The following is a 62,780-nucleotide window of genomic DNA, read 5'->3' on the forward strand; positions in this document are numbered from 1 at the left end:
TGACCCATCTTTCTTTTTCTGAAAGAGCACAGGTGCACCGTATGGGGCCTTCGAAGGTTGAATGTAGCCAGCTTCGAGGAGCTCTTTCAATTGCCTTTTTAACTCCTCGAGTTCTGGAGGGGCCATTCTATAGGGAGCCATAGCGGGTGGTTTGGCTCCTGGTTCCAGCTCAATTTCGTGATCTACTTCCCTTCTCGGAGGAAGTTTCTTCGGTAACTTGGCGGGCATGACGTCCTTGTATTCTTCAAGGACTTTATGTACTTCTTTGGGGACGGTAGTTTGGGTAGGACCAGTCTCTTCTGGTTGTGCCTCCTTTAGAGTAACTGCATAGCACTCGTGTTTGGTAACCCCTCTCTTGAATTGCATGGCTGAGAGCATGGTCACTGGCCTTCCCTTCTTCAATGGGATGGTTGTTATTTGACCATCCACTATAGTGAGGGTACTTCCGGAAGAATTGATGATGGCAATTACCTTATTGAAGAACCCTAAGCCAAGCACAATGTCAAAGTCATCCATAGGTAGCACGGTGAAGTCGAGCTTACCTTGCCACTCACCGATCTTGACTGTTACACCTCTTGCTACACCTTTGATGGCTTGTGCTTCTGAGTTTACCGCCTTGACAGTCCCCTCTTCGTTTGTGAACTTGAGGCCTATTCTCTTAGCCTCATTCACGTTCATGAAGTTATGACTCGCACCGGTGTCAAACATGGCAATAGCCTCTCTCCCGTTTATCTTTACATTTCCATGGAGTAGGCCTCCTTTAGTTGTTTGATTGGCCTGTTTCAGCGACTCCTTCCTTCAAATGTCACGTGGTTAGAATCTGAAGCTAACCATACGTGCGGCACTTGGCTAACTACGATGCCCACATAGCCAAGTAAGCCTTTCCCGGAAGGGGTAGTGCGCCAAGCACTACGCCAATGGGTTGCAGCGGAAGTACTTAGGTTGGTTGCAAGACACGAGAGAGGTTGGAAGGATGAGGGAGTTTGGATGGACACGTCTTGGAAATGATACATTGCATTCCAAGAATAGATGAATACATATTTGGGTACAAATATGCTGTCTTCTTGTCATGGGGATACCATGGGCAAGGAGACTTTGGGTGGCAAGGTGACCTTGCTTGGCTAAGACATGCCAAGATACAAGGTTGCAAGGCTTACTTGGCTATGTGGGCATCGTAGTTAGCCAAGTGCCGCACGTATGGTTAGCTTCAGATTCTAACCACGTGACATTTGGTATCAGAGCTCCAATGTGTTGCAAGGAACCAATCTGTGGTGTATCATCTCCTTGCTTGGACTCGAGCAATTTGGCAACAAGTGCATTCATTGCTTTTCTATTCGGACAGTCTCTTGTCCGATGAGGGCCATTACAAACAAAACAGGGAGAAGGTTTGGACGACTCACCTTGTTGAGTTTTGTGATACTTGCCATGTCTTTGGAATGCCTTCTTTCCCTTTTCCTTTTGCTCGGAGTCTCTATGCTTGTAGTGATTGCCTTCACGTTTACTTGGACTAGGTTTTCTCTCCTTTGATTGGGTTGTATAATCGATAAGCATCTCAGCTGCGGCTATAGCATCGTCCAATGTTTGGACATTGCGACGGTCTAGCTCAACCTTGGCCCAATCTTTCAATCCATCTCTAAATTGGAATAGGGCTTCCTTCTCGGGCAGATCACTAATTTCAAGCATAATAGTGGTAAATTCCTTCACATAGTCGAGAATGTTACCTGTGTGTCGTAGCCTTCGAAGTTTGTCTCTTGACTCCATTTCAGCATTGTGGGGAACAAAGTGCTTTCTTAGCTCGGCCTTGAATTGTTCCCACGTCTGGATGGCATTTCCATTTTGGTCAGCGTATCTTCGACGCCACCAAAGTTGTGCGGCATCCCTTAGGAATGTCGGGGCATTGTTTATCTTGGCCTCATCATCTCGAACACCGACAGCTACATAGTATCGGTCAAGGCCAAAGAGGAAGTTTTCCACAACCGTGGCATTCCTCACCCCATTGTATGTGTCAGGTTTCGGCACTTTTATGTGAGTAGTGCCTTACACAGCAGTGTGTGTACTGGTGGATGGACCGTCTCCACCAAAGTGCTTGGAACGACATTCCATGCAAAGAGTATCTACCTTTGCATCTAGGGAAATATACTTAGAATAGAGTTCGCGTAACTCACCTTCAACAAATGTCTTCAAAGTGGTTACGGTTGATGACAACTCCTTCAAATCCTTTTGGAATGTTTTTCCAAGGTCGGCCACGAGCTCCTTGGTTGCTGCGGAGATTTCCACATTCTCCTGAATAAGCTCTTCGTAGTTATCACCCAACTCTTCTACCGTGTGCTGGACATCCTCGAGACTTTGCTCAAGGTTGGCAAGGCGAGTTTCGACATGCTCCCTTGCATCCGGACCCTTAGATTTCGATCGTCGGGTCGGGGATCGTCGGTCCTTCCTACCTCGTGTGATAGGTCCTTCAAGAACCTGCTCAGCTTGGGCTGAAATGTGGCCTTCTTCGCTGGACATCTTGTTCACAAGTCAACTGGGATTAAGTGGGTGTAGAAACTGTGTTCCGTTACTTTGACAACGTTTCAAGAACTAGAGTCTTGAATCTTGGTCTCTCGATATCGTGCACTTGATAGCAACGATCAAGAGTATGTCCCTTTGAACGAACACGCTCTGATACCACCTGTCACGTGGTTATTTTAATCACAAAACCAACGTGCGGCACAAAGGTGTTGGGGTTGCACCAATGTAAGCCTAAGAGTAATTGGACTTGTTGGAACAAACTAAGGAAGAAGGAAATTCGTAGGTAAGAAGTAGGCAAAGAGTTGTAGACAAGGTGTTTGATAAAATGCTTAAGAGAGCTTTGTTGATGAATTCCCAAGGATTTTGTGTTGTTTGTACAAATGGACCCCTTTGGGGTATTTATAGAAGTATACAACCTATTTACAAGCCCTAAACCGCCTTACAAGGTCGGCAAAAGCAATCTGGAACATTCCCGAGCGCTCATGACACTGTCCAGAAGCTTCTGGAAGCGTCTGGGGCCGTCTGGCGCGCGCGCGGGCCTTCTAGAGGCTTCCGTGCGCGCGCGCGCCTTCGCGCGTGTTCGCGAGCCTTCTTGGCCGCTCGCGATTCTTCTGGAACCTTCGAGAGGTTCCCGGATGCTTCTCCGCGCGCTCCGTGTGCTCCGTGTCCGCTTCCCGCGCGCGCGTCCGACTGGCCTTGCGCGCGCGTCCATGCCGCGCGCGCCCATCTGCCGTGCGCGTCCGCTTGTCTGCCTGCCGCCCTTGCGCGCGCGCGCGCCCATGTCATTACAGGGCCGCGTGCGCCAATCTCCTGCACATTGGCGTGTCATAGGCTTGGCGTGAACTTGCTCCTCTTCCTTGGGTCTTTGGACTGCTTGGGACTTGGTTGGCTCCTCTTGGGCAATGCTAAGGAGCCTTAATTTGCGAAAAATCTGTTGGGTCATTTTTGGGGCGTGACATAAGTCCACTTTCCAGATAAATTTATAAATAGGCTCACTTCATAATTAAATTTCTCTCATTTCTCTCGTGCAAATTGTGTGATTCAAGTTGAAGAATCTTTCTTTGTGAGTCTATTTTCAAGTGTGAGACTGCCGAGCAAATTTGATTAAGGGAAGGTTGAGTTGGAAGATAAAAAACACTTGAAGGTTAGATATCAAAGGATTCTGAGCAGTGTTGGTTTTCTAAAGGCTATAGAACTCAATTCTTTGAATTTGAAGCTGAGATTTTGAGGTAAGATAGTTAACTCCGTTCTAAACAAGTTTGAAGAAGGAAGTTTAATATTTTAAATTCTGGATAAAATATATGAATTTTTTAAATTTATCGTAGTTTTTTGAAAAATTTCAATGTTTTGGGTAGTTGTGGAAGATGGTCGAGCATCAGAGTAAAAGGGGTTGTTCATCGCGCAAGGTAAGCAAAAGAGGTTATTTTGGGTGATTGGAGTGTCACGCAAGATGGCCAAATACCTAGGTGGCAAGGGACGTGCACGCCAGGCTATGAATTAGACTATATGTGTGAGGTGTACATGTGCCTGCTCATTGTGCGGTCAGGCAGTGAGCGTTGCTCGACGCCCTAGCACGCGGCAAGGCCAGACGGGTATGACAAGCATGTGGCCAGACCTTCTGATGGTTTGCATGCGCACATGCATGCTTGTTGCCTAGGCCATGCGGCCAACAGTGCCATGACACTAAATTTTGACAAGTTTTGGTGTTTTTGAAATTTTTGGAGTTTTTTTGGATAATTTCTTATTCTGGAAGAGTAATTTAGGTTTACATTCTCAATTTTTCAGAAGAAAAAGTATTTGACAAATCTATATGTCGAGACGGTAATCGAGTATTATGAGTGACATTAAAATGTTTTAGAAATATATGTTCTATCTTATTTAAGTTAATTGTTTTATAACATGCTTTTCAAAAGTAAAAGTGTTTGCTTGAGCTTGAGGAAAAAGGTATGTTTCAATATATAGGTTTGAGAAAATATTTCTTAGTATGCAAGTGATGTTAAAGCTTAAGTTGTTATCAAAAGTATGTTTTATATACAAACATATTGAAGTTAAATATGTTTTACAAGCAAAGTTGTTTGAGTATGGAAGTTTTAGCATGAATTGGAGGCTTATGGCGAGATTTCTATAAGTATGTGGTTTATGTATTTAAGTCTATATCAAGATGATTATGAGACACATATAGCAACCCTACGGGGGATAATAGTTCATATGCACAGAGGTCCTATGGTGAGGGTATTCAATAGATACCTAGCTCTTCCACCATTTATGACTAGGTTTGAGATGAGGGCCTTTTTGGACACCTAGCTTTTCCATCTCCTAGCTATCTACAGGATAGGGCACTATTGATGTTTAGGTTATTTATCCTGCAAGTATCGTATCATGAGATAGGACTTCCTTGCCTAGTTTTTCTGTCTCGATTGATATTTAAAGATTTATGGTATAGCGAGACAGAGAAAGAGATTAAAGTTCTATGTTTTCGAAAGATGTTTTATATGAGCTTTGCATTTCTTTAAAGTTTGTTTAATTGTTTTACTCAAGCATATGTTTAAAGTATGTTTCATTAAAATTAGTCACTCATTAGACTATCCAGTTCATGCTTTCCATTTATTTTCAAACTTTTCAAGTCGAGATCTTGGAACTGGTACCTGACTCCATTTACTAATTTGCTAGTGGCATTGTTTTGAGTCCCCTTCAATATGTGTTATTTTGAATTAGTCTTTTGGGTTGTACATAAGCTTGGAGTTTTGATTATGGGTCTTTCGAGTCTGTTAGGTTTTGTTAGTTATATGTATATATGTTTATATCAAACTCATGATGTTCGGTATTATGTAACGTTGAGTTTCACCTCAGTAATGTTATGTTATTTGGTGGTTGTTGTCGTTTATGTTCTCTCTATGTTATCCATTTTAAGTATAACCAAGTTTAGGGTCGATAGTTGTCGAGGTAAGATGCGATATCTATTGGACAGTTGCACCATCTCTTGAGCTAATAATAGGTGGCTTGGGAGGGGGTGTGACATTTATCACATATCTCTCCACAAGATAATACGTTGAATGCTTAGTAAGTGGAATAAACATAACAATAATTCTAAACGTGAAATAAAAAAAATTATTTGAGATAATAAACACTTCATTGAACTTAACAAGATTACATTTTTGGATAAGTACGTATAAGGAGATTTCCACAAAATAAAAATATACAAGTTTTCCAAAACAACATTTCTTCTCCTTGCCTAACTTTATATGACAGATGATTAGACTAAGGATTACTAACAAGATGATGCGACACAATTATGGCACAATAGGCAATCAGGACGGCAAGTCAAACGTTAGATGTCCTTTGCCACCTGGGGCGGGAGAGGAGAGGCAATAAAACAAAATATTTGAAAATTAGACCAAAAGGGTTTAGTGACGGGGTTTTTCACCAATACATTTAATAAATATATTCTCTCCATAACGCGTTGCAAAGTTCTTTTCACAATACCATGCGATATAAATAAGTATGCATTTTGATATAAATGAGTTCAAATCAAAAGATCATTTCGCTACGTTAGGCGATTTACACATTCAAATGTCATTGATAATTATTTATAAATCTCATAGAAATCATTTCCTCGTAAAATCATTTCATCATAATTCATATTGCATAATAAGAATATTTTTGCATTACGCGTTTTAAATAACATAACGCAAAATCACCTTGCATATTAAATTTCATCTTTTGAACCCTCCTCAGCTTAAGTGTCAACACACTCTCATCGTCGAATCACGATTGTGCAGAGTAATTCAACGCATATAGTAGATTTTCGTCAATTCCATTATGCATAACACACCTTCTAGTGTCAAATCACAAAGACAACAAAGACATCTCCTACCAAATCATAAAGAAATATGAAACATTATATTCTAAATCACACAACAAGAACAGGGCATCTCATACTAGATCACAAAGCAAGTGTAAGGTATGTCATTACATATGTTACAAAAAAATCATTTCATAACAAAACCATTCAAATTCATTTTCAAATCTAATTCATTTGTAAGCAAAATCTATTTTAAGAATTCGAGAAACATAATAGAAATCATTAAAGTCAAGAATTCAAAAGAGAAATATAAGGATTCAATATGAAAATTCATTTATTTCACAAACATTTTAAGGAAAACCACTCACAAAAACTAGGTTTCTTTTCTCTGAATGCTTAAATATCCTTATCTTCTCGTCTAGTGATTCCTCGGTATGTCAACTTAAGTAATTCTCTAAGCAATTTTAAAATATTTCTTTCTTTAGACCCTTAAGTCCTTTATATACTAATCCTAAATCGGATTAGTCACTCTTAAGCTTCTCTTAACTTGCCAACTTCTACTTTGTACTGTATATGTGTAAGTTTAATATTTTCTCGAACCATACTTTAGCTATAAATCCAACATGTAATCTGCCAACTAGATTAGGAAAATTCGAGTCTCACAGTCTCATACTGATTGTGAGCAATGAGACATTTGTTGATACAGCTGAATAGAATTAACAGAATTAGGTTCCATTGTGCAAGTTCTCTAAAAATAATAATAAAGAACAGTCAGAGCATAGATTTTAAGCTTTCATTCCAAAATATGCACATTTTAAGTTCAAAATTTACGTATCAATACATACTCAATGAAACAATATAACGTCCAATTTATGAAACAAAAATGCAAAATCATAAATCAAATAATTACACAATTTACATAGTAATATCAATAATACTATGAATTTAAGCCTTAAAATTTACATATCAATACACTAAATTTTAAGTCATAAAATATACATCAAGCCATAAAATCAAACAATTACATTTCCGTAATATATACAAAATCATACACTTAATCTAGTCGTGGATCAGATACATGATTTCACTATATTATTTTTTACAATGTTTTACAAAATAACATTATTAAAACAAATATTTATAAATAAAAGAATATATGCTAAAAGGTAGAAAATAATTATTCCTTGGCACTTCTAAACGAGACAGTGACAACCACGAAGAGGAGACAAGAGAGGTCGTGGCGAAAGAAGAGAAGGCAATTGTAGAAGAGAGGAGCATAAAAAGAAAAGAGACAATACTTCTGCGAGAGCTTTTTAAGTGATGAAGTTATGGACTAGGTACACAACAAGGCATTAAAGTCATGAACTCGATCCACGACTCCGTACATGTCAGACACATGGCAATGTTGGTTGCCAGTAACTACGAACAACTCACCGGTGTCGTGAACCGGGTCCAGACAAATCACTAAAGTCGTAGACTAAGTTCACAACTTCAATGCTTTGTTACGTAGCCATTCTATGACTATTATTCTATTTTTTAGGGTAGTTTTCCTCCCACCCTATTTTTTACATCATGTTTTAAAAAAAGAAAAGCTTGTATCGGTAACCCGAGTTTGTGCCTCTTCTACCTGCAATGAAAAAACATGGTGAGATAAAGATTTGATGAATCATGAAATACACTTTTGAGGTTTGAAGAGATTTCCTACAAATGGAAGAAATAGAAGAATGGTGAAATTGAAGTATGACAACGGGAGATGGGGTTTTGCGTTTAATTCCAACAAAAGTGAAAAAAAAACAAAGTCAATATTAATCATTCTCCACAAGAATCGACACACCACTCATCATTTTAAAGCAAATGCATGAGATTCATATCTTTTCTCTATTTCTTTCTAGCATATTCCAATTATTATTAACACTTGACTTTGTATACAGGAGAAATAACCTCACCAAAATCAAAACTTTTACTCAACTTCAACTTCAACTTCAACATAGTTTTAAGTTTATTTCTTGGGATCCAAAAGTAGTTTCTCTTTCACTCTATACTATACTATTCATTGCAAAGTAAAACATTATAAATGTTTAAGAATACTTTTAAAACTAGCATTTTTCTCAATGTAAATACCTTCTCTGTAGACTCCACTACTACTTCCAAGATATATATATATATATATATAATCATTGAAAAGAAAACATGGGAAAAGGTAGGAATTTTGTTGGTGAGAACACTGATGGAACCCAATAAAATATGCAAAATAGAAATCCCAGAATGGCTACTTATTTACATAAAGTATCTTTTTCTTATGCAATAAGATTATAAGATAAGAAGATAGCAACCAACATTAAGCACAATGGGATTTGTTTATGCTTTTGATGTAGATAGAGAGATAGAGATAGAGAGAGCTGTATTCCAGCATCCCCATGCACCCCGTAGTCCCTCAACTTAACATAATACATAACTTTCAAAAACAGGCTAAAACAAAAGACAGTACAAACAAAGTCCATCAATCACTTGCAGTAAAAAGAGCACACATTTCTACATTATTATTTTTTAAAAATATCCATCTCTGTATTCACCAATTAATGCACACCTCAACTAATGTTATAAAACAACCCGTTTGATCCTACAATATTTAAGTATCACCACCGTAGATTGAACTCAGCATTTCTACTCGTGGCTTCTACTTACTGCCTACATGGATAAATAGAGGTCTACCCATGATTGGTGTACACATCTATACATCCATATATATCTTTTACCAACTTCACCTTCAGTTTCTTATCTATTTCTTTCTACAGAAAACACTCACAAACCAGTAACTCAATCATAATCCAACCCCACAAATTTTCTTTTTCCCTCTCATATTTCTTCTCACACTTAAATCCCCCATTTCTCATTTCCATTCTCAAGCTCCCCTACAACACTCACTTCACAGTTCAACTACTAAACCATGCTACCTTTCCTTCTTCTTTCTCTTTTAGCCACCGCAGTCGCTTCGGTTGCCACTGGTCCTGCCGCTACTTACCCGGCCACCCAACTCCTAAATGTCAAAGACACAATCAAAGAAGCAGAAACCGCACCCTCTAGACTACCACAAGATCTTGAACTCCATGAAAACTACCCTATTTTTGAGTTAGACAACAACAGCAGCCAAAGTCAATGGAAGCTCAAGCTTTTCCATAGAGATAAGCTACCCCTCAACTTCGACCCCGACCATCCCCGTCGTTTCAAGGAGCGTATCAGCAGAGATTCCAAAAGGGTCTCCTCTCTGCTCCGCCTACTCTCCAGTGGCAGCGATGAGCAGGTGATCAGGAGTGAAGCTAAGAAGGAAGAAGGGAGCCAATTCCCCTCCTTTGAGTTCATATAAATATACTCAATATTGTTTCAAAGATTATAGATAAAAAAAATGTTGGAATATAGAATTTTTGTTTCTTTCTGATTTTGCTTCTATTTTCATTTTTTGGCTGTGGCCGTGCAGGTGACGGACTTCGGATCGGATGTGGTCTCCGGCACGGAGCAGGGTAGCGGAGAGTACTTCGTAAGGATAGGCGTTGGCAGCCCGCCGAGGAGCCAATACGTAGTGATTGATTCCGGCAGCGACATTGTATGGGTGCAATGCCAGCCCTGCAGCGAATGCTACCAACAATCCGACCCGGTGTTTGACCCGGCCGGTTCCGCCACCTACGCCGGAATCTCCTGTGACTCATCAGTGTGTGACCGCCTCGACAACGCAGGCTGCAACGATGGCCGGTGCCGGTACGAGGTGTCATACGGCGACGGATCCTACACCCGCGGCACCCTCGCGCTCGAAACCTTAACTTTCGGCCGGGTCCTAATCCGAAACATCGCGATTGGGTGCGGCCATATGAACCGAGGAATGTTCATCGGAGCCGCAGGGTTGCTCGGTCTCGGCGGCGGCGCCATGTCATTCGTCGGCCAACTCGGCGGCCAGACTGGCGGCGCGTTCAGCTACTGTTTAGTCAGTCGAGGCACAGAGTCCACAGGAACACTGGAATTCGGCCGCGGCGCTATGCCAGTCGGCGCCGCGTGGGTTCCCCTAATCCGAAATCCACGCGCTCCAAGTTTCTACTACGTCGGGCTTTCAGGTCTCGGAGTCGGAGGGATCCGAGTACCAATACCCGAACAAATCTTCGAACTCACCGATTTAGGGTACGGTGGTGTAGTAATGGACACCGGAACCGCCGTGACGAGGCTACCGGCGCCGGCGTACGAAGCATTCCGAGACACGTTCATCGGACAAACGGCAAACCTACCTCGATCGGACAGAGTATCGATCTTCGACACATGCTATAACCTAAACGGGTTCGTATCGGTAAGGGTACCGACGGTGTCTTTCTACTTCTCCGGTGGGCCAATACTGACGTTGCCGGCGAGGAATTTTCTAATCCCGGTGGACGGAGAAGGGACATTTTGCTTTGCATTTGCAGCATCGGCGTCAGGATTGTCGATCATAGGGAACATTCAACAAGAAGGGATTCAAATCTCCATTGATGGATCAAATGGGTTTGTGGGATTTGGGCCAACTATTTGTTAATTATTCCCTTCATCAAATATCAAACGAAGACCCAATCTCAAATTATGTCTTAAATACGTTTTTTCCCCTCAAACTTAAAATCTTTTTTTTTTCTTATTTTGTAAGTTATAGATTTCTTTTTAACTTTTATTTTTATTTTATTTTTTTTTTGTAGAATTTGAGTTTAGAAAGAATATGTTAGTGATTGAGAAGTTCATTGTTTGGTAGATTTTTCGTTTCTTTTGTGTTAATACATTCATCAAATATCTAACATTTTTTTTAAGATTAGTTAATCATAATTTGAGAATTTATTTCCAATAATAAAATTTTAAAAATATTTACGAATATAATAAAATATCATAACTAAGATATAGACGATAGCTATATATAATAGTTTATACTAATGTGAATAATTGATATACTATATTTTATAAATATAAAATATTAACCAAATTTTTTTAAAATATATTCGACACAAAATTGAAATAAATTAATCATAAATAAATAAAAGTTAAGAATTTATTAAACATCTTGTACTAGAAAAGTAGGTGAAATTAGTAAAAATCAATACCTACTCTTAAACTTTAATAACATACTCCCAATGTATATGTTACGAAACTAAACTTATAATTTAACTCAAATTGTTTACCTCACGTAAAAAGGTAATTGTGTTTAGTAAATTCATGAAATATGTAGTTTATATCGAATTATTAATATTTTTCATTATGATCTTAAATTTTTAATATACAAATATTATATTTAAGAACCGATTAGATCTTTTTAAGTAATTAATTTTACTGACATAATCTTCAGAAGTTTAAAAGTCAAATTGGCTTAATTGGCACAGTGTTTATATTATCAACTTTGATATTAAAGGTTTGATCCTCCCACATGTGCATTAATACTTCTTGAAAAAGAAAAAGCCTATAATTTAGCCTAAATACAACTTTAGTAACCATATATTTGATCTCTTAATCAGTTTGAACCATCACTTTTGGATTTTTATGTATTATATTATGGAATGCTAAAGAGTGGCCCAATTGAGATTAGTTCTTAAGATTGGCTTTCTGCTTTTTTTAATTAAAGTCTTGCTTTTTCAATAAGAGAACTTGTTTGGATCTTTTTGCTAATGATAGTAACTAGAAATTTGAACGGTTTTCATAAGTTTTCATTATTTTCACCTCTTTTTCCTTACAATATAAGGCAAATGATCAAATCTTGAGATTGATATATCGATATTACAAGTTTATGTTAGTTGAGTTATGCTCATAGGAACTTTTAAATGTTTGTTGTAAGTTTTTTTTTTTTAAGAAAAGCCAAAGATAAAACAAGGTACACTACTCGTCAACAACGAAGAATTATTTTACTAAGAACACATATGGACAACAACTCTTAAAAGTAATTTGAAGTTAAAATGAATAGTTTGAAATAAGTTAAAAACATTTTTTTTCTCGAGTTCAACAACTGTAGAAGGTAGAATTAAAAATACGGCGTTTGAAACGGTTACTAATGTTTTATCTACTAACTCGTGGTTAGATGGAAGAGAAAAGGGTCAAATATTGGCAAATGGAAAAGGAAAGAAAAATGGAAGAAAATGTAAAGGTGGGTCAAAAAGAATGGGCAAAAGGGAGATGTGAATAAAAGAAAAAATGGGGAGTAGTAGAATAGTAGTTTAGGGTAAGGTGATAGGATCCAAGGGATCCCTTTAAGCCTTTAGTTTATTGTGTAATGTAATGTAGAAAAAAAGAAGAAAAAAACTCAATTCACATTCTCTTATAGATAGATAGATATATATTGTTTCTCACCCTCTTGTGTTTGAAATGATGAAAATGGGAACCACCACTAAGGCAAACATGTGAAGGCATCACTAGGAGTTTTGGTCTGCCTTTGAAGTTCATTCAAGTAATCACTTTTACAAAGCCATTCACTTTTTCCTCTTTTTATGACATTGTGAGATCAAGATTGATTACTTTTGTCCCCTCTTTCTTTTCTAAATCTTACTTTTTTTTCTTTTTTTTTCAAATTAGGTTAAAAAATTTAAATTAATAATAAAAATGTTAACATCTCACGCGTCTCGTGAAAACTAACATAAGTTATGAACTTATATTCAAATAAAGAAGTTTAGATTCTAGACTTGGTTTGTGTTATTGATTTTTAAGTTCATTTGAGTAATATTGTGCTTAACATATTCTTAATATTTTGTGAATACTTTTCTCGTGAACTTTAGATGTATTTGAAAATATTGAGGTAACTAAATATTATTTTGGTCCTTACACTTTTATACTAATTTCAACTTGGGTTTATTTTGGCTTTTGCACGATCAAACTGTTCGTTTTAGTCCTTCATTTTCATTTTTACTTCATTTTTAGGGTTAAAATTGGTAGTTTTTCGAAAGTTTATTGATCAAATGAACTAAAGTCGGAAGTAGAAGTAAACTGAATAACAACATTTTAAAAGAAGGAAGCAAAAAATATTATTTAAACGAAAAGTATATTGATTAGAAAATAAACAAATTGAGATGCACTTAATTGTATAAAGTTAAATAAAAAGAGCATGTTTGTATGTTTAAAGAAGAAGTTAATGAGCAATAGTGGCCACTTAAATCCTCATATTCACTTTAGATGTCCCAAAAAGTTAAAATTTGCCAATGAAATTTGTGAAAGGAGAAGGAATCAAATAAAGGAAGTGTTGTAAGCTTTAGTCAGAATCAAAGGATCATTTTGGATATACAAATACTTTCATCTTCTACCAATCTTTTTCCTTCAAAATAATAGTTAATGAAATGTGATGTCACTTTTACATCTAAATTCCATGGAATTAACTTTTCTTTTCTTTTTTAAGAAAACTAACTTTTCTAGCAGTGAAACTTTATTTACTTACTGTTTTAATTCACTAATCATCCTTTGGTAGTGTGATTCAAATTGACAACCAAACAAACCACAAATCCAATTTTTTCTAAACTCTCAATTTAATTTGATTTTAAATTATAAAGAAAGTTTTAGATTTAAAAATGAACATAAAATTTCAGGGTTAGTTGATTTTGTTACTCCTCCTTAAATTCTTTTACATTATTTATTTGTAATGTTTGGAAAAGGGTGAATGATCGATCAATCTATTATTAAATGAAGTAGAAGAAGAATTAATTTTGTTGGCAAACTCCAAAATGGGGGAAAATCTATTTACATAAAATTGAAAGATAAGGGAAATATGAAAGAAGCTCTACCAATATGGGCTGTTGACATGTTTGAAAAGAACAAAATGATTGATGATTTGATGTGCATTTGATAATATGATTAGCTACTAAAATCCAAACCACACATTGACTAAATGCCTAAAACACTACCACTCTATATTTGCTTTCCAGCTACTCTATTCCAAAATGACACAATCCCATTCTTTTACCATCCTTACCTATCCATTCTAAACAAAACTTACTCCTCCCACCTATCAACCAAAAGATTTATAATTCAAATCGACTACATACTAAAACAAAAACTAAGTTTATGCCATGTAAGTTGAAAGAAAACATCGGTGAATGTTTAGATGCAACTTGTAGACATTTTGACTATTTTCACAAGATTATCTTGTGTGTTTTTTTATATTATTGAGTGTCTAAATCAAATATTAGTAGTATGTATTCACCAAAATAATAAAACAATGGAGCAATAAAGATGTTGCCTAATAAACCACATTTGTATACTAAACTCAAGAGATGAATTTTTTTCGAATAAAAGTTGGAAGTATCTTGGACAGTAACAAATATTGAGAAGATAGTAGACAAACAAGAGACTTTTTTTAGTACAACAATTTGGATTAAATTAGAACCCAAGATTTAATAGTTACTAATAGACTCAAAAAAACACTTTAGTTAAAGCTCTCTCATTCGAGACAAACAAAATTTGAAGGATTGTGATATTGGGTTGTAAAAGATAAATTGGAGTAAGGGGGGTCCTCGTCCTCCATGATTTGGGTTATTACCAAAAAGTTTGTGAAAGGGTATGGCATGATTGGCAGGTCCCTCATGGAAAAATTAAATGATCAATTTGACTAGTCCATTCAAGTTGGAGGTACCTTTTAAACAACTCGAAAACCCCATAGAAGATCATTTGTTATTAAGGATGATGTGCTAAAGGATGAATGATAGAGATCAATACTGCTCAAAAAGATAGACACCCTAATGCATAGTAGATCATTTGTTATTAAGGATGATGCGCTAAAGGATGAATGATAGAGATCAATACTTCTCAAAAAGATCGACACCCTAATGCATAGTAGATCATTTGTTATTAAGGATGATGCGCTAAAGGATGAATGATAGAGATCAATACTGCTCAAAAAGATCGACACCCTAATGCATAGTAGATCATTTGTTATTAAGGATGATGCGCTAAAGGATGAATGATAGAGATCAATACTGCTCAAAAGATCGACACCCTAATGCATAGTAGATCATTTGATATTAAGGATGATGCGCTAAAGGATGAATGATAGAGATCAATACTGCTCAAAAAGATCGACACCCTAATGCATAGTTTCCAGGAAGACTCCACAAGGGTACCATTGATTCTGGTTAATGTCAATGGTGATAACTGTTTCTGATGAAAAAAGAAACTTGGATGTAATTTGTTGTTACAACCAATCATATGCTCAAAGCTCCGAGACATTGCTCATTGTTGAGAAAGGCAGTCGAATGATAAAGTTCACATTTATTGAAATATAAAAGATATCCGAACTACAAGATAAACCCGAAGTGTTGAAGGTATTGAATCTTCCTAATCCAGGCTCCAAAATTTTGTCAACATTGCTCACCATCAATATCCTTCACCAAGCACTGATATATTTTGAGTAACATTCCTTGTCCCCAACCACATGCTTGAAGCTTTCCTAGACACTGCTAATTGTCAAGTAAGGCACTTAGATAATGAATTTTCTTAATTACAAGTTCAATATACAATATAAATCATGGATGGACAAAGGGCAGTCCACAATAATAAAAACTTGTCCCGAATTCTGGATCAATTCTAACTTATGAACAATGTTAAGATTGTCAAAAGAAGTTACTGGCATGGCATGTTAATACCTCTTGAAGCTTACCACCATAGGCACTGCCTATTGTCGATAAAGATGTATATGACATAAATCAATGATTGACATAAGGACCGCCAATATCATATCTTGAGTGCTTGTCTCTTCCTTGTGTGCAACTCAATTGTTAACTCCCTAGATTATGGTCAATCTGGACATAGTTCAATAAATAAAAGGTGAATCTCACACCACACCATGATCAAACTATTTTCTTTTTGAAAAAAAGCGAATGGGGACAGACGTGAATTTAGTGCTTTTGGATATCACTAGAGCCTCATTGCACATCTGGTTACATGTTCTGTTCGATAATGAAATCAAAATGGTATGTCAACTAACAACACAAACCCAGTTTAGACAAAGTTCCAAAACGCCTATTACATAATGACCCTCTTTCAAACCATATTCTAATCAAATCAAGAACACCTATAGAACAAGAGTAAGCAAGTGGTACAAATCAAGCATACATGTAGGTCAAACCATGATGACCGCAGAGTTTTACAGCCAGGAATAAATTGCCCTACTATGTGGGATAAAGGTAGCAGTAGTACAGTGATATGTAAGCTTCACATGTCTCGCCTCTAGTAGTCAAATTGTGCAGATGAATCTTGAGATGTTCATGCTAGTTGCTATCTCAAAATGATACCCAACTTCAAGCCCTAAAATTTGGTAGAAAGAAAGCCCGAAGCTTCTAGGAAAAAAAACTCAAGGCATTCTCGCACCATGTAGAAAGGGGAAAAAAACTCAGTAACATTTCATTCATACATAGAAAGCCTTGAACTAGTAGAAAGAAAAATTACAGTAAGTCTCTAGTGAGTTCGAAACAGCTAAATATACAACATATGTAAATAAAAATAATATACATACAAATCCTCAGTTCGAGCCTGAGGTTCCCAATACATCACAGATAAGTTGCCATAGATTTTTCCAGAATCAGAGTTCGATCAAAGCAACTAGATTGGGTCACAAGTCTGAAACAACTTATCCATAAACAAGCATAACACGTTTTCTTGAGCCCACTGAACTGCAGTTAATGTGAATCCATGACATCTTTAAAGAAGAACAAGATAAGCTGCGGTAACATGTACCTTGATTGACAGACACGATTTGAAATCCTTAATGTGCTATCTTTACTCCATCCTCTTCTTCAATCCTCAGCATTCAATAGTCATATTTTCTAAGCAACACAATGAAACCTGCAATATTCTATACAGCACACGTCTTGAATATATACCTGGTCTTTTGAGAGATGATCATTACCGAATTTAGACGTGATGTCAAAATAAATTAAAGAGGAAAAAGAAACCCAACTAAAACTAAACATTTTCTATACAATAGAAATCAACTTGGATATTTACAGGCAGGCCTATCAAGATATCTTGGCACTTCACTGAAATCCCAAAGGAAGAAAGAAAAAGAAAATGCTGTTACTAGGGCCACAAAAACTCATTTATATTACCGTAAGTATATGCTGACCCAGTCCATCCCATGGGCCACTCCTGGTGTGCAAAATATGTGCAACCAGTGTCACTCACCCTTAAATTACCAGAACCAGAAGTTATTCTGATCCCTACAAAATTTTCCAGAAGTGTAAGCTAACTAAAACTTCCAGACGAAGAAGCTGAGCTGCTTGACAATTCAAACCATAAAGAGATATCTGAGATCTTCAACTGTCAAGCGGGAAGCAGAACCTCCACTTTGATCTTCACCAAATGCTGATGCAACCATTTTTCTCTTCTCTTCCTGCATAACATGGTCAGAAAGAAAAATAAAATCTTCACATCAATAATACGTATACTTGCATATCAACTTCATCTTGAAAAGCACCAAGCCAACCCTCTTAACAGATGTTCAATATGACTAACCAATTCAAAAGTACTTGGGGATCAATCAATTTTCTAACACGTAGCACTATTTAATGGTTGAATAAAGAATCAAAGTTATTCAGAACATTCAACTCCATTTACAATTAGAATTAACAACCTTCATCAAGGGACTACTGCTCCCTTCTTAGTGTTCCCTTGAAAGTCATAAAGAACTTGGAGAAGTTGATGGAATGGAAGGGCTTACAACCTGCAGAAAGATCCACTCTAATTTACTCCTTCGGTATATTAGAGTGGGTCTTCCCTTCCCATATTCCCTTGGTGTGGGTGGATTCTCTAGAGCACAGAAGCAATGCCCTCCCAGTTCCCTCCTACTCAAGTGGCTTTGAAGGCACCAAAAAGGAGTCAGCTCTTGGAGGCAGAGTCATGGCTCGTATGTATGGGCTGGACGACCAAAATTATTAAGAAAAAAAGATGCAGGCATTAGCCAAAATAGGCACAGCAAATCAGAATCGAGTGTCATCAGGATTACTCAATTGCTTGCTACAAAAAGTTAATTCAGCTGTATCTTTCTCTAGATCCATATCCTCCATAATTGTCAGAAATGCATCCTTTCTAAGTCTTATAAGCCTCCTCATTCCAATTAGCAAAAGGAATTTAGCACCTTTTTAGTTTTATCGATACCAATAACCAGGCCTACCTGAACCAAAAACAGGCCAACCCAAGAGGAAGACCCTGCCACCAGCTATGAATACAATACAAAATCCGGAATTTCTACAAAACAGAATCCAATCTCTTTCAAACTTCAACATTTTACAATACATAAAGACAACCAATCCTAACTACAGAATTATTATATCTACTTGAGACTTCTAAAATTTCTAAGACATTCATTCCTCCCTCCCAGTTCCACGATTAATGTGCATATCCCCTAAACCCTATAACAAGAACTTGTACTATGGGGTGGGGGGGATTGGTAAACACTAGAAGATCATATGGTTGAAATTTGGTGTTTATATTTTAACCATGAAGATTAATGTTCTCAACATATATTTCTAAAAACTGAGTTTTCAACAGATATTGAACAGATAATGGAAAAACAAACATAAAGCAACAGAGACAGGGATAATACCTGCAGTGCTAGTATCCTATCTTCTACGGTGTCTTTTACAGTAATCCTTGACACCGTAACAGGACGAGTCTGTCCAATTCTATGTGCTCGGTCTACAGCCTGATCCTCAGTAGTTGGATTCCACCAAAGATCCAATAAGATAACATGGCATGCTGCAACCATGTTCAAACCTAAATTTCCTGCCTTCAATGACATCAACATAACAGAGATCTGCAGAATAAAACCACCAATTCAAGTATTGAATTAAACCACCACGCTAAATATGATATTGTTAATCATTTCAATACCTATATCATTGCAAATCATTTAAAGTAACTGTAACATATAAACTTCCACAGTATATAATGTCTCCAACATCTAGAGGCATCTTAAATCCACCAGAAATCGTCGTAGTAGTATTCAGAGTAAGGGCCAAACCTCAGGGTCGGAGTTGAAATCTTTCACAGCACGGTCTCTTGAAACCAGAGACATTGTGCCATCAAGTCTCCTATATTGAATGCAAGCTTCGTTTAGTGACAATTCTACTAAATCTAACATGCTGGTCCACTGGGAGAAAACAATTGTCTTTACAGGTTCTTCAGTTGGAGGACATGGAGATGCGTGCTTTGTATTATTAACATCAGAATCACAGATCTCAATGCATTCATCTTCAGACTGTAGAGAACTTCCATTGCATCCAACGGAGACCCCTTGTTCAGAAGTTGAAATGGATGCTTTGCAATTATTCTGCAGAATCTCAAGAACAGCCCTAATTTTGGACGAACTGTACTCACTATGAACAACTTGGGATTTCTCAGGAATTCCCAAACTTGTGGAACCACCATCAAGATCCTCAGAGAAACATTTACGAAGGGTAGTTTTTGAGAAAACAACGTCAGCAGCAACTTGTTCCTTGCATCCAAGTGCCGGGCACATATTGTCATCACCAGTCATGGATTCAGACACGCATTGGAAGCAGAAAACATGACCACACATGGTAACAACAGGATTCTCGGGCGGATCCTATTAGGAGGGAGGAAAAACCATTAAACAATAAATACAACAAGTCATTGTTTTTGCAGATTATAAAAGTCTTACATATCATATTCAGATTATTTAAATGTATGCCACTTAGTATTGCAATTTGATATGCGTGAACACATTATAGACGTAGTTGCACAAAAAATGACAAGATGGCTAATTTTTTACCATTGTAAAAAAATAATATCATTTTAATCTTTTAAGACAAAAAATAATCTAAGGATAGTGGTGTAAGGAATTAAAAGAGATAACTCTCTGAGAATCAAACCAAAGTTCTTAGTATCAACCAAAAATTATGGAATACATGAAGGTAATTCCCTTTGTGAAATTATCATTTTACCATCTTCTAAAGTTAGTAACTTTAATCTATTAAGGCAAAAATAATTAAAGGACGGTGGTGTAGCTTAAGGGATTAAAAGAGAGAATTCCCCAAGAATCAAATCAAAGTTATTATTATCAATCAATTAGTGACAACATGAGGACAATTCTTCATTGATATAAAATTGGAAACAAACTAAAAAATACAATAGAAATTAATAAAAAAAAAGAAAACTGAACTTTGAATAGGAAACTAAAAGGATTATTCGAGGATTGAACCCAGATTAATATGAATTTGCCCCAACTTAACCTAACCATACTATAACATATTCAATCCCTCCCCCCAAAGAAAAAAAAAATCACAAGTTCTAGAAAGAAAATAAAACGTTCTCAAGTTTGGTTGGATTTTGTGGAAGCTTTGGGAAAACTGGGTGGTATTCTTATCATGTGGGTTATCTTGGTGGTAGTAGCAAATAAAACAAACTCTTATCGTGTGGGTTAAATTTTTGGTGATCCACTTGGATTTCTTAAAGGTTGCCACACTTTTTCAGTCAAATTAATTCTAGCAAGTATTGTGGAAGTTTTTGGATTTGCTTGTTGTTAGGAACTTACTAAATTGCATTTTGGGGTTAGGAGGAGGAGAAAGAAGAAGAGGAGGAAATCTCCAGACTCAAGAAATTTTGCACTTAGACTTCGTAAATTTGATTCTATTTTTGTTAATAAAGGAAAACCCTAATTATTACTATTTTCTAAGAAAATGAAAAAACCTCAAGGTGCAGGGCTTTGAGCTATGGGGCTTCACAAAAGGTGTGGCCTGAGGCGTGCCTTATTTTGTAAGGCAAGGCACAAAATCAGGGCCTCGAGCCTAGGCACACACACTCAAGAGGGCTTTTTGAAACATTGGGAAAAATTATGGCTTTGAAATGCCCAGTAAGATTTGCACCAAAAAACTGCATTGAAGATAGAGGAATCAAGAACTTCTCAAATAGATTTGGTTTTGTCATGAAAATTCAAGCGTTTCTTTCAGCCATGTCTTCCATAAAACAGCAACTGCAATGCTTGTCCACAAAATTTCTTTGGAATTTTTGAAAGGTGATCAATAACGAGTATATTGATCCAACTCCTATAGTCATTTGAAAGGACAAGGTCCCAATTGAAAGCTTCTAAAACTTTAGCCCATCGATCAACCACAAAGGAACCTGTAAACAAGTGACTGAGTTTCGCTCTCTATGGCATACAGCAGTAAGATGGAGATAAACAAATCCATGGATAGCACTTTTGGAGTCTATCCGAGGTGTTAAGACATGAATGAGCTATCTCCTCGAATGAGGAATTCAATTCCCTTGGGGCACAACAGATCTTTTTGTTTGAACATTTAATGGATGTGAAGAGATAATTTGTGTGTAGAGAGACTTGAAAGAAAGAAAGAAAAGCCACTGTTTTCAAGCTTCCAGACCGATGATACTTCATGCCGTAAATGAGTAACGTTAAGAATAAGATGGTTGAGGGAGGCCCATTCTGAGATCTCCTCGTCTTTGAGATTCCTTCTAAAATTCAGTGACCATGCAGAATTTTCAACAAATGCATATTTGGAATCCCCAGTAACAAAGAGCTTTGGGTAGATCCTGTTAGGAGGGCTGTCTCCGAACCAAATATCAGACTGAGTTGAATCACCCTGAAGCTTGTAATGTACATTATTGAGAACAAGGTCTTGATGATTTAAAATGTGTTTCCATGGGCTCCTCAAGGAAACCCTGTTGTCTTCAGCAGGCCTTAAGTCATAACATCGGGAGCCAAACATGGCTTTGATGAATTTATTTATGTTGTCATATTGCCACATCCATTTAGCAGGAAGAGCTCTACTCTGTTGTTTGATGTTGACAATATCCAGTCCTCCCTCAACAGTGGGTTTTTTCAAACTATTTTGTGAAGATGACTAGTGTTACTGCCTTTTTTCCCGACCAAATAAAATTTCCATTTGAGAAAATGCTAGTCTCTTTTCATTAAACGAAAAGTTTTCTTTCTTGTTCAAAAAAATCATATGTCAATACGAAGAGCAAAACTCACCTCGCAGACACGGCATATGGCCAAAGAAGCCTCCAAGCATTTTATCAGATTCATCAGCATATCCTTAGGAAGCTTACTTGCCATTTCTATAGAATCCTTCCCCACAGAATCGGTATTGTACCCTTTTACAAGAAGTGGGTGGTCACAAGCCTGGCGGAGGCGTAGAAGCATTAACAGAATATTTGCATAGTTTTGCTTTACTGTACCAGCTGCAGCATAAGCCTGCAAAGTACATGTCGTCCTGTAAGAATCCACATTTAAGAAGGGAAACTCCTTCAAGGGGTGTATATAAAGTATAAACCAATAGGGTGGACAAACATACAAAGCCTATCTCCCATTCAGACAAAAAAAAAACATATAATTAAAAATTTTTAAACATTATATTAAAAACTTGAGCATATATATTAAGAAAAACATCCATATCTCCTCAAGGTCCGGTGCACTTGAATTGATCAGTTTTAACCTTGTAGTATAATCTCTTTTTTCCCTAAGGCCAAACCTATATATATATATATATATATATAAAGGCATAAAGGCAGTTGCACACCAACTTTATTGAATATTATTGAATTAACTTGCTCTCTGACCTCACCAGTCCCTAAAATGATTATACTATAGTATGGTGTTCATATTGGAAAACCAATGGGAGGAGAAATTTATTTTTAAACAATAAAGAGGGAAAAAAAATGGACGATTCCACTCAATCAGGCTTCAAAAGAACCAATCTCCACAGGAGGAGGGGGGAAGAGAGAGAACTAAAAGCACCTTGAATTGCTTGCGAGAATCAGCTTCTAATTGGGTATAAAAGTCACGCTCCTCTGTAGAAAAATCCACTTTCGTTAACCGTATGGTTTTGGGGGGCAATTTGACAATCGGCTGCCCATCAATCAATGTGCCTAAACAGCAAATAAGTTTATTATTCGAGCTGAAGGGAGAAGTGATCAAAAGGATATAAAGTCTTGTCAATTAAAGAAGTTGTGACGTTTTACTTTCAAATACAAGTTTAATACTAATTGGTGTGCTTGAGATGAGCAAGCATAAAGCATATAGAGAATCAGATGATGAGATCATCTGGATGGATAGACCATGAGAAGCAGACTGACATTACAGCATGTTGACCCTTCAGTTTTAACATCAATTGAGATATATCCAGTTATATTTATACATATGAAAAGTATCCCTAGATTTCTGAACTCATCTACAAGTATGTGCCAAGCAAAAAATGCCTGACAGTATGCTTCTGATATTATTTTTTAATAAATAATTAAAGGTATCATATTAAAAAGAGAAAAAGTCCTCAATGAAGAGTCCAACAAAATTAATTGTTTATTAGTTACTACGAATTAATAGTTGAAGAAAAAATATTATAGAAAATAACACCATCCACTTTAGAACGAAGAAAGTGAAATTTCCAGTGTAACATTCTTCAACTAACGAGATAAGAAAATCAACTTTTTTCAGAACAGAATTTTATCCTGCAAGCTTATTTTCAAAAATTATTCTTTGAATTCAAGGCATACTGGAACTTTCATATTTGTGATAACAGCAGAAACAATAAAACCTAAATGGCAAAGCCAAAGGTAACCCTCCATCTAGATTGATTGTAAAGGTAGAATAGCTAGAAAAGGTTCATCTTGAGCACCCCAATTAAATGTTGTAAATTGTACAAACTAAGTCACCGAAATAATTTAAAAGAATTAGAGTTTTTACAATATCCCAGCACTCTAATCCTTCCAAACAAGTTACAACCGAGCCTTGGAGGTGTTAGACTACAGCACTGTGGTTTTATCCTTTAATATACCAACCCCAAAAGAACCTCAAAGAGCCAACCTCCTGTATACTTTGAGCAACACCACTCGGAAAAAAACTGATTGCAAATGAAATTCCACACATGTTTTTTTTATAGGAAACAAAAATTTCATTGATGTGATGCAATTACAAAAGGAGTCCTATCCGATGGATTTCAAAAAAAATTCTCCAGTCATAAGATTGGTAAGCTAAATTACAAAAATGGGAGACCGATTTACACCAACTTATAGAATGGAGTGCACAAAATATGTACATATATATAAAAAGGAAAGTAGTTGAAGTGTGTGATGCATTTTAGTATTGTTCCTTATCAGTAACATGGCCTAAAATCTTTGACAAAAACATCAGCCTCTTTCTTCTAAATTAAACTGTTGGAATTCTTTCCTTTTTTTCTAGGTTTTTCCTTGTTAGAATCCTAGAATAATTATGGAAAGATTATGGGAATGTATTCCTTATTTTCCTAAATCTTTTCCTTTTTTATTCCATTGTGTACTCTATTTATTCTCCCTTGTACCTATTGCTTTATTCATTAGAAAATAATAACAACACAAACAATCGTGGTTTTTCTCCCGGTATTCGGGTTTCCACGTAAATTGGTGTGAACTCTTTGTCTCTCTTTTCAATATAAACAAATAAAATTTTCTTCCGTCCAAGCATTTAAACGACCATTAAAGTGATATACATCAAAAAGCCTCTGAAAATCTTCTCAGAAAAGGTCCTAATATTCAAGAAGTTCAAAGTATACCAATCAGGAGCCGGTGCCTTATTCTAACCATGAGATCTCATTGTCTCCCCGATTTCCTCAAAAGTAAAGGGAATTGAAAGTGCAAACTTTTGAGCTATAGAAACTCGAGACCATCTAAGATTTACTAGAATTATACCAGAAGTCAGAATATTCTGATATAAAGAAGAGGAGCCCAAGTTTTCATGTTTAATTTCTTTAAAAGAAAGAATCCCCATTGCTGGAAAGTCTTTCAGTAATCAAGTTTTTCAAGTTTTTTCCTGATGAACATTAAGAGAGAATTTTATTAATGATCAGAAGTTATCAAAACAAGAAGACAATCTCCCTATCTATAGAGTACAAGAAAGCAAACTAATCCTAATCCTAATCCTAATTAATAAAAGAAACACATCCCTTCCAATAACAATCCTAATTATTTATATAGAATTGATCCCTTGTCCATTTTCATCTTTCTCTTTAAGACTTTGATTTCAAAGGCCTTTTTTAGTTATTCTATAGCAATGAAGCATAGTTGGAGCCCCTTCTTGTAATGGGCATCCCTCCTTTTTGTGGGTTTAGTTTTCTGCATACCCATATATTCTTTCATTTTTTTCTCAAGTGAAAGTGATTACTTTTGTCAACATATCTATCTTGTGTGTGTGCGCGTGCGCGTGCACATATATCAAACTTCTAAAGGATCTAGTAAAAGAACTGACCCCTAAACTACCTCTACCTTGTACTATTTGGGAAGATTTATGTGGTCTTTGTTTTCCTAAAACTCAATGAGATAATACTCATTCTTAGTTGTGGTTGATCAATTCATTAAAATGGCACATAGCTTGTAAAAAATCCTGCAAGATTTAAGTGTTGTTAACCTTTTCTTTTGCAAAATGGTTCCTCTCTATGATATTCCATCTACAGTTTCTGACGGCCATGTTAAGTTGAGTTTCTTTTGGAAGTCTTTGTAGAAAAGGTCAGGAATAGGTAAAAAAATTTAGCACTAATAGCCACCCTCAAACTGATAGCCAAACTAAGGTCATTAGTTGTATGCTTGAAGGTCTCATTCATTGTCTTCCTGGGGATAAACTTAAGCAATGAAATCAACCATCAACTCCAGCAAAATTCACTTTCAACCATATGCAAAATTATTTCATAGAGAAGTCACCACTTAAAGTTCTTCATACTCCATTTTCCATGATGCCTTTCTTGGCAAAGCTGATTTCACATCAAATAGCCTTAGATCCGCAGCATATTGGCATCATCGGCAAGCTTCTTGTCTAGAAAGGGTGAAGGTGTCCTTGTGGATCTTCTCTTTTGAGAGATCACATACTTGTTGTCGAACCAAAGGATCTTTGAAAGATAACTCTTTCCCTGTATTGGTAAATTGGTGTGTTCTTTGTAAATGAAGCGAAGAAAACGTGGTGCATATGTTCTTCAAACTTTGGTGGCATTGCCCTATCAAAGCATCTAAGGCCCTATTTGAACTCACTGGTGGTGCGCCTTTTAAAGGGCAAGAAAAGATTATTTGGCCTAATGGGTGTTTGCCCTCCCTTTTATGGCCTTGGTTTGAAAGAAATTTAAACTATTTACAATTGTGAGTTTGCCCGGGAGGTGTATAGGGAAGTAGTCACTCATTTTGATTCTACTTTTGGCTTATTTTGTAATTATCATTTTTTTTTATAGAAACAACAGCTTTCTTGAGAAAAAAATGAAAGAATACAAGGATAAACAAAAAAACAAGCCCACCAAAAAAACCCTAGCTAAAGGAAGGGGTTCCAATTAAGGAAAAGAAAAACCCTAGCTAAAGGGGAGGGGTTTCAACTAAGGAAAATGTTTCCTAGCGAATAGTTACAAAAATGTTTCAAAACCGAAACCCAAAGATGCATGAAATCTCACCAAAGACCAAAACTCACAAGGTTCCTTTCTCACCCTCTAAAAACTCTACCATTTCTCTCCCCCCAAATATCCCAAATCACCACACACAACTCAGCAAGCCACAAAAAATGACCTCTCTCTTAAAGGTGGATACAGAAAGAACTCCACGATCATTGCATGAACATCTCTCTGCCCAACAATGCTAACATCAAACTCCTGCAAGAAGAAACTCCACACCATCCTCACGTACCGGCAACCACAAAAGAGATGATCCATGTCTTCCTCCACCTTCCAACAAAGAAAACAACGAAAAGGCCCCACAAGTGAGTTCTTCTCCTAACTAACAAGCCTATCAAGAGTGTTCAAACGACCATGAACGAATTGCTAGATAAAAAACCTAATTTTCTTAGGAATCTTAATCCTCCAAATGATATTGAACACGAACTCCCCAATTGGAGAGGGAACCAATAACAATCTAAAGAAGGATTTACAAGAAAACCCCTCCCTAGGATTCGGACTCCAAATGCCAATATCCCTTCTACCCTCCCTAAAAGTGTACGTCTCCGACAAAGAAAGAAGAGAGGCAACCTCAATTGTTTCCTTATTGGTTTAATTGCAACGGAACCCAAAGGAAAAAGACAGAGCTCTCAGACCAAATCAAGAAGTCAGATCGGGCAATTTTTAGGGGAAGAAAGATGATAAAGATGAGGAAAGACAGAAGAAAGAGCACCATCCCCCACCCACTGATCCTCAAAAAAAAATTGTGCCACCAGCAATTTTGTAATTATAGTTTTCTCAAATTGCCACCAGACATTTTTTTGTAATCCTTTGGTGTGTGGTGATACATAATCTCTCTTTCCTTTTGTAATCATCTTTAAATAAGGAAAAGGTTGTTTCTTATCAAAAAGAAAAGGTAGTTTATACATCTACCTCGGCTAACTATTGATTTAATAATCCCTCTAATGTTGGTCTTGGTAATGAAATGGAAAGCATGACACCATGAATTGATTATCTTCATAGCGAGGTTAAGGAACAACTCAAACAAGTGAAGCTATTCTAAAAAACTACAGTTGATTCATGTGGCCGTGCTCAAAACTGCCAGGTCGACAACATGGTGACAATGTATTTGCAGAAGTCTTGTTCACCCGCTAAAGTCTGTAACAAGCTTACCAACGGAAAGTTGGGTCCTTTTCCGTGGTTGAGAACTTGAGAAGATTGACAGCAATGCATATCGCCTAGATCTCCCTCCTGCCATGGGCATCATTAGTCTGACATTCAATTTTTCTAACATCTACCCTTATCATGCTCCAAAAAAGTTTCCCTTGGCTGATTAACTGAAGAACAAGTTTTTTCTTGGGAGAAGGGTATCAGGTAAGACATCCTCAGCTATTCTTGGATGATTTCATGATTCTACTCATATATACTGTTGTGGTAGTTTCTTTTCCCCATTAGAATTTTTCTTGCATGTTCATCAGCAGGCTAACTTGTAGTTTACCGTGATTGATAAGTTTTGGTTGAGGTTTCAGCCTTCTTAAGTTCTATAAATAGGGGACTGCTGTCCATTAGTATCACTTTCGTCTTCTTGAAGAAGCATGTGTTTGGGTTGACTTCCTATTTATACGTGCTTATGTTTAAAAGACGGGTTTATAAACACTAAGTAAGTCAATTCAAACAGACTCTAAATCTCCCTCACTTGGTTGCAACTATAAATACCAATACTTATTTTGAAATCCGTATCCTCATTATCATATTCTTACACATAATTACAATGGAACTTTTAGTAAATGAAATTTTATATATATATATATATATATATAAGAGAGAGAGAGAGAGAGAGCAAGTGCCGACCTTTAGTTCGTCGCAACATTATTGCCCTTAGAACAGCCTGAAGCTTCTTATACCCAGTAACTGAATTTCTGGAAATTGGAACCTTGATTGTATGGTAGAAAGATTTATAGACAGCATAAGGATCGTACCTCAGAAATCTGAAATAGCTATATAAATCATCAATTGCATTTTGTATAGGTGTTCCAGATAAGCACCACCTTCTTTTGGCTCGAAGGCTACAGCAGGCTCTAGCCACTTGAGTTCTGTGATTCTTTATTGTCTGAGCTTCATCCAGAATAACCCTGAACCAACCCACTCTTGCAAGTGGGCCAGAATCACACTCAAAGGAAATACCAGTTCCTTTCCTGCCCTTCTTACCCTTCTTACTACTGGTAGAAGTCTTTTTCCTCTTTTTGTTGACAGAAAAATCAGAAGATAATCCATATCTATCTCCATTTTTTTCCTCACCATCATCCTCATCAACTAAAGGCTGTTTTGGAACTTCATTGGTGACAATGGCATATGTTGTGAGAACCACATCATACTTTGCAAGCTCATCAGGATCCCTAGTCCTACTTCCCCCATGATAGATTAAAACTGAAAGTTTTTTTTCTTCAGGGACTTTGTCATCTAGTTCTCTGGCCCACTGCCGGAGAATACTTGCAGGACACACAACCAATGTACCAGCTGCTGGTCTCCGCTTACTGATTGCTCTAGTTGTTTTCACTTCTTGAATTGTTTTGACGTCATCAGACTCTCCAGTCTGCTGCATTTTATCTGAATCAGCAGTGCCAGTGCCAGTGCCAGTGCCATTATCATCGTCGTCATCCAAATTCAAAGCTTCAGCTTTTGTTTTGCTTCCATCTTCTAATTTTGCCTTTGATTGATTGGACTTCTGCAATTGTATGAGTGAAATCATAGAAACTGTCTTTCCAAGGCCCTGAAGAAAAAAGGGAATAAGTTTAGAACCTTATTAAAAACAAACTTCAGACAGAAATTTAATCCAGACCCAGTAGCTTGCTTACCTGATCATCCGCTAAAATTCCTCCCAAACAATGCAGACTTTTATTTTCCTTCTGTAGCATCCATGATAATGCAATTTTCTAGAAGACAAATTTATAGCAAAAAGTTTTAAAAAAATGTCTGGCAGTAAAAGAAAGACACTACATTTTGATATAAAAACCTGGTGTCTTAAAAGAGGAACAGACAGAAGACCATCAGGAAGAGTAGCCTCTTGTTTTGGTTGATTTAGATCCTGCAGAAAGGAGCTGGAACATATTAATACTTTATTTGTTAATTCAGAAGAACAAAAGCAATTATAATATGAATAAAAACTTTCCACCAACTAAAAGGAACCAATTTTTTTTTTTTTATATCCGTGAGTGTCCAGACCAGCTTACACTCTTTTTGCCCACAAGGATTTCCTCTTTTCTTTTATCATTAGTTCAGCCTCTTTTGATTTAAATAAACCAATCTCACTGATCTCTATGAAATAAAAAAGCAACAAGCATACAAAATTAAAATTAAAGGAATTACAAAATACTTCCAAAGAACTATCACGGTTAGAAAATAGATTTATCTAACAAAAACTGAATAAGAGAATAAAAAATAGCATGCTTCAATAAAATTAAGACCCCCCTCCAACATCCTGAAAGATGCTCTAACTTTATTACCAATCAATTGTACAAAAGAACGTCTCAGCATATTGAGCCCAATGACTTTCCTTTGAACAAACGACTAGGTTAGCCCATCAAGCATCAAGTTAAACCTATACAAAGGAAGAAATATTCTTTCCTTTTCATATTATTTTTGGAACGCCATCATTAATGCAAACGTTGACTAGGTTTGTATTAGTCTTATACCCAGAAGTTTGATGCCATCTCAGCGAGCGATAAGAGATAACTGATCGGCCTTACCACTTGCTTATACAAGAGTATTGTGAGAGTTATGTTTGAACGACTTAAGAAAGTATCACCTCTGGCTACTACAATATCGTGCCAATCCACTTTCGTGGCTGATAGACAAATCAGCTGTGCATCAGAAGTCTTGGAAACGGTTTGTCAGCTCGCGTAGTCTTTGAATCTTTTACATATAAAATGTTCTTTGGTTGAATTGAAGATAGTTTAGCTCTTTCGTTTCGCCCTCTTAAGATGCATCTTCTTCAAGCTTTTCAAAGATTACTTCTTTAATGTTTATGGTTTTCTGCCACACTTTTGTTTCCCTTCCCACCATTTCATTTGTATTGATTTTTTTCATCTGCTGTTTTTGCTGCTTTTCTGCCTTGTTTGGAGTTTGTTAAGCTCTTGGGCCTCATTTTGTTTGTCCATGTATTTGGATTCCGGTTTCTTTCTCTTAGAGATTCTAGCTCTTTGTACATTTCTCTTGTACTTTGAGCATTAGTCTCATTTCACTATATTAAAAAAGAAGGTTTCTATGGTTTTCGCTTGTTTAGACTTCTTTATTTATTTCGCTCTTTGTATAATTCTCTTGTACATTGAGTTATTATTAATAAAGAAGTTTGTCTCTGTTTCAAAAAACAAAAAAACTATATTAAAGAAGAGGCTAGTTTCCAATTCAAAAAAAGAGCGAGAGAGACAAATCATTGATCCCTCACCAATTGTAAACAAGCTTATAAATGAAAGTCTTCATAGAACCGGGAGTCAAATTAGATATTGAAAAGGTATTTGACAAGATTGATCGGACATTCTAAGATCTCGTCCTTGAAGTTGAGGGATTTAGACTTATTTGGAGAAGATGAATCAGAGGGTGCATTTATTCTCCAAACTTCTCTATCATCATTAATGGAAAGCCACATGGTAAGATCTTTACCACTAGATGTCTCCGTCAAGGTGATCCACTTTCACCTTTCTCATTTAGTCTTGTTATGGATGTTTTGTGTAGAATGCTTAAGCATGTCGAATAACCTTTCATGTTGATGTTATCTAAATTAATACATAAAAATTTAAAGGTTTTAAACAAGTTAACATGTTTATTGTTTTTTTTTTTTTCCTTGAAAAGGAGAAAGCCTCATTTAATAATAAACAATGAGACAAAAGCTCATGGTACAAGAGGATTATACAATGAGCAAACAAAACAAAAAGGATCAGGAGGTGTGTACCTAGGAATCTCAACTAGGTTGAAACCCCCTTAGTACCCATATCATAGCCAAACAAAGGAGGGGACCAAACAATAATTACCATCCAAGTGAATGCTAACACAGCCAACACATCTCAAGAGGAAACTGATGGAAACCAGGAACTTTATTGAATAGTAAGTATTATTGATATTAGATTAAATGATGAATCTAGGTTACAATCTCTAATCCGAACTCAAGGATGTAAGAACTCCCTTCTGCTAACCTATCTCTCAAGGTAGAACAGAAACTCTTCTCTGACCAAAAGCTTAACTAACTTTCCCGCCCTCTCCTTTCCAATATTAATACTTCCTAACTACTTTACTCTCACGTACACCTTCTCCCTCATTCGCACGTGTCAATTCTTTTTCCTTCTCCTACTATATTGGTGTATGATAGGGGTCGGGTCTATCAGAAACATAGAAGCAGATTCTAACAGGCTAGGAATAAAGATGCTGTCAAGCAAGAAGAAGCTGTAAATGGAAGAAGTATAAGAGGACATAGCCGAGACTGAATCAATAATCAAGGCGGAAAGATGAAGACCTGCCAAATAGTAGGATATCTTGCAAAGAGAAGTAAGACTGTTTACTTAGAGAGCACCACGAAGAGGCATTCAGCCAAGCGACCTCGTATCTATCATACCAAAAGGAGACTTTACTGAGTTGACATGTTTACTATTGATATATTCATCAAACATTTTATCGTTTATTGTTGAGATGTCCCGATGCGCCTGCTGATTCTAGAAAGGAAAGGACTCTCTTCTTCAGTCTGAGTTGATTAACAGTATGGAACCTCAAATTGGAGACCTGTGTTGTATGTTGCTATTGCTCGGGGTATATGGGATACAATTCAGAAATTATACTCAAAGAAGCAGAATGCATCTCAACTTTACACTCTACGCAAGCAAGTTCATGAGTGCAAGCAGAGGACAATGGATGTTACTTCATATTTTAACAAGTTGTGCCTGATTTGGCAAGAGATGGACATGTGTCGAGAGATTGTTTAGAACTACCCTTGTGGAGGTGTTCAATACTCCAAAATTAGGAAGTTGATAGTGTACATGATTTCCTTGTGAGCTTGAATTCCAAGTTTGACTTAGTTCGTAGTCACATACCGGGTCAAAGACTTATTCCTTCACTCATGGAGGTATGTTTTGAGGTTCGATTAGAGGAAGATCACACAAATCCAATGAACATCGTGACTATTTTGGTGCTAACTCTGCAACCTTTAGTGCAAAATCCTCATGTTCTAAAAGTGAAGCAAAATGAAAAGCCTGTCTAGATGTGTGAACATTATAAGAAACCTTGGCATACGAAAGTCAGTTGTTGGAAGTTACATGGTTGACCACCAAATTGAAAGAAACATCTAGCAAATGAAAAGCATAAATTTGGTAGGGCTTTTATGAGTGAATTAGCCAAATTTTCACAATCCCCAACCCTTCAGAGAATCGAGGTGATCATGGTACTCCTCTCATAGCCATTGCACATCACATACATCTCAATCCTTTAGTCTTATCAGCATCAATTAGGGGTGAGCATGATAAACCAAAAAACTAAGTCGAAAGACCAAACCGAAGTCAATCAGTCAGAAAACGATCGGGGTCGGTTTTGGAAAGTTTCAAATCGAGAATTTCCAAAAAAGTATTTCTAAGTCTTAAACCGACCGACCCTTACTCATTGATGCCAAGGTCGGTTTGAACATTTACTAAACCGACTATGGTCGGTTCGGGATCGATTTTGTCAAAAAACCGACTCCGACCGACCGATGATCAACCCTAGCATTGATGGGAAGAAACCCTGGATACTAGATTCAGGTGCTACAGACCATTTAACTGGATCCTTTGAACATTTTATATCATATCTCCCATGTGCGGGCAATGAAAGAATTAGGATTGCAGATGGGCCCTATGCTCCTATTGTGGGCAAGGGTTTCCCCTTCTATTGGTCTCCTTTTACAAAATGTGTTACATGTGCCTAAGATATCTTACAATTTACTATCTAGTAGTAAGATAACCAAAGATTTACATTGTCAAGCTATCTTCTCACCTGATATTGTTTCTTTCCAAAACCTCGGCACAGTAGGGAACTATTTCCTTGATGATAATGCTTCCTCTAGGGATTGTTATAGAACTAGTCTATTGTCATCTTATTTTTCTACTTTTGAAAAAGATTATATGTTGTGGCATTTTAGTCTTAGCCACCCAAAATTTCCTCATTTATTTTCTAAAGTGGATATCTCTTCTTTGTTTTGTGATGTGTGTATTAGTGCAAAACAGCACAAGGTGTCGTTTCCCTTTCGACCCTACAAGCCCACCCAACCATTTACCCTCATTCATAATGATGTTTGAGGACCCTCATGGGTCACTACCACTTGGGGAAAACGTTGGTTTGTCACCTTGATTGATGATCATACCCGTCTCATCTAGGTCTTTCTCCTCACTGATAAATCTGAGGTCTGATCAATATTTCAACAATTTTACACAACCATTGAGACACAGTTTAACGCCAAAATTGCTATTTTGCGTACCAATAATGGTCGTGAGTTCTTGAGTAGTACTCTTCAAGACTCTATCCTCTAAAGGAACTGTCCACCAAAGTTTTTATGCTTATACCCTACAACAGCATGGTGTGGCTGGAAAAACCGCCACCTCCTTGGGGTTACTCGCTCTCTCATGTTGCCTACTTCTCTTCCTTCTTACTCATGGGTGGATGCAATCCTGACAACGGCACATCTTATCAATATAATGTCATCTTGAGTCCTCCACCTCTAAACACCTCTTGAATGTCTCAAGAAGTTCTAGCGTACCACACGACTTATTCCTGATGTTTCTCTTTGTGTGTTTGAGTGCACTGCGTTGGTTCGTAGCCATGAGCCTAGCCACACGAAGTTTGCTCCTCGTGCTTAGTCATGTGTTTTCGTGGGGTATCCTTCGCACCAGCAGGGCTACAAGTGTTATCATCTTCCTTCTTGAAAGTATTTTGTGTCCATAGATGTCACCTTCCTTGAGGATAAACATTTCTTTCCTATTAGCCGGAAAAGGCTAATTGACTCGTTCCCTTCATTCCTATAGCCAGTACCGAGCCTCTTGAACCCAACCTGACATGTTCTACCCACCACCCAAGTTACTTGGATAACTTAATACAGGAAGAGTATTAGAAAGAAAACGGTGCCCACTACTGCTCTACCGACTCCAGTCCACGAATCTGAACCAACATAAGCTCAAGGTACTACTAAAATTAGTAGTAAAAACTTGTGTTGAGGATGATATTGTTGATGTGATTGAGGAGGACAGGACTAATACGATAGTTCTAGAAGAGAACAGAACTATCATGGAAGAAATTGGAGCACTTGAGAAGAATAAGACATGGGATCTTTGCACACTTCCTAAAGGGCACAAGACAGTGGGATGCAAATGGTACGATGGATTGGCTAGTAAGGAAGTTACCTTCACTTGTTGGGTTGTTCTGTTGTCTCCTTTTACGGATTACGGAAGGCGAAGGAAGACTTGGATCCTATCCTTTGACAATGTGAGTACTTTTGCTATGTTTGGGAGCCCATTTTTCCAGACATTCTATCTCTCGTTAGCCTGTCAACACCAAAAGTATGATCGAGGAGTTCCTTCTCAATCAGCCACAAGGAGAAGAAACGATTTTTAGGGTTGGCTGAGGTGTGTGCTATTGTTTGGTCTTCGTGGGGTGAGAGGAATAGTAGAACTTTTAGAGGGGAAAGGGACACTAGTGCGACTCGGTCCCTTGATCGCTATTATGTTTCTTTTTGGGCTTCAATATCAAAGACCTTTTGTAACTACTTCATCGACACTCTTTTGCTTAGTTGAAACCCCTTTATGTAAGAGGGTTTTTTTTTTGTGGGATTGGTTTTTTGTATGTCTGTGCTTGTATTCTTTCGTTTTTTTTTTTTTTTTTTTTTTTTTGTTAATGAAAGTGGTTAAGTTTATCAAAAAATTAAAATAAAATAACCAAACAAGGCACTTGTAACGGAGCATTTTGTCCTAATTACCTTTCAGACAACCCTCCTCTCTTTTTCTTTATTGTGGGTAGTAAGGAGATCCTAAACTAAACGGAAAGAAGAAATAGACTAATATCTGTTTCTCAAAATAGATGTCTCCAAAATCTACTTCTGAAAATGTGGAACCTTTGAAAATAAAATAGCCAGGATAATGTTATACCAAAATACCTCCAATACTTTTATCAAATAAATAAATACCTCCAATGCTGCTTGATAAATCAATCTCTCATCACCTCCAGCCACCATTTCTTCACCATAACCAGGACGATGGGGATGTTCACCTGGATACTGTGAAGGAATAGGTTTCCCTGGTGCCCAACTCGCAGGGAGGATTCTATAATCCCTGTTCTCAGAACTAATGGTATCGTCACCATTGCCTCTGAAAAAAATTTCTCTCCCATAAAACCTGCCAGTAGTTGAACTTGGCCTTCCTGAATCATAACTGATGGGGGCATCACGACTTTGACTGCTGCCCACATTGTCGACTAAGTTATTTGATTTTGTGAGGGGTGCATATGACTGAGAGGTATAAGGCAGGGTCCTCTTAAAAGCCTGTTGAGAAGATAATCTTTCATAATCTGCACCGGCTGTGGTTGCAATTCGAGAATTCACAGTTCGAGGAAGACCAGTATTCCCATTTTCAGTAAGATAATTGGTATCGTCTGTGAGGACAATATGATGATTTGAGGCTCTAGTGTCACCATTAGAACCAGAATGCAGACTGTTATTAACATTACCTGTAAATTTGATTCAGTTTTTTCCACTTTATAAGATTTCTTTAGAGAAAGCATAAAAAATAATTTAATAGTCTTGTGCAAAACTCACTTTGACCTGGACTATAATCTGTGGATGCCCAATAAGGGAGCTTTCTACTGCCACTAGATTCCCCAATATTTAGTGCAACATCGTCGTCACTGTCACTAATATATTCTAGATCTACATCACTGTCTGATGAACTAATTTCTATAAGGTTAGTCACAGACATGCTGGTTCAACTGTGAGATCTCTCTTCTTTGACAAACTAGGACGAAGGTACAACAAGATTAGCCAAACTGCAAGAGAAAATCATAGAAATTGCCTTAGTACAAGAAAACTAGATAAGATAAGCATAACCGGGCTACTGAATAACCTCCGGCTACCAACAGATACATAGTCCAAGCAATCTAAGAATTTAAAGTTACAAATCCGTCTACTTACAAATGTGAAGTGCCTATAAGCTATATCAATGAATTTTCAAAGATAGTCTGAATAATCGAACACATAGCCATGCTGCATTGTAAATCTTTTCAGATGCAGCAGAACCATTAGCAGGGATATCTTTGTTAATAACATCTCTGCAAATACCCAAAAAAAAAAAAAAATTGAAAGTCAAACGTATTATTATGAGTTGAATACAAAGGGATGAATTGTAAAGGCATCAAGGATACAGCAAATAGGAGCTTATGAATCAAAACTGATCTACTGGCAGGGAGTACAAAGATGCTACATCAGTAAAACGAAGCTATGTTATACATCAGTCACATAAGTCATCAATTGGTAACACAGCATGATGTATGCTTAATTTGCAAACAAAGCCCAGTTCACTAAAAAAATACGAGATGGGATGGGATTATAACCAATCTAAAAAATTAAGTAGCAAGCCACATCTATAAAATAAAATAAAATTATTAAAAAAAAAAAAAAAAAAAAAAAAAAAACCCACAGTCTTCACAAACATGCAGTCAAGCAACTGAGAGGGAAGAGTATAGATTAATTCCATAAACTACATCTCATATAGATTTAGTTCTCCTACCTCAGACACTTTAGTGTCAACAATTCAATTCCAATAGTGACGCAGCATGTTTGTCGACTCTTATCCTAAGCTGATATCCCCGTAGTCCAAGAAAAGAAGTTCAAATCCAAATATCAAAACAAATTAGAAGTTCTCCACCACCTAAAAGGAAAACCAATTAGAACATCAATTTCAAAAGTTGCACTTATAAATTTACCTTTCTAAATAGAAATTAAAAACTTAAATTATTTTCTTGACCAAAATGCTTTCCGTGCCAACCCCATTAAACCTCCCACTCAAAAATCAAAATTTAACCCCAAAAAAACTTTAAACAAGAACTTCAATTACCCAACCCATAAACCCAAAACCATCAAATTGAAAGCCACAACATGCATGAAGCGAAGAGCGATTAATTAGAGTAAAAAACAGAAAGATCCCATTACAAAAACATGAGTGCTATAAGATTCACACACACATTCAAACAAAGCTTCGAAAATTGGATTGAAATGAAGAAAAGAAAGGAAGAATAAGATGATTGGTTAAAAGGGCGATGAATGTGGCGACAAAAATGGAAAAAATGAGAAGGAATCCATACGAGACGTTGAAGATTGTAGTTGGAGAAGAAGTAATCTCACTCTCCCTCCGTACTAGGTAGGGTTTGAGGTTTGAAGTTTCCGTTCAACGCCAGAACTCAAAGAGGTCTTTTTGTTTTCTTTTTCTTTTTCTTTTCCTTTGCGGAATTTGAGATCGACGATGAGTTAACGGCCGTTGTGTTGTAGTTTTGTAGTTTATAGACTCTACCGATGCAGTGCGTATTTTCTTCCTCCAAATTTGTTGGATGCAAAATTAATTTAGAACTCTTCAACTTCTCAATTTTACCCTTAACATTTTTTTAAAAAAAAATTTATCAATTCATGCTTTTTTTTTTTTATTCTTTTTGGTCAAGAGAGTTTAAACCAAGGAGTTTTTTATTTATTACGATGATTTATACCTAATTTTAAAATCATGTTAGGATAATTTGTAACATGATCTTTTCTATAAATAAGTAAAACCGAATATGATTGGATGAATTATTTTTAAAAAAGTTGATACTCTCTAATTTTTATATTTTATATATAGAGATGGTTTTAAAACAAAATACAAATACTATGGTGTGATTTTATTAGAATAATTTGTTTGTGTTATAGCGTGATTTTAACTTTTAGTTTTTAATTTTGAGTTTTAAACATACAATAATCTAGATGTCTATTTACGGGAAAGGAAATGACTAATAGAATGGGGATTTAATCCTTCCTTTTTTTCATTCTCATGCACTTTCTCATTTCTTCCTCTTTCCCTCTAAACCCCATTTCTTTTGTTTATTTATTTTTATTATTTTGTTTGTTAAAATATATTCTGTTATTTTTCTCTAACCTCCCTTCCCTTCTTATTTTGTTCGTTAAAAATATAATAAGTTGATTCATTTACTCTTATTATTTTGTTTGTTAAGATATCATTTTTAACTTTTTTAGATTTTAAGTTTAGTTATTATCCAATAAAATTCTAATTTAGCATTTCCTAAATTTAAGATTTAATCAAATTATAGGATTCCAAACAAATTGATATGTAATTGTATTATTAATTTGATATGCATATATATATATATACATACACATACATACATATATGTATACATACACACATACATATACATATATATACATACATATATATGTATATATATGTATGTATTATTTAGTATAATAAATTTTAGTTGGCTGATATAAGATTTCACATCAATTTTGTTTGGTTTAGTTTAGTTGGGTGAATTTAGGGACGTTTGCTTTGGCTATTTATAGTCATTGGCCAACTTTTAGTTCATAAAAATATGGTAATTTTATTTGGAAAATCTAGTCTGGAAAATATTTGTGTTATATTCAAAATGGATAATTAGTTTAAAATAAATATAAATTAATGGAATGTAAATCATATCATATCGATTAAGTTAAGATCTGACATTAAATTAATTAAAATTGCTAAATATATAATCATAATGGAGTTTTAAGATATTTATTTGTTGTTTAGATTGGAAATTCCATTATTATTATGTTTGTTGTGCTAAAAATAATCAATAATTGTAGATTTGTCACACTCAAACCGTACTGCGACGATAACGTCAAAGTAGTAGAAATAGAATGCGAGTTTGTTACAACCTTAAAATTTTCTTATCATAAAATCTTATTATCAACTCCTTTTAAACTATTAAAACTCAAAACACAACGAATGACAAATAAACACCAAGTAAAGTAAATACAAACCAAAACGTAAACTTTATTAATAACAAACTTTTTATACATTATTAGAATACTTTCATCAAATAACCAAGACTTAACTATTCCCAAAACGTCTTGAATCACCTTGCCGCAAATCTTTCAATCTTCTTCTCTATTTGGCATAAACGCCCAATCCTAGAATATAGATTTTTAAAACGTAGTCTAAAAGACTTAGTGAAGTTTTATGAAAACCTGTCGCAATACCTTTTTATAATCATTTCACAAAAATAATATCAAATTATTTAAACATACCAAAAAAATATTTCATTTCACATAAATCTTTTTTATGCTTAACAAATCATTTCATTTTGTCAAGGATCACGAATCGTTCTCTATGTTTGGTCTCATTACCTCGTGTTTAAACTATTGTATCACCAGCATCCGAGAACATATAGATTCGTCTTTGTTGCTTAAGTCACTAAGCTTTATACACTCCTTTCAACGCATAGGCTAGCTTCTTATCACCATGTAGCCCTTACACTCCATGGTGGCATTGACTCTTTATGTGCACATAAAAGTTAGCATCATCTCAAATAAACATAATATTAAAATCATAGTCATCAAATCATGCTTGAAATCCTAACTTTTTATAGAAATCTCTTTGAAACTTTATAGTTTGAATTCTTCTTTCAAATTAGTGAAGAAAAGTCATAATACAATTCTTTTTAACATTTCATTTGAGAGAAAAACACTCACCAATTACTAAATAAGTTCTTCTTCTTCTCGCAAGCATCTTCTCACGTGGCTAAACCAATAACACTTCAACATTTCAACAAAACTCTCATCATCTCCTCCTTAGTTACCCAAAATCCACTTATTTATAAAGCCCTTAAACTAACTTAGTCATGCATAAACTCTTCTCAGTTTGTCAGCTCATGCTTAAAACTTCACACGTGTAAATTTAATATTCAACCTAGTCATGCTTAAATCCATAATCTTACACGTTAACCCTGTCAAATCACATTTGACATTTTTATCGCTAGATCTTGCTTCCCGCCTAACCCAAACTGCAAATAACTTCAACCACTTAACATTTTTCGCGAATAACCTTATTCTGTGGTTATATTTTTACTATAAGAAACCTTTCACGTGAACTAACCAACTTTTATTTGCATAGAACTCCTATCGCGAACTTAAACTCCAAAGCTTCTTCGTAGACTTTTTCTCCACAAAACACTTTGTTCTTCTCGCGAAGACCAGCCAAAATAGATTTTTAAGTGTATTTTAAACATTTTTTTAGGAAAATGAGTTTAAACAAAAATGGGTTTCTTGAAAAACATTTTTTTTCTTAATTCAATCCAAACGAACCTTGAATACGAATTTTAAAAAAAAATACAAGGATACAAATTTTAAAAATAGCTTTCATAATCCTTCCCCAAACAAGAATTATCACAATCCTTACTTTTTCATAACCCTCTTTTTCCCCGCAATTCTTTCCTTCCCCCAAACGACCACTAAGGTTTAAGAATTTTGTTATTTTAATCGTTTTAGTCTAATTTAAAGGCGTGGTTGTTATCGCTTTGAAAAAACTTTAATTATTGGAGTTGTTGGTTAGTTTTTTGTTTTCCTTTTTTTATGATTGCATCATTGTCAATGAGTATAACCTATGTTGTACAGTTGAGGTTCTTGAAAGTTATAGGATCCTTGAATTTTAAGGAGTGAAAAAGAGACTTGACCACTTTTGTTTTGCTAAGGGATGTCATACTAAAGCTTATAAAACACTTCTTTGTTTTGCTAATGGATGTCATACTAAAGCTTATAAAACACTTCTTAAACTAATGTGGCTAGTAATGCAACAAGTAGATGTTTCTTTAAGTTGATTGTGATCATGTTAGAGGATTTTAGTATTTTGAAGTGACATTTTAAAATATGCATGTATTTCTTAAAAGGATAAAAATGGGGTTGTATTTTTAGAAGAGTACAAGAAAACTAAGAGAACAAAAATGTATGTTTTGAGCAAGAAATTTTGATCAATTCAATTATACACGTCATCACAAAAAAAATTGTGATATTTATAAGGAAAATTGCAATGAATGACTATTTTAGCAATAATAATTAAGGATATAGCAATATTTTAAAAAAATTGCAAATATAGCAAAATTATCACTGATAGACTTGTATCGTTGATAGACTTCATATGGTATATCATTGATAGACCAATATTTGTAACATGATCTATCATTGATATACTTATATCATTGATAGAATTTGACAAATTTTGCTATATTTGCAAATTTTTTAAAATTGTGTTACATACTTAATTAATATGAATTTAATTGCTAAATTTGCAACTATTCCTATTTATAATTTGATTGGGTTTTGGTAATTAAAATTTCTTATATCTAAGTCAATTCAAGCCCTGATGGAAAATTTGGGCCAAATAAATAATTGGTCCAAACTCAAGCCCCACGTAAAGCCCATGAAATTTCTCTATAAATAAAGATCTTTTCATTCATTTTAGGGATCTTTTGTGGAAGGAATAATTAAAGCTACGAAAAATTAAAGTTTCAAACTCCTAAAAGCTCTCAAGATGTGCAAGTTCTTATAACTCCCAAATCATCATCTTATGAAAGGTTGAAGACTTGGAAGATTAAAATTTCCTTGAATTCCAAAAGATTGAGGCTCAAATTGACTTGCAATGACTACAACTTCCTGAAGATCGAAAACCAATAAGTTCTACGAAGTTTTATTTGTATTTGAGAGAAAGTATCAAATGAGTAAATATTAAAGATTGTATCCACTATATAAATCAATATACAAAGTTGAATTCTACGAATTACATTTCTCTAGAAATCTTTTGTGAATAGTTTGGTACAATCATTGGGACAGTCTCTACCTTTCATCTCTTTCTCTTTTTTGCAAAGAACATATGAAGAAATCATGACGTCAAAATGCAACACTTTCAAAGCTCTAAGTGATATCAGCAAAAGGTCAAATACTCGTAGCCGCTCCATGAAAACACAATCATATGAGGATATGCCACCCTTTAAGGTCACAAAAAATATTTGGAAACAATTGTCAAAGTCATCAAAAGGTGGACTTGTAATCAAAGAAAATCTTGTGATTAACGAACACAATTCATCCTCAGATCGCTCAAGTAAGGAGATGCCTCACCTAAATATAATGTCATTCATGGTAACTGAAGTGGATACAAGTGAAGATAGAATGACAAACTAAATTAACATTTACCAAATAACACGACAACTTGATCAAAAGTGGCAAGAAAGATTAAGAGAAAGAGAGTTTGAAAGAGGTTAGAGAGAAGTTAAAAGAAGAAGATAACATGTGAGAGAAGAGAGTGAGTTTGTTGTGATTTCGGTGAAAGAGAATGGGAAATTTCATTCAAGGGTAAATTGGACTATTCACTCATATTTTATCCTAAAAGTCTGTTTTCTCCCCATCAATCCTAAAACCCCACAACCCCTTAAAAATGCTTAGAAATCACTTTAGAAATCTAATTTGTCACTCACAAGCAATAGCTTAAGCAACTTGAAATCATGCTTGAATAAATAACTTTTAAAACAATGTATCACTCACAATACTTGGTCCAACCCTTGGCTTAAAATTTTCTTCAAATCCTCCTTAACCTAAGAAAAATCCATATTCTAGTTTTAATTAATTCATTGACCATGAAAAATACCCAAATTTTGCTCAAAATTGCAAAAACAACAATACAACCCTAAAACCATGCCATGACACTATTGGCCACATGGCATGGGTGCAGGCAGCACGAGCGCGCACATAGGCCAATGGAATGCGCACGACCTTTACGTGAGTGTGCACATCTCTGTGCGACGTCTTGCCCTGCACGCAGTTGTGCATGACCTAGCACATCCAGGTCACTCGACTATGCCTTGGCCATGTCGTGCACTCCATAACGCCCATAAATAACCTCTTTTTATCTTGTTGTTGCGCGCTTGGCAAGCTCATAACGCTGTGATGCTTGGCCACCTTAGGCTTGCCCAGAAAATGTAAAATTTTCAAAAACACAATTCAACTTTCAACACTTACAACTTTTATTCTAAACCTCAAAACGGAAACATTCCTTCTACGAACTTGCTTAGAATTATCCTAGCTTGCTCACCTTAAAATTTCAACCACAAACTCTAAGAATTGCATCGTGTAGCCCTTTGTAACTGAAGATTGCCAAAATCTCTCAGAAAATGACATTTTCTTCTTTCTTGAACTTAAACCTATGTCACCTCGCCTCATTTTTGTGTGATAGTCCTCCTCAAAAAAATAAATTTATAAAGAAGGCATTTTCAAGTGATTTGAGGTAAAACACAAGAGTAGTTTGCTCCCTCTCAATGTCTGAAGTTGCTTATTTATAGAGATCCTTTCTTGTCAACTTGATGGCACACTATGACACCTCTTGCTTGTGCAAAAATGCATGGTGCGAGCCGAGGACACTTGAATTCCACCACATCGACCACCCTTGAAGTTCACAACCTTCATCAACTCGCCCAACCAATGATTCCATCCCTAACTTCACCTTGCTCGCATGCTAACCTCACAACAAGGTCGTAAGGCCCTTCCTTTCATAGCCTGCCAACTAATCATCATGCTTAGCAAGCCTTCTCGCCTAGCAATGCTAAGTCACCTTGCCTAGCACTAATGTTCGCCCATGACATGCCCATCTCGCCTTGCATGCCATACCTTTATGTTTGGCACCTTGTCAAGTCCTTAGAGGCTTTCCTATATTTGGCTGCCTAGCAACCAACAAATCAAAACGCTAGATGTCTTGGAGGTTCTCAACCATGCTTTGGCCGCCTAGATGACTTGTAAGAGATTCTTTACCTTTCTTAGTCGCCTACCAAGCATTTCTCACTTAATCTTCCTTGTGCTTAGAGGTTCTTGGAAACCTTCTTGGCCACTTTCCACTTAACTTTGCCCGTCCATCACCCTCTTTTAGAAGTTCTCATGGCTCAACTTGGCCATCTAGCCCTCCTTCCGCACCTAACTCACAATTAGTCTTTCTTAACTTATTTTTTCACCTTAACTTTTAATGATGCACGAACCTTGTCACTTATCCTTTAAGAAATCTTTCCAAGAAATTTCCTTTCATTTTCCCATCAACTCATTTTCTCTTTCTTTTACCAAGTCTTTAAGGTCCTTAAATATTTAGAGTTTTACAAGTCGATTATCCCCGAAATGTGTTGAGGGACAACGGTTGATTGGACATTCAGGGGTAAAGCATTGTTTTGGTGCATGGTGGTGAGAGCAGTACCAAATCGAGGCAAACTTTGAATATTAGATATGTCTCAAAATAACAGACGTCAAGATTGGTTAAGGTCGGCTAGTGAGACGATGGGCTCTCTATTAACTTTGGAGGTCGTTTGGGTGTTATTTCTACAAGGTTAAAAAAAAATGGTTTAGAGGATCTTAAGGAGTGTTTAAGGTTGATTAACTCATGTTGGTATAATGAATCTAAATCTAAAAAATCATTGGTATTTGATATAAGAGTGCATAGAATTAAAAGATCCACTAAGTTTGAATTAAAAGACACGCAATGATTGTTCTTTGACTTATATGTGGGTGAAAGTGACCATATTTGCCAACCCGATATGCATATCATCTTAGAAACAATGTCAAGTGAATAATTGGTCGAAACACAATATCACAATAATGAATTCACTACTTCCCATCTATAAAAAAAAATAGATAGGTTCTCGTAAGTGCTAATTCTGGAACTTGAACAATGAGACCTCACCCTCTTAATGGCAAGGGGGATTATGTTTATAGTAGGGTGAAAAAAAAATTGTCCATTTAAGGATCAATAGTATTTGAGAAACAAAGAGTGCAAATATAGGTCTTTAGTGAAATGTCCCATAGTTAATGAATGTTTATTAATTTATAATTAAAGAATTTAATTAATTAATCTCAAATCATTGAACCTTACAACTATAGGTCATTTTACTAGCTCACAACGAACTAAACAGAAAAAATTGGTGTTAAAGGAGTTTGAAGTGTTCAAATTGTTTAAGGGAATTAAAATAATGTATAAATTACTTTATAACATAAAGTTAATTGGGAAATTACCAAAAATATGACACATTTTCGAGCGTTGGGGATTTTTTGGATTACATTTTTTTTTTTTAAAAAAAAGAGTTTTAGGACAAATTTGATGTGAAATATCATAACTACCCTCGTAAAAAAAACCATAATTTCATGTTTTTCATTATTTCCCTCTCCACTAGTTTTTCCTTGGCAGATGGCAACGTCGACTCTTGTTCGCTCCCTACTTCTATGTGATCTTCTTCCCTTCTCCATTCTTGCCCTCATTCTTCCCCTCCCTACTTCAATAGGATCTTCTCTCTATCTCCCTTGTTTTGCCACACAACATCTTCAAATGAAAGGTGAAGGAAATCAGACAAAGACAACACAATGTGGCGAGAGAGTTCGAACACCGTGGCAAGGCGACTTTCGTTTGGTTACTGCGCATTTTAGTAGGTGATAAATTTTAGTTGGTGTGAAACTCTTGTTTATTGATTTTTGCTCCATTCTTGTCTAGATCTAGATTTTGTATGAAAATTTGTGAGAAACAATTATTTCCATTTGAGTCATTCCATTGTGACCTATATTTAGATTTTTTTCTTTAAAAAAAAAATATTCTTTTAAGAGTTAGATTGTCTCATTTAGATGTTTCTCTCATTTACTCACTTGTTGAGTGACAAGTTATGCACACTTAGCATAAAATAAATATTGGTTGCTTACGATAGTAAATTACAATTTTAATGGTGGTTTTCATTTGATTTGCAATATTTGCTTCCATTAAAAACCTCAATTCTTGTGTTTAATTGATCATTTGATGACTTATGTTCGAATCAAAGAGAATAAATAATATGAATAGAAATGACAAACCTGAAATATTTTAAAAAAAGTTGTTAGTTTTATGAACTTTTTTATTTTGTTACATAGGCCGTAAATATTTTGGTGTTTTGTTATATTTATGAAAATACATACACTTGTATTAATACAAAACTAGCATAACATCAAGCAATAATCCAATGCATATATGCCAAAGGGTGAACTCATGCCAAAATTATAAAGTGTCCAAAAGAAAAATTATTAAAATCTCGCCAAAGGAAAATTTTCAAATGTTATTTTTCCAAGAGTTTTTAGACTAATTAAAATACATAACAACCCACGAAAACTTAAGAATCACTTGAAACAATTATTTATTAGTACAAATATATACCCATTACAAACCTCAACCCGCTAATTAAAGTACAAATATTAGTGGAATGAAAACTGGCAATAATTTTCATGATTTACGCATACAATACCTTTGTAGAACAATATACATATGTATATGAAATTGTAAAAAAAATTCAACATGATACAAATATATATACACACATATATATACATATACACACATACATACATATATATATATATATATATATGAATACTTCCTCAAGTTCTCAATTTAAATAATTCTAAAACATAATTTATAGAAATTTGCACCAGTTCTTTTTGAAGTAAAAAAAACACATAACCAACTGAATAGAATAATGAAAATTTTGGTTAAAAATAAAATATATATTATTAAGAGAGGAAAATAAATCACTCTTTAACTTATCCTGAAAATAAATAAACAGGAAAATAAAATATATACCCATTAAAAATCAATTCTACATGTACTAAAATGGATTCTAAACAATTATGGATAAATTGGGTGCAATTATATTAAATCGAAACCAAGTAAAATATCATGAAAGAAACCAAATGCATGGACAACAAACACATACAACACATATATAAAGATCTAAATCCAATGAATTCACATTGTTTTTAAAGATAATTTTATTCACTCTAGTACTCGAGTTTGAGAGTAATTATCTTTCAGAATAGAACATATTATGTAAAGCCCAAAGGTAAAAAAAAAGAAAATGTATATTTTACATTTTTTTATATATTTTTATATATTTTTTTTTATTTTATTAATTTAAATAAAAAGAAAAGAAAAAGAAAATCCTTATTTATATATATTTTTTTCTTTTCTTTTTCTTTTTTTTTCTCTCTTCTTCTTCCTCCGTGCGTCGCGTAACTTTCCGTCCAGATCTGCGTCACCGTGCCCGGTCCTCGCCGCCGCTCGTGCTTCACCCTTGCAGTTCGCAGTAGCTCAGATCCGTCGCTGCAACCGTCGGCCGGTTCGTGAAGCCCTGCCGCGCAACCTCTGTTTCCAGCCGCCGCCCATTCCGTTCTCCTCTGTTTTCTGTACTGCTGCGCGACTCTCCGACCGCGTCTGTCTTCACCTCCGTGAAGTCGTCGACACATACATCTTGTGAAGCCCGGTCGCCGCGTCAGATCGTCGATCGATTTTGAGGCAGCCGCCACGTTCCCTTTGGCCGACCGCTGACCGACCCACACTTAGGATTTTGCTGCGAGTTCGACAGTCGTGCGTTGAGGTGTTGGGAGTAACGTTAGGCTCCCTTACATTCACAACCAGTTTGTGAGTTGTTGAGGGTTCAGTTCGCCAATATATCGGTGAGTTGGAACTTACGTTGAGGAAAGTAAGTGAGATATGTATCGTGAAAGTAATTGAATTTTGTGTTTGTTGTGCTTAGGATTGTTTCGAGGACGTTAGTTGATTAAGGAGCTTCCCCAACTTTGAGGTAAGGGATTTTCTACTGGACCCAATTGTGATTGTGAACTGTGATTGTGAACTGTATGTGTGTTGAATGTATACTGGGGTTGACTGAAAATATATATGAATGTATGTGAATTGAAGTAGACTTGACGTCGAATGTATGTCGTGATTGTCCTGGAATCTATATATAAATGTGTGTATGTGGACAGGACGGAAATTGTAGATTGTGCTTGTATGAGATGCAGATGTGAACTTGTGATTGTCGTTTAGATTGGGTGTACGTTACGCTAAAGTATGACTGTGAGCTGGTGAACTGAGGGGTGTATTGACTGTATAGTTGATTGACTGACGTATTAGTATATTATTGACAGACATATGACTAAAGTGAGATAAGTTGACTGTTAGGACGTTGAGAGAAAGAACTTTATGTTTTGAAGTAACTGAAAGATGGATTGAATGGAATGAGGGGGTAAATTGTTAGATTGTATTGGGATGTTTACCTTGTAGGTGTCCCACGGGATCACCAATTTATTGTGCACCTTCGGGAGCATTTGACTGATATGTGTTTCTGCAGAACACTAGACTGATATGTACGTCCCTCGGGGCGTTAGACTGATATGTACGTCCCTCGGGGCGTTAGACTGAGATGTGTATCCTACGGGATCACAAGACTGCGACTGTACAAGGTGTCCCAATAGAACTTTAACAATTTATTTTCCCCTGACGAGACCAGTAGAGGGTCTCTTACTGGGTATTGTTATACTCACCCTTCTTATGTTTAATTTTCAGGCAAAGGAAATAAAGGTGGCAAACCGGCGAGGGGCAGGAAGGAAGCGTGATTGCCATAGGAAATGTGTCATTTTGCTTCCGCTTATGGTTTCTTTTGAGGTTTAAGATGTACTAAAACTTAGTTTACAAACTTTTATTTGTAAATATTGTTATTTTTAAGTTTTCTGGAATATTTGAAAATCAGGCATGACTTAAAGTTGTTTTTCAATTGGCTTACATTTCATTTTGTATCAACCAAAGTCTTTTGTCAAAAATTAACGACCTCGACTTACCTAGAAAAGTTGGGTCGTTACATATTACCTTTCTTCTAGAAGTAGCACCGTGTTCAGAAGATCAACAAACAAATTAAAACTTTGTGAATGTATCGAACTTTCTTCAATGATTTTGAAAATAGAGAGAAATATTTTTTGGAGAAGGTAGAAGTATAGAACACTAAAACCAAATTTGCTTTTCAAATTTAGAGAAAGAGCACTTATTTAAAGACTTATTCATGGTTATTGAATAGTCTTGTCCTTTCTCTAGATTAGTTATTCTCATGAATGGAAGAAAGACACCGTTTATTCCTACAGGTTAATTGTGATTTTTGAAATGATTAAAATGCTAATATTCATTTTGTTTTTCATATTCGTGAGTCTCATAGTTTGAATGGACCTTCCAATGACACTGTGCATTTATAGAGACCAACTAAATAAACGGTGGATGGTTAGAAAGAATTATCTTAATACTATATTAAAGAAATTATTTTTTACTTCAAAATATTTATATATAAGGATTCAAAAAAGTATGTACTTTTTTAATGAGTTATTGGGATAAAAGGATTAGATAGAGATGGTTGAATCAAATTTTGACATACGAATATATTAAGAACTTGTAGAGTAATCAACACAAAGAATTATATGGTTCACTGACCGTAAATTGGCTACGTCTAACCTATTTGAGATTAAATAAACATATAATAATTTTAAATAATAATTAGCAATTTCTCACGTGTGTATATATACGTTAGCATCACATATAATCATATTAAATGTTTAAAACAAAATGTTCACAACTTTTTTTAGTTGCAAGGTTAAAGCATATATTCTTAAAAAAAGTAATGGTAAAATTCTACAAAAAAAAAAAAAAAAGTTTATTCACTTATTCGTATTTTTATGGATTATAGATTTTTTTTACATAAGTTGCACGTGGATGTATGTTATCTTTAAAAATTAATTTATAGTAGTATTTGACTAATAATTATATTTTTGTATTTTTATAAAATTTCTATACAATTTCATAATTGATTAAGAGTGAGTTAGCTCTCAACCTATTTTATTTTAGAATTAATAATAATTAATAGTAGAGATGTTTTAAAATTAATTTCTATAAAATAGCAAATACAACCTTTTATGTTCATAAAATAGCAAAAACTCTTTCACTTTTATTTATTTAGTTAATCTCTTTATTTCAAGTTTAGTTAGGAATGAAAAATGTGATAATATTTAATTTACCTTTTCAAAAAATTAATATTATATTTTTAAATTATAGAATACTTTTGAATTATATTATATTATTGACGATTGTTGAAAGAAATAGAAGTTATAAAGAAAAAGAGAGTCGAATAGTATACACAAACACGATATCAATTACTATTGAAGAATTGATGTAGAAAATATTCATATATATAATGTTAGTTTTTTAGGAGATTAAATAGTTAATTTATTGTCTTTTACTAATCGAGTTTGAATGTTTGTACAAATATCTATGAGACGTTCATAGTAACTATGGAATATAAATGTCATATAATATTTTTAAACTAAAGATTTGAAAATAAGTATCTAAAATTATTGATTTGAATTTAGTTTCATCATATTTGAATTTCCAATTCTTTTGGGTTTGTGCTTATTTTTAAATGTTAAATATTTATCATTTAAAATAATATTAAATTTAAATTTAAAAAAACATTCTCCGAATAAAATGTTAGAAATTTTAGAGTGTTGGTATAGAAAAGCACGACAAAGAGATATACTAATTTAATATAAAAAACATATTGAAAAATAATTTTTTATGTCATTTTTACTTTCTCATTTCTGTTAGAAGAAAAAACATAAAAGTATAATAAAAAATAATGTGCAGAAAAAAAAACTCGTATATATAACTAAAAAAACAACTAAAGAAATATAAAAGATAATATTTACAAAGAAATGAAAGAAGATATTTGTATAACGAGGTTGAAGAAATAATTTTTGTTTTCTTGCATTTTTGTCTCCACCTAATTGATACGTAATTTTTAATATTCACTATTTATCTTACACTTATCTCTCAACTTAACAATTGCACTTATCTCTACTTGACAATGACTCGTTGTTTCAAGGAAATAGGAGATATCATACATTTATATTGAATAAATTGGTAAAAAATGTGGATTAGAGAATTTTAAGAGGCTTTCTTGAACTTGTTATTGTGCCCAAAAAAACTCTTCTACTACCCATCGAGTTAATTAGGGTGATAAATATTTTTTTAATTAAATATTGAAATTGTTAGAAAAATGGCAAGAAATAGTTAAAATTAACTCACTGTTCATGCAGTAAAAACATTTATAGTCAAAATGTTAAATTGAACTAAAAAAATTTCTCCACACAATAGAGATTTTATGTATACTATATATAGATTAAAAATAGATTCCAATGTTTGAATCCCCTATAAGTGCATTCATCAAATGTTATAATATTTTTATTAACTTATTTAATTGTAAATTCTACGGACGATATACCATTTAACTAGAATAAATTTACCAACGATAGATCATGCAACACGTATGATGTAGAAATCTACAAGTGATATAGTCTACCATATACTAATTTTATTATATTTACAATTATTTATAAATGTTGCTAACTTAATTACTATCCAAACTACGAAATTAATGTTTCGTCTAAATACATAAAACTAATTGCATAAATGACATTTAAGTATAAAATAGTAGTATAGATAGCACGATGATAAAATAATTATATATAACCCAAAATTAGTAAAATACTAAATAATTCACGTGTAGGCACCATTTTGGACACTTCTTTTCGAATTTCTCAAATTAAAAGCCTACAACTGATAATTGTTATCAATTACTATTATTGATAGTTACTATTAGTGTTATCTTTTATTTGTCATTATTAATAGTGCTTCTTTTTTATTTTCTCAAATTGAAAGTCGTTAATAATAACAATTGATAATTATTATAAGTTTTCTACCATTGACGTTGATTGTGATAACTTCTAAACCCTAAACCCTAAACCCTAAACCCTAAACCCTAAACCCAAAGCCCTATCAATAATATCTATGAAAAGACATTGTTGACATTTTAAAAAACTTCTACCAATTGGTTGATCAACATTTACTATTTTTGGCATAATATTTTATATTTTAGAGTTTATTTCTAAATCCTTTTATTTGCTCTAATTTTAAAAAAAGAAAAAAGAAAAATTAAAAGTTTATTTTGGATCAATAACAAAAATTAATTTAAATTGATAAAATATCAAAATCGAAAAATATGGGAAAATTGTATTTCAACGAACATAAGCACAATTTTTTTACTTATACCCAAGCAAATCCAATAATAACAGGTAATACTTGTAAGAATTAACGATTTAATAACAAAATCCAGTACTTAAAAATAATTACTAAGAACTAAGGAAAATGCTAAAATGAGAACTTAATGTTGTATGTAATACAAGAATTACAATTATGACCACTTTGATAACATCTGCCGTAACAAATAGTATAATTTTTTGTCTTAAAGGCACCCCAAGTGTTTTAACCTGAGGTGGAATGAGTTCATTGTTGCCACATTGATACATATTTATAATTTGGTATACACTACCAATGAGACGTGTTCCCTTCATGTACAAGTTTATCAAGTTTGAAACATAGTAGAACTTATCAGTGTACGTGTGCAAATGAAGATTCCTTGTAGACAATGCAATACATGCATGTGAACAAGAGATCATATCAAAGTCTCATTGATGACACAAGCATGTACGGTATACAATATTGACAACATATTGTTCCTTACGATGGTGAACTTCAAATTCATGTTGGTTTACATAATATATTTGCCAAAATATTAAAACAAATTTCATGTACAAATAACTGTCTTAATAGTTATAATATTTACTATTCAAATATCAATCAACTTACATTCATTGAGAGATTTTCCCCTGCAACTTCTCGAATCATATCTTTTGCATATATTGAGAGTTTTGTGCATGCATTGAAAATTTCATTTGGTAAGACGTTCGTATAACCATTTTTGAACCAAACTACAAATTGATTCTAGAAGTCCAATAAATAGTTTTCTTCAGTATTGATTTACTTTTAAATATTAATCTCACTTGAATAGGTATTCCAACATACGAATATTCAAAAAAAATTAACGTAAATAATCTCCGTATCACGATGCAAATCTTGAGATTTGGGTACTTCATTGATCAAATACGTTGTAGTTCCAGCATCACAAGTTGATACATAGTCAATAACCACTGGTAAATCATTACCAGAAAATTTTGACAAAACTAACACAATTAAGTCAAGACACATCCTTATCCTCAACAATCCGAATAAGGTTCAAATTGTTGCAATCATCCCAATAAACGGTCAACCGATGCATGAAAAAATCTGTAGGTGGAAAAAATCTACCTTGGATACATTCTACAAATCCTTGAAACGAAGATGAAAATGGAACATATACCTCAACAACATGATAATCGAGATATTGAAAAGGTTTGATCCATCTACCATCCAAAATCGTCTTTACTTACTGTAAAGTCATAACAAAAACTTGTTTGTTATTATTCTACTATTATAATCGAAAACGAATGCTAAATGATGTATTATAAATATTGTAATTAATCGACAAAAAATGTTAAACAAATAAGATAAATTTTAAAATACAACACTTAAAATAATAAAATCAAGTGACGTGAATAATAGTATTTCAAAATATTATAAAAACATACATATTTTCGAAATATTTTTTAAATAGATATAATGACCATCAAAATATACATTCTAAAATAAAAAAAAGATATTAATTAACATGGTCTCCATAATAAATCATACTCTAAATTTTCGAAATCTAAACTAAAATATATCTTATGTATTTCCTTAACAATATAATTCCAAATTATTATTCAAAATATATATTATGTATTATTTAATTATAAATTACTGAAATTGTTAATAAATAATTCATGTTATACAAACTAAGAATTTGGAAGATATATTAAGAAAAAATTGCTTCAATCTCGTCCATAAACAAAATCTCACATTTAGTTATAATTTCAAGATTATTTGTAAAATACATCCTATTTTTCAAATGCGTGATAGGAAAAGGGAAGATTAGTATATGCCCATTAGGTACTAAATTTTCTAATTTACCATGATTTTACAACAAAAACACAAATTGATCAAATTTTACACAAATGTACTAAATGAGCCACAATATTATACAAAAATATGTCCAATTTACATATATGCCCATTAGGTAGTTTTTTCACACAATATATATTGTATTAATATAGAAAATGGGAGGAAATCGTGCAACATTAAAATAGGAAAGTTTTTTCACTTTTCATATTCAACTAAATCGTTGCCCTTTCGGCAGTCAAGGAAGTGATTCGAGTTTTTGGTTTTCGGTCGTGAAGTTGAAATAAGCAATTTCGACGGTGAAGATTTTCTAAAACGGTCGACCAGTTCATCTGTTTTCCGATGGCCGAAAGATACAATGTTAGGTTGTATATATTCTATACACAGTTTGCATTTGGTATCTTACATAGATTAAAAATTTCAGTCTGAATAGGCAACAGAATCAAAAATGTGATTTTGTATGTGTTATATCCTATTGAGGTATCGGATCGAAGAGAAGTTTTTTAGGAACGTCGCATGGGGGTTTTCATATGGATATTGGGTATATCAAAAATTTTCTTTGGGTATATGTTGAATGTTCTAGTTGTTGAGCAAATGCAAAAAGGTAATTAGAACATTCAACATATACCCAAAGAAAATATAAATAATATATTGTATATATCATATAAAACATCAACTAAAAGTATTATATCTCACGGGTAATATATAAAACTAATATAAATGTAAATAAGATGTGGTATATATATAATAAATCACATATACAAACTATTACATAATGCGATAATATTATAAAACTAGTATAATAATAAACAATATGTGGTATATATTTATAAAATCAGATCAGAATAACATTAAAATGGGGGGTATATTGTTAATATATACGCAGATGATATACACATAATGAACTAATCATGTAGTTTTGTTGTTTAACTATTTAATTGTAAAACCCCGAACTTTAAGGTATTTTACTTTTAAATTAAATTGTATTTTGTTTGAAATTTTTTTTTAAAGAAAAGAAATTAGGGGAGAAAAGGATTGGAAATGTTATAATAATAATATATATTTATTGTTATTATTATAATATTATTATAAAAGAAAAAGAAAAAGAAAATTCTCTCTCTCTCTCTCGCGTCTTTGCTCGGGTGTTGAGGGACGTCACCGGCCGTCGATTGCCATTATTCTCCACTGTCTTGTTTTGTTTGGTCTCCGTCATGCTGCCGGTGGAAGATCCAAATTCATATCCTTTTGGTTCGCGTGCCAGATTTGTTAAGCCGACATTCCTCCATTCGTTGTAAGTTGGAGCCTGATCTATCACCAATTTTAATTATTTATGGGTTATGGATTGTGTGGTGTATTTTTCTCGGGAATGCAATGTTAAATTAATAATCGATTGGTTCTATGTGGGTTCTTGAAGGTGTCATTGTGGACAGTGTTCGAGTTCTTGGAGTTTCGACAGGTTGTTTAGAGCTTAATTCTCCAATTTTGTTTGGGTAAGTTCATGAAAACAATGGAATGATTTGGATGAGGGAATGGCTTGGTGAAAGTATTGAGTTTTTGTCGTTACGTGTAGGTTGGTTTCATGGGAGAAATTTATATTTATGTGCATGGATTGATGTGGACTTGTGGTTGAGTGTATGTTGTGATTGTCTGGTTATGTGTGTGTATAGACATAAGGATGAGGAAGCAACTAAATTTCGTAGATGTTGCTTATTTGAAGTGTGGATTTAACTATTAGATTGATAGTTGTCTGGACTGAATGTATGATGTACTGTTATAGTTGTGTGTTTGTGAACAGAGGAGACGTCTTAAATGTGCCCTTGTAGACTTAGGAGGAGGTGTGACTATTTAGTTTGTTAAATGATGTACTGGTATGTTTCAGACTGACCTTGGCTAAATTAGTGTATGACAACTGTTAGGGGTTGAATAAGGGGTCTATGTGAGGGAATTTTTATAACTGAATTGTGAACAATTATCAAAATGTTTAGAATGGCTGAGGGGAAAATTGTTAGCTTTTATTGAGATATGTGTGTCTTGTAGGTGTCCTACGGGATCACCAATTTTTATGCATCCTTTGAGAGCATTAGACTACTAAGTGTTTCTGCAGAACACTATACTGAAATGTACGTCCTTCGAGGCGTTAAACTGAAATGTGTATCACCCCTACGGGATCACACGACTGTGACTGTACATGGTTTTCCAATAGGACGTTAACAATTTATTTTCCCCTAACGGGACCAGCAGTGGGTCCCTTACTAAGTATTATTATACTCACCCCTTTATGTTTAATTTTTCAGGTAAAGGTAATAAAGGTGGCAAACCGGCGAGAGCCAGGAAGGAAGTGTGATCGCCATATGGAACACTTTAAATTCGCTTCCGCTTAGTGATTTACCGTATTGTTTTGTTTTCGTACTTGAGACTGTTTAGAAAATTTGAGGTTTAACTGTATTCAAAGACTATAAATCTATTAGTTTTATTTTCTTGAAAGTTTTGGTTATTTTAAATTGGACCCAAACAAAAATAAACTTTGTTTTCTTGAGACTTTAAATTTAATTAAATTTGGTACTTTGTGTAGACTCAAGTCTTTGTGTTAATTTAACGATTTTGGCTTAGTTAGAAATGACGGGTCTTTACATTAATTTTAAATGGGTAAAAGAACAAATGACTTACTGTGGACTTTATCGTAGCTTCAGGTGATCGAGAATTGTATATGTCGGCGACTTGTTAAGATTATGCAGCTTACGGTTATGAGAAATTTGAATACAAATTGAGAAAACAATGTAATAAGAAGTTCGAATTTTATGATTGAATATCTAAAAGTTTCAATTGGATGAGAATAGGTAAAAATAACTGCCGACGATGGAGAAAAATAGGTATATAGTGGCTACCAGATAGGGAGAAGAATTAAGTAAAGATATAATTTTGAAAAAAAAAATATATAAATAGTTTATTACAAATTAGAAAAAAATTGCAAATTTTATAATTCATTTTGATTTATAATTAATTTAAGAAATACTTAAAATTTATTACCATATTAATTAATCAATTATTTAATATGATTAATTTAAAAGATACTTGAAAATTATTACCATATTAATTAATCAATTATGAAATTTATATTAAATTCAGATATTTTAAAAAAATATGAATCTAATATCTAATTAATATTTATATTATATAATTAAAAATTAATGAAATGTTATAATTATCCGTAAAATATTATCTTTCTTATTTTAAAAAGTAATTTTTAAATTAAGACATTTGTGAAATTTCTTATTAAATTAATGGTTTTTGGATTTACTATTTCTTATTCATGCCAATTTTGGTATCTGTATAGTTATCTCATAGACTAATCGGTTGCAATTTGGAGACATTTGTGTCTAGAAACTTTTAGACAAAAGACCTTAATTTATTAAGAAATTTCACAAATGTCAAACATTGAAAATTATTTTATTAAATAGGAAAGATAATACTTTACGGACAATTATAACATTTCATTAATTATTAATTATATAATACGATTATTAAATATATATTATATTCTTAAGATTATTTAAAAAATTACTTTATTTTAAACTATTTGTATTTAATATTTATTTGAGAATTAATATTTTAATAAATTTCAAGTATCTTTTAAATTAATTATAAATCAGAATATATTATAATAATTGTAATTTTATTTTATTTTGTAATAAACTATTTAATTATTATTTCTAAAAAATATAATTTAACCTAATTGTTCACTCTTTTCGGTAGCCATTACATTATCTTTTCCATCGCCGACAACTTTTTAATGTTGCAGGATTTCCTCTAATTTTCTATATCAATATTATTTCAAACATAACAGATTATTTACCACATAATATATGAATATTTAAATAAAAAACATAAACAAATTGATATAAGAACCTTTCACTAATAAAATATACACTGAATTCATATATGTTATTTAGTATATATATACCTCATATTATATACAACAATACCTTATACATAATTCCTACAGAATTTGTGTTTAAATTTTTTGTTTGTAGAATAAATATTACTAAAATAGTAATAAATGACATGATCATACATGCATATTTTTCCTTTATAAATGTATTTGATTACATTATACTTTAATTTATCCACAATCTATAATAGTTATGTTATATGTTTTAGTATATATATACCTCATATTGGATATTTGTTATAAATCAATTAAATTATTTTGGGCCCCACTTATTTCGTATCCCACCATTTTTCCATTTAGATATTTGTTATAAATAAATTAAATTAAATAATAAAAATTGATATTAAATTAATTTGGATCCCACTTATTTCTAAAACTATATTCCACGATTTTTTTTATTTAGATATTTGTTATAAATCAATTAAATAATAGAAATGAGTATTAACTAATTTGAGCCTATATTTATGTAATATACTAGTCTATTTAAATTTTTTATAAAATTTATTAGTAATTTAGATGGTTAAAGTAATATCATATAGCAATTTATGGTATATGAGTTAAAAAGAGAGTTATACAACCCAAAATCCCAAACACAAAGCTCATCTAAGGCCCCTCGAGGCCCATTATTTGAAGGAGCGCTCTTGCATAGACAAAAAAACAGTATGAATTTGAAACGTCCATACAAAACGGTATTAAATTAACCGCAATAGATGGAGCCAAGTCAGCAATCCTTGTGAAACGAAAACAAAAACGCGGGGATTAAGGGCGCCAAAATTTAGAAGAAAAAACTTTCCCTCTTTCTTACTTGGTTTGCTTTAATAACAATTGCCGCTTCACTTTTCATCACCGAAGAAGGAAATCCCATTTCCCCTCAATTCTTCTGCATTTTCAAATTTACCGGCTCACCCGAGGAGACGAAGAAATGGCCGGCGGAGGATCCTCCAAGTCCCGGAAGAGAGTGGAGGCTACTCCTGCTGACGTCGCCGCTACTGGTCCTTCGCTTGTGAGGGCCAAAGACGGCAGTGCTTTTGCTAGATGGTGCGTTTTTCTTCTTCTTCTTCTTCTTCTTCCGCTCTCCATATTCTTTTTGCGTATACTTGTTGATTTACATTGTCTGTCTGAGGGCTGATGAGTATGTAGTTGTATTGCTGAATCTCTGAAACTTTGTGTTTCCTTTCTGGTTCTGCTTATATGCGTTATAATCTGGTTTTTGGAGTTTATGTCTCTGTCTTGGTCTTTAGGCATCCGTAATCTCTGATTTTCAGTTCGTCTTTTAGTCTGATTTAGTTGTAGAGTTGGAAGCAATGCTCGTTTTCTTTATGAAAGTTCATGTTGAGTTACATCAACTGGATTTAAGGTTAATAGGACATAGTACCCTGCGTATTTGTTCATTTTCTTTCCTCTGAGATCTATTCGTATGTTGATGTTGTGGTTTTTTAATACTTCATTGCTTCAATCATTTCTTAATTAGCTGCGGTTTCTAGAGTTGTGTTGTCTATGGATTGACAGTGTTTGGTTATCAGTTTGCCTTTTGGTTGGAGTTATTTTAGAGTTGAATGAAACGTAACTAGAGAAGTTGTAGAAGCAGCAAATTTGAGTTTCTTGACAACGGTAGAAACTGATTTCTCTCGTTTGAATGATCGACTTTTGGCTTGCAGTGACGAGTGCGGTAAAAGTGTTCCGGTGGCCTTAATCAGCATGCACAGTTGCAGCCTCGACGCCAAAATTAGAATGAATTTAGGCATGCTTTTCGTGTAGATTTCATAGTACCTTTCTTCGCGTTCATTCTTTACCGATCTTTAAACTCCCTGTTTTCCTGCAGAGTCTCAGACTGTTGAAAAGCAAACACAATCCAAAAAGCCAGCTGAAAAGTATCATACTCATCTTCCCCTATTCTTATCTGGTTAAGAAGATGCTTTGCTTCGAGCTTGAATAACTTGTTTGTTTCACCGAACAGGAAAAGATCAGCATCATCTGAACCTAAGACTAAGAAATCCCGAACTGAGAAGAAAGGGAAGAAGGACAAAGATCCAAATGCCCCCAAACGCCCTCCTACAGCTTTCTTTATCTTCATGTATGCAAGTTCCTCCCATATTTATCCAATTACTACATTGGAAGTATCTATTTACTCGAGTCTTGATTGAATTTGCTTATTGTGATATTTCAGGGATGACTTCAGAAAGTCATATAAAGAAGCCAATCCTGATTCCAAGGGCGTTAAGGAGGTTAGCACAAATCTAAATACATTCCCAAGTGCCCAGTGAAATTGTATTGATTTGTCAAAGTTTTATAAACCCTGTTGACCGACTGAGCATTTGATACATTTCAGGTTGCAAAGGAGGGTGGTGAGAAATGGAAGTCAATGACTGATGAAGTGAGTTAACATTCGTTACCACTTGAAAACATGCTTATATTTTGTGAATTATTCCATCGCACATGGATCTCAACGATTTCCTTTTAATAGACTGAAATACCTTTTTGAGCTTCTGGAGCTTATCTTATTAGACAACATATTATTAATTGGCAATGCGATAGCGATCCATCTTTGTTAAATCAGTGTGTGACCTCCAACATATCTAAATGTTTAAATGATGAACAGGAGAAGAAGCCTTACCAAGATAAAGCTGCCGAGCTAAAAGCGGAATATGAGAAGGCATTGGAAAGTCGAAATGCTGAGAATGAAGATGTAAGATTTAAGGTCTAAAATGTTGGATATTTTGGTTCAATTTTGGAAATGCTTATGTGGGGATTTTCTTTTGGTCAGGATGAAAAAGAGACAGAAGAGACGGAAGAGATTGAAGAGGAGGTTGAAGGAATAACGGAAGAAGAGTAAGAAGAACCCGTTGTTGGGGGGTTTTTTGTAATGGCAAATAGCTAGAAAACAGCTTCTTTCACTGCCTGTTTAGTGTTGTAAATTCAGAATTTAATTTAGTGAAAAAAACTGCCTTCTGGATTCAAATTGGTTTCGTTTCGTTTTGTTTGAAGCAATGTATAATACAAAATGCTTGAAAAAGAATTTTCTGTTTCATTGATCGCAAAATCTAAATTTGAAACCCATGTTAGATGTATATCTGTTTGTAAGTTTGTTTACTCATAATTATGAAACTGTTACCTCAGCAATGCTAATGGTATAACATTCAATATCTCTGTAATAGCCAGCGTAGAATTGGATTACATGTTAATCTTAAGAGTATGAAACTAAGGTATTGGAATGGGGCATCCAATTTATTATGTTTTGTGACACTTGTAAAAAGTGATTCTATACAAAAGTTTGTTTGGTCTTTGTATGCAAGAAGTCTTCTTTATTGACCACTTTTTCAACACTTGTTTGAAAATGTAGTCAAATTATATTTTGCAAGTTTGAAATTGGATCAATTTAATGGTCATCAATTTTATGTGTATTTAATTAGATTTAAATTAGGAAAATTGTATTGGGCGCACGATACAAATAGGATTTTTTCATTATTCCAAAAATCCTCTCTTAAATCTACACTATTTTCTCTTCCTCTTCTGTCACTTATTTGTTTTCTTTTCATTGTTCTTCCTCTTCGTGGTTTTCTGTCCTTCAATCTCCACTGTTCTTGTTTTCTCCTATTCGCTACATCTCTTCACTTCAACTTTTTCTTCCTGTTTTCTGCCATCTCTTCTTGTTCAGGTATGTATTTCTTCCCATATTCTTTTTTAAAGCCCTTCTTTTCTTTCTTTTTGAATCGATCATCATCTTTTCTTTCTTTTTGAGTCGATCATCATCGTTTCTTTCTTTTTATGTGAATTGATCATTATCTATCAGAAATTAAGGCTACAATTTGTTCTTTCTCATCTATTTTATTTGTTTCTCATCTCTTTTATCGAATGGGGCTTTGCAGAGTTTGATTTTTTTTTTTTTTAAATTTTGTATCAGTTTTTTACCGTGATTTGATGTACTTTTATTATATGTATTAGTTGACTAATACACTTATTACATGTTTTTTATTCTCTCAAAATGAATGCAGTTCATTGTAGTTATGGTTAAGCTTGCAGTCATTGTATTTCATAGTGGTCAATGGGATGAGCAATAGTGCTATGTGAACTAGAAAACAAATTGTATTTTGGTTGATGGAGTGATATCATCATTTGATTCTTTTGTGAACTTGATAGAAATTCAGATTGAGACATGTATTGAGCTTTCAGTTTTGTTGCCTATAGGTAGTAATGATGTTCAACATTTTCTTAAGATTGTTGAAAATAAAGATGTGAATTGGTTCTTGACATTGGTTAATGATCAATCTACCCAATATCTTTTA

At 34.4% G+C, this 62,780-nt stretch overlaps 3 protein-coding genes across 12 annotated transcripts; 2 read left to right on the plus strand and 1 right to left on the minus strand.

The window, feature by feature from the left end:
- Positions 1 to 8,793: 8,793 nt before the first annotated feature.
- LOC101220470 (protein ASPARTIC PROTEASE IN GUARD CELL 2) lies at positions 8,794 to 11,115 on the plus strand. The gene is made up of 2 exons (XM_004150145.3): positions 8,794 to 9,614; positions 9,789 to 11,115. The coding sequence occupies exons 1-2, from the start codon at positions 9,261 to 9,263 to the stop codon at positions 10,863 to 10,865; spliced, it is 1,431 nt and encodes a 476-aa protein (XP_004150193.1). The 5' UTR covers positions 8,794 to 9,260; the 3' UTR covers positions 10,866 to 11,115.
- A 5,052-nt stretch (positions 11,116 to 16,167) lies between these two features.
- LOC101220708 (helicase-like transcription factor CHR28) lies at positions 16,168 to 38,230 on the minus strand. 10 transcript variants are annotated; one of them, XR_004217105.1, is made up of 14 exons: positions 38,044 to 38,227; positions 37,470 to 37,610; positions 36,875 to 37,011; positions 36,503 to 36,729; positions 35,876 to 36,414; positions 29,702 to 29,773; positions 29,544 to 29,621; positions 28,540 to 29,458; positions 23,052 to 23,182; positions 22,287 to 22,508; positions 19,299 to 19,883; positions 18,882 to 19,091; positions 17,910 to 18,193; positions 16,168 to 17,669 (listed from the first exon to the last, which is right to left on the minus strand). XR_004217105.1 is itself a non-coding variant. In XM_031886474.1 (13 exons), the coding sequence occupies exons 4-13, from the start codon at positions 36,660 to 36,662 to the stop codon at positions 17,565 to 17,567; spliced, it is 3,015 nt and encodes a 1,004-aa protein (XP_031742334.1). In that variant the 5' UTR covers positions 36,663 to 36,729; positions 36,875 to 37,011; positions 37,470 to 37,610; positions 38,044 to 38,225; the 3' UTR covers positions 16,168 to 17,564. The 10 variants fall into 10 exon arrangements, 7 of the variants coding, with proteins under 7 accessions (XP_031742334.1, XP_011659847.1, XP_031742331.1 ...); XR_004217104.1 differs by lacking the exon at positions 17,910 to 18,193 and having other exon boundaries at positions 16,168 to 16,641; positions 17,015 to 17,669; positions 38,044 to 38,225; XM_031886474.1 differs by lacking the exon at positions 17,910 to 18,193 and having other exon boundaries at positions 36,509 to 36,729; positions 38,044 to 38,225.
- Positions 38,231 to 59,323: 21,093 nt separating this feature from the next.
- LOC101220938 (high mobility group B protein 7) lies at positions 59,324 to 61,565 on the plus strand. Its single transcript, XM_004150147.3, has 8 exons — positions 59,324 to 59,535; positions 60,156 to 60,238; positions 60,320 to 60,368; positions 60,455 to 60,571; positions 60,665 to 60,722; positions 60,827 to 60,871; positions 61,097 to 61,183; positions 61,262 to 61,565. The coding sequence occupies exons 1-8, from the start codon at positions 59,420 to 59,422 to the stop codon at positions 61,328 to 61,330; spliced, it is 624 nt and encodes a 207-aa protein (XP_004150195.1). The 5' UTR covers positions 59,324 to 59,419; the 3' UTR covers positions 61,331 to 61,565.
- Positions 61,566 to 62,780: the final 1,215 nt, after the last annotated feature.

Source organism: Cucumis sativus, chromosome 5 (genome assembly GCF_000004075.3).
Source record: "Cucumis sativus cultivar 9930 chromosome 5, Cucumber_9930_V3, whole genome shotgun sequence".
NCBI lineage: Eukaryota > Viridiplantae > Streptophyta > Magnoliopsida > Cucurbitales > Cucurbitaceae > Cucumis > Cucumis sativus.

Coding starts and splice junctions, on each gene's coding strand:
- LOC101220470 (XM_004150145.3), top strand. CDS start 9,261: ATGCTACCTTTCCTTCTTCTTTCTCTTTTAGCCACCGCAGTCGCTTCG. Junction 9,615..9,788: donor CCAGTGGCAGCGATGAGCAG/GTGATCAGGAGT, acceptor GTGGCCGTGCAG/GTGACGGACTTCGGATCGGA.
- LOC101220708 (XM_011661546.2), bottom strand. CDS start 36,662: ATGTCTGTGACTAACCTTATAGAAATTAGTTCATCAGACAGTGATGTA. Junction 29,774..35,875: donor TTTATCAAGCAGCATTGGAG/GTATTTATTTAT, acceptor TCCTTTCTGCAG/GATCTAAATCAACCAAAACA. Junction 17,670..18,881: donor ATAGGATACTAGCACTGCAG/GTATTATCCCTG, acceptor CATGTTATGCAG/GAAGAGAAGAGAAAAATGGT.
- LOC101220938 (XM_004150147.3), top strand. CDS start 59,420: ATGGCCGGCGGAGGATCCTCCAAGTCCCGGAAGAGAGTGGAGGCTACT. Junction 60,369..60,454: donor TCCAAAAAGCCAGCTGAAAA/GTATCATACTCA, acceptor TTCACCGAACAG/GAAAAGATCAGCATCATCTG. Junction 61,184..61,261: donor GAAATGCTGAGAATGAAGAT/GTAAGATTTAAG, acceptor TCTTTTGGTCAG/GATGAAAAAGAGACAGAAGA.